The sequence below is a fragment of the Triticum aestivum genome, chromosome 3D (assembly GCF_018294505.1).
Source record: "Triticum aestivum cultivar Chinese Spring chromosome 3D, IWGSC CS RefSeq v2.1, whole genome shotgun sequence".
Lineage (NCBI taxonomy): Eukaryota > Viridiplantae > Streptophyta > Magnoliopsida > Poales > Poaceae > Triticum > Triticum aestivum.
Window position 1 is genome coordinate 534946802 of NC_057802.1, and position 72089 is coordinate 535018890.

The window sequence follows — 72089 nt, forward strand, 5'->3', positions numbered from 1 at the left end:
CTTTCCGCTCAATATTTGGGTAGAGGACCAGGGCCTCTATAAATAGGACTAGCCACCACAGTAGGAGGGGGGACAGACAGAGGACGGATCATTCATTCCACTGTCACACTCATTAGCTCGCGGAGCACAAGAACACCTCTCCTTTGGAGGTTGTTCTTCCCTTGTACTGTTCATCCCCAGCCCAAGAGGCAATCCACCACCACACACTGGAGTAGGGTATTACACCACATCAATGGCCCAAATAGTATAAATCTTGTGTCCCTTGTTCTTCGGGTTCGATGCGCTAAGCCTTGAGATCGCGGTGAGGGTATGAGCTATGGAAGAGAGAGAGAGATCTTTGTGCGCACCCCAGAGTTCGAACCTCAAGGGTTTTGCCGGAACCCAGAATCCCACAGAGATGCTGTGCAGAAGCCATGTATATATATATCAATTAGGCTTCAAGTATGTACTTGTTGGTGAAAGTGTTGTCCAATGGGAATTATATTTTGTATTACTCATGTAGCCTACAAATTCTGTCACACAACCTTCTAACTTTTTACTCCATTTCTAAATTTGTACTAGTCCTCTATACCGTATATTGCGCTACTCGTACTACCTCCCTCCTGGTTTATTGGTCCCCTTCGTAATTTAGTCAAATTTTGACCATAAATTTCACTAACTAAATGTTAATGCATGAAATTATATCGTTTTATTCGTATTTGAACATAGTTTCTAATGGAATAATTTTCGGTGACATGCATTGACATTTTGTTAGACAAACCTATGGTTAAAATGTGACACTAAATACGACTAGTAAGTAGTATAGTGCTAGTACAAGTATACGTCGGTCAAATTATTCATCATGTCCTCACATTGAATTTACATGACAACACGCTGTGTTGAGGTGACACAAGAGTCCCGGCGGCGTGTTCGGGTATTGTGGACTTTAGATTTGGGGTACCACTTATCTGTCGAAATCTTTCATCATTCACTTAAAACAATCAATTGATCGTACATTGAGTACCATATAACTGGAATTAACCGATGCAAGTCCAAGAAGGATTGGCTGGTGCTGCCGGCTGGCGTCAAGTTCGATCCCACGGATCAGGAGCTGATCGAGCACCTTGAGGCCAAAGTGAGTGCTAACAGCGTGAGATCTCACCCTCTCATCGATTTGTTCATACCAACCATCTACATCGAGCACGGCATATGCTACACCCATCCTGAGAAACTTCCAGGTAAGATACCGATCGGCCGTCTACTTGCACAAACATCTTCCTTTGTTTATAGCTCTATTTTTCTTTCTAGACACAGACCTAGTGAAGCAATTACAATTTGACAGTTAATAAAAGTGAAACAAGTCACTAGTAGAAAAAGGGGCTTTTGGCCCGGTTGGTAAGGCCCTTTAGTCCCGGTTTTTGAACTGGGACTAAAGGGTCGTTACTAATGCCTCTCCCCTTTAGTCCCGGTTCTTACACGAACCGGGACTAAAGGCCGCGGCCACATGGAGCTCCACCTTTAGTCCCGGTTGGTAACACCAACTGGGACTAAAGGAAATTTTATGAATTTTTCTTTGAATTTTTTTTTGATTTTCAAATTTCTGAATTTTTTTAACCTCTACTCTCTAATCATCACCCCTCGTCACTGCTCAATTTATCCTCTAATCTCTGATCACCCCTCATCATTCCAAATCATCTAACTTCCCGAACGGTCACCCATCGTCCCACTCCCCCAGCCTGAGCACGCTTAACTTCCGGGTTCCATTCTCCCTCATTTCCAAGTCTGCACTTGTTGTTTTCCTGACAATAGTAAGATGTCAATCCTATTAACCCTCAGGAATTTTGCTTGAGCATGAAGTGACACATTTCACTGTTTGAGTTTGAAACTATTGTTTTAAAAAACAATAATTATTTAGTAACACTAATATTTCTTGAATAATTAGTTTGACCATTGTTTGACCACAGTTTGACCAGATTTGACCAAAATTCAAAATAACTGAAATAATTATATAGTAACACTAATATTCTAGAATAATTTGTTTGACCATTGTTTGACCAGATTTGACCACATTTTTTCCAAGAAAAAAATTGAAACTATATATTTTTCTGTTACTAGTGGCGCACCTAGCAAATGGTGCGCCAATAGTAAGTTTGAAATTTTTTCGATTTTTTCCACTCTAGATCTTAAAAGCCCCGTAACTTTTTTTGTTAGGTTTTTGAGGATTTTGAAAATGTTTAACGGGGTTCCCCCGGTTAAATTCGGATGTAACTTTTCGAGTTGATGATTTTTCATATAAAAAACTTTTTCATTCAAGTTCGTATGCAAAAGTTATGCCCATTTTACAAATTCCAGAGAGATTTTGCAAATAAATTCGAAATTCATATTTGTAAATTTTCCCAACAACTAGACCACATATCACATAGGAAACTTATTTTATTTTAATTTTTTGACATTTCCATCATTTTCTTTTGTTTTTTCTAAAACTGAAAAGGCGGTCCACAGGGGGAGGGTAGAGTTTGAAAATGGGACCTTTAGTACCGGTCCGTGCCATGAACCAGTACTAATGCCTCAAAGCCCATTAGTACCGGTTGGTGGCACCAACCGGGACTAAAGGTCTAACCTTTAGTCCCGGTTGGTGCCACCAACCGGGACTAATGGGCATCGCACCCTTTAGTCCCGGTTCGTGGCACCAACCGGGACTAAAGGGCCCAGGTGAACCGGGACTAATGCCTTAGCCACACGAACCGGGACGAATGCTCACAATAGTCCCGGTTCGTGACTGAACCGGGACTAATATGAATACTGCCCTGTGACATAAGCCCTGTTTTCTACTAGTGAGTGACTGCAACATGCCAAAGATGTTATGAAAATGCCAACTACATACACTAAAACCTGTATTCGACAATACTGCAGGTACCACACTTAGTGTCCTAAGCAAGCATTTCTTCCAGCGCAACTCTAGGGCGTTCAAAAGGGGCACGCAGACGCGTCGCAAGATACAGTCGAAGTGCGACATGCACGTGATGTGGCACAAGACCGGCAATACCTTGCCGGTGATGGTCAACGGCCAGCAGACGGGCAGCAAAAAGGTTCTGGTGCTGCACACCAACAAGAACTTGATGATGCACCAGTACCACCTCGGGGACCTGGAGCAAGAGAAGAAGTAGGAGCTGGTCCTATGGAAGATTTTCTACCAGACGAACACTAGGGCCAGGAGTAAAAAGATTATAAGTTAGCTTGGTATTGGTACTTTTACTACCTTGTCGTCTGCAAGTTGGTATTGTTGTTAATGATCTTTCGGTATGAACTTGGCATTTGCTTCCAACCATCAGGTCAAGGGTCGACGTGGATATAAAGCTGAATCATTTGTTTCGAAACAAATTTTCACACACCTGATTTTTATTTGATGGGTAGCATAAGCACCTGCCGTTTGAATTCCCAGTTCTCCAAATGTTTCGAAACAAGTGCATCCACTTATTATCACAATGAAAAAATAATATACCTGCTGGATCCCAGTTATCAGTCTGTACTTGCAGAATTCTCTCGTTTATTGAGCAGGTATATTGTTTTTTCAGGTCGAGCAAGTTTCAACTAGGTTGTAGACTGCCTAGGCTTGGTTTTGTTTTTAACAGGCCCAGCCCATGACGATAATGGTGCACAAAGATCCAGCAGGTATCTACTGGCTTCTAGCCCGCCAGCGTTAGTTATATTTTGTCTTAGGACATCCACAGGCAGTTTTCGTACTGAATCAAACACACAGCCCAGTTCTATTTTCCTCTTGAAACGCCATGTCCTACTTCCATTTTCTAATCTCTACCTATAGTTTTACTAGTTCATATACACGTATCATTATATTGAAAATACATAAAGTTCCCATTTCATATTTACATCCTTATTTTTGTTGTTGTTTTCCCTCCAAGCGCTGATTTTTTACCACTGATTTTGCCTTAAACCAACTCAATTGTCCGACGTCTTATTTGCTTACAAAAAGAAAACGATTTTTTTGGCAAATCAATAAGTTCTTAAAAAATAAAGGTTTATCATTTCGGGATTACAACAGTTCGGACTCCACCGAAATATGCAAAATAAGGTTGAACTTTTTGACCGTGGTCCTGGGCAGAAAATGGGCTGTAATAAATTACTTAAGAATTAGCAAATGGGCGGCAAATTATTAAAAAAATAGCAAATGGGCTCTATGTTGTCTACCACAGATTTGGAGGCTGACTTGTGGCCCTACTAAGTTCATGCATACACAAGGTTTCTCAAAAAAAGAAACTTTGTCAACAATCGACTCTACCAGCGTCAGACCGTTAGATGTCAATCTCACAACAATCGTGCTTCCTCAGTCTCTGATCTTCCTACTCCAGCCGCCCAAACCAGCGCCGGCGGAACCACTTGCTCCCGCCTCCCGTGGTCGGCTGTGCTGCCAAGCAGGCCTCTAGGCCCCACCATACTCGCATCCCTGGCCTAGCTATCCCTCTACTCGCCAACACCTCATGTTATTTTCAGGCGATGGCAGCCGAACCAGTCAACCCTCGTACTCCCCAGCGCGTGGGCAACCACTGCCGTGTCTTCCCCGGCTTCGTGTCGTTCCCTTCCTAGTCCTCGCCGTCGTCTACCGCCCTGGTGCTCTCGGCGCGGCGTGGTCAATGTGGTCAACAAACGACATCCATCGGAAGTGGACTGTACGTGGAGAGGCTGACAGCTGGGTCCACGGCCGCACACAAGGAAATGCCTCCTTATTAGTGCAAAATAATGATTCCTCCACCTGACATCTAGGACCCACCAGAAGGGCCTCTGTATTTCATGAAAAAAATGTTGCCCCCGCCGACAGCTCGGACCCACCAGCCATATCTCCGCACGCAAGTAAGTGCCTCCTTATTATGCACAAAAAAATGAATACTCCCCCTACTAGCTGGGACCCACCATATGAGAGGCTGACTTGTGGGCCTACTAAGTAAACGCAGACGGAGGGCTTTGTCAACTTAGTCAATATGAACGATTCTAGCTCCAGTGACCGTACGATGTCCATCCAACGGCCGAAGTGCTTCTTCAACCTCTGGTCTTCTTGCTCCAGCCGGCCAAACCATCGCCGATCGTGCCGCCTGCTCCTGCCTCCCGTGACCGGCTGTGCAACCGCAGAGGCCTCACCACCCCCTCCTACTCCCACCGCTGGCCAGGCCATCCCTCTACTCACCCACACCCCCAGTTATTCTGTGGCGATGGCAGCCTCACACCAAAGCCAACCAGTGAACCCTCATACTCCTCTCTGTGTGGGAATCCACTGCCGCATCTTCCCTGGCTCTGCGTCGTCCCCTTCCTAGGCCTCGCCGTCGTCCACCGCCTTGGTGCTCTCGGCGCGGCATGGTCAGTGTGGTCAACAAACGACTTCCATCGGAAGACTACTGTACGTGGAGAGGCTGACAGCTGGGTCCACGCCCGCAGCAAGGAAGTGCCTCATTACGCACAAAATAATTATTCCTCCACCTGACAAGAGGGACCCACCGGATGGGCCGCCGTATTTTGTGAAAAGACGTTTCCCCCTGACTGCTGGGACCCACCAGCTACATCTTTGCATGCAAGGAAGTGCGTGACAGTCGGGACCCACCTGGTCGAAGCGTACGTAGCGTTGTCACTCTGGTCGTGAACGTGTACGTACATACTGGTTGATCGGTCTCTCTGCAGGCCGCAGCGATGAACCGTGGCCGAGTAAGGAAGGGCACGTGTCGTAGTAGAGGCGCGCACGTAGCATGTACACGTACGTACATCCATGGTGCAAGAAAGTAAATACGGCCATGTACGTACATACGGGCGGGTCTCAAACGCCTCCACGCGCATACGTACGGCCAGAGCTCATGTATATGGCTGGGTCGGAACGGAGAAACTGCGTCGTCGTGTTCATCAGGAGCCAACTGGCTTGGACGGAACAACCGATCGAAACGAGGCCCGGCGTACCGCAGAACGGAGGAAACGGCCTTGTGTTCAACCGGCCACGGTCGAAACGGGATCCTGTTCATCAGGAGGGGTCTGGCGTACCACAAAACAGAGGAGACGGACTTCTCTTGGACCTCCTACGGTCGAAACAGGGTCCTCGGGAGGGGTGTGGCGTACCACAAAACAGAGGAAACAGACTTGTGTTGGAGCGCTACGGTCGAAACCGGGGTCTTCTTCGTCGGGAGGGGTGTGGCGTACTGCAAAACGGGACTCCACGGGCTACTATTCATCTCCACCGTCGACCTCCTCTAGCCTCCACGGGCTACTGTTTATCCACCGTCGACCTCCTCCAGCCTCCACCTGCGACTGTTCATCCACGGGCTCCTGTTCATCGAGCCTCCACCGCTCCTCCACCGGATACTGTTCAACCAGCCTTCTCCACGGGGTCCACTTGAACCACCCCTCCATGGGCTAATGTTCATCCAGCCCTCCACCGACTACTGTTCAACCAGCCCTCCACTGGGTCCTGTTCATCCAACCCTCCATGGGGTCCTGTTCACCCACCCCCAACCGGCTCGATCGATCAGGGTCCTGTTCATCCAGTGGCAATGGCCTCTACTACCACGGGGTCCTGTTCATCCAACCCCCCCCCCCAACAACGCTCACAGTTCATCAAGGGAAGGAGGCAACAGGTTCAATCGGCTTCAGTCAGCAGAAGTAGCGAAGGAATCACTCGGGTTTAGTTAACAACAAGGGATCGATCGGGGTTTAGTAACGTAGCTAGTGCAATCGCTCGGGTTCAATTAGAGCCCAACGCCTCGCTCGGGTTTAGTTAGAGCGCAACACCTCGCACACACGCTCGTACGTGTACGAGAGAAATGCACAAATCTCTGTGCATAGCTTGGCCCCGACCACCCACCTTAACCGGGAACTCCCCGATATTTTCCTCGCCCTCGCTTCTACCACGATTTTTTCCGTGATGGACGGCCCAAAGAATGTCATGCAGCTGTGTCTCCGGCCCGCTCAGGACGAAAAGCCCATTTTCTGTCATGATTTTTTTTCATAGAAGTAGGAGCCCACCACATCTATGATGATATCGGGTTTTGTCACAATTATCGTCATAGAAGTGTCATAAGCATGACCGAATTTTTTTTCGTTCGGTCCAAATGTCACGGATGTGTCTTTTTTTTGTAGTGATGACCATGGTGTTGCCATGCGTTCTGGGCAGCCTAGGCATGTCTAGTGGGTTGGGCACTCCCCCAGTAGGTGTCAGGAAGAAGAAGGCAATAGAAGAATCTCACGAGGAGACTGAACTGAGCTCAAACATGAATTAGCACCCAAGTGTTTGATTAGTGGTGGGGAAAATGCACATGGCTAATGGGCCTGAGTTTTGACCGAGGATGATCATCTACTAAGGACACTTTGTTGGAAAATTTCCAGCTCAAATGGAGGAGCCTAGGTGTCACTTGCTTTGCAACGTACCACACTAGACAAAAATATGAATGTTGAAGCTAGACTCAAATGAATGAATGGATTGATCTGAAATTTGTAGGAGGATGATAATTTGGTAATATGAAGGCACTTTAAAAATTTCATACCATTTGCATAAATAAAAATGGCACTTCCTTCGCAGTGCTCTCCACTGAACAGAAAAGTGGGAAAAATGCTGAGGGAAATTAGCTAGAATAAATGAGCTAAAATTTGGTGAGGGAGGTTCTATGGACAGGGTCATGTCGTGGTAAATTTTCAGCAATTATAAATTAACATAAAATATAGTTGCTTCACAAACTGAAAATATCACCAGAAACAAAGATTGGATGGTGAGCTCACATGGATTGTTAGATGGGGCTCAAATTCTGTGGAGAGCTATGATTATGGAATATAGAAGATCTGGCAAAAATTCAGCTGATTAGCATATGCCTAGCTAGTACTCCTTCACAACAGTTCGAGTTGAACAAAAACTTTGGAAATTTGCCGAGGAAGATTTGCTAGGCAAATGGAGTTGAATATTCTCATGAGGCAATGATTTGGGTAGTAAAGAATGCCCAATTTTTTTGGGAATTTTGGGAATGACAGAAATATAGGCTGCTTCACAACCTAGGGCAAAAATTGACACATAGAAATGACACATAGGCAAAACTGATGAGGTGGCGCCTAGTCATAGCAATGCACCACAATTTACAAGGCTATGACCATCTATATTGGTCGTTATCAGCTAGAAATAAGGTAGCAGACCAGTGTTGTTTGCTTTAAGACCATTTCTTGTAAGGAAATTACGACCTTTCTGACCAAAATGGTCGTTATGGTTTAGGTTTGGAGCCCCCAGAACATCTTTTCACCAATTGGTCGCAAATGGCCATAAATTTATGGCCAATTCTTCGAGGGTCACTGACAGAAGGTCACAAGTTGACATATTTCTTGTAGTGAGGACCAGGAGAAAACATCTTTCATCACGCCCTTTGGAGCTTTCTGCTAGGTGTCTATGCCTTTTGGGCTCAAGAGTGCCCAGGCAACTTATCAGTGTTGTGTTCAGAATTGCCTTCATAACCAGATAGGACGCAATGTTCATGCTTATGTGGATGATATTGTTGTGAAGTCTAGAAAGAAGGAGACCTTACTAGATGATTTGAAGGAGATCTTTGATAACCTCCGGGTCTACAAGATGATGCTTAACCCGGCCAAATGTGTTTTTGGTGTGCCTGGGGGCAAGCTCTTGGGTTTTCTGGTCTCTGAGAGAGGTATTGAAGCTAACCTGGAGAAAATAAAGGCTATCACTTCATTAGCTAAGCCGGCGTGTGTTAATGATGTCCAGCGTTTGGCGGGTCGTATTGCGGCTTTAAGCCGGTTTATAAGCCACCTGGGAGAGAAGGCTATTCCTCTGTGCCAGATGATGACGAAAACATATCACTTTGTCTGGAGTGATGCTACTAATGAGGCATTCGAGGCACTTAAAAAAATTAGTTGAGCCAACAGTTCTTGCAGCTCTTGTTGGTGAGGTGCTTCGACGACTCAGATTTGGTGACTCAACAAGTCTCGGGAACTTGGGATTCTAAGGACCCGCTCATGGCGGCTTATCGCCGAGCGGTTGATAATATTGCTGGTCATTTCAAGGGTTATCAAGTGGAACATGTTGATCGTAGAAAGAATGAGGCGAGCGATGCTTTAAGCCGGCTGGGGTCTCAGCGTAAGCCGGTACCACCAAATGTTTTTTCTTGATATATTAAATAACCCTTCAGTTAAGCTACCAACAGAAGAGGAACTTGCAATCCCTGACCCGGAGGCACAGTTCGTAGTGGCTCTTCATGCCATTCCTGATTGCACAGTTCCTTATTTGGCTTATATGACCTGGGGAGAGTTACCTGAGGATGAAACTTTGGCCAGGAAAATAACCAAGCAGTCTAATTCGATGAGTATTGTCAATGGCGAGTTACACCGATGCAGTGTCACAGGTGTGTTCTAGCGCTGTGTTTCTCCTGAAGAGGGCCGTGAGATTCTAAGGGAGATTCATGAAGGAGATTGTGACCATCACCCCGGCTGTAAATCTCTTGTGGCTAAAGCTTTTCGTCATGGGTTTGATTGGTTGATGGCTCATGCTGTTGCAGAAGATCTGGTTAGCAAGTGTGACGGCTGCCAAAAATTTTCTAGACGAGCTCATGTGCCTGCTCAATAATTGAGGAAGATTCCAATTGATTGGCCGTTTGCAGTCTCGTGGCTGGATATGGTTGGACCTTTCAAGAGATCCAAGGACAAAAGACCCACCTCTTGGTGGCGGTTGACAAGTTTACCAAGTGGGTTGAGGCAGAGCCGGTCAGCAAGTGTGATGCGACAATGGCGTTTCAATTCATTAAGAAGGTAATCTGCCGTTTTACCTACCCTAACAGTATCATAACTGACAATGGCACTAATCTTTCTAAGGGTGCTATGAAAGAGTTATGTCAACGAGAGCATATTCATCTTGATGTCTCATCAGTGGCTCACCCCCAGTCCAATGTTCAAGTTGAAAGGGCCAATCAAGAAATCTTAAGAGGGATAAAACCCTGGCTTATGGTCCCTTTCCATAGAACATCGGGTCGTTGGGTTGAGGAATTACCCTTAGTACTTTGGAGTATTAATACCACCCCCAATAGATCCACATGCTACACGCCCTTCTTCATGGTCTACGGGGTAGAGGCGGTTCTTCCAATATCCGTCATGACTCGCCCCGGGTGGCGGCTTATGTTGAAGGTGTCGATGAAAAGGAACGTCAGGATGCTCTTGATATGTTGGATGAGGAGCGTGACCTTGCGGCGGCTCGTTCGACGATATACCAGCAAGATCTGCGTCGCTATCATAGCCGCTGGGTTAAAATCCGGACCTTTCAAGAAGGTGACTTGGTGCTCCGTCTCATCCAAGACCAAACATATATGCATAAGTTGTCACCACCTTGGGAAGGACCTTTTGTGGTCAGCAAGAACCTGAACAACGGGTCATATTACCTCATTGATATTCGAGACCACAAGGACTCACGCACATCAGAGGAGGATACCCGCCGGCCTTGGAACATTGCTCATCTGCGGCCTTATTACACCTGAGCCACCGGCTCTTGTGTTGTACATAGTTTCTTCAGTGTATATATTATGATCACTGTAATAAAGCCGGCATCGCTGATAATTCAGGGCCTCTGTCGTTTCCATTATAAAGTGTCTGCGCCTTTATTATTTGTTCATAAGGTTAATTGGGGGCGACCTGCCCAATGAGCAGAGCCTTGATTACCCTCTTGATCCGGCTTACATGCCGTCTCATTGGTCACTTGGGGGCTATCTGCTCAATGAGCAGAGCCCTGATTACCCTCTTGATCTGGCTTACATTCCGTTTCTTTGGTCACTTGGGGGCTACCTGCTCAATGAGGAGAGCCTTGATTACCCTCTTGATCCGGCTTACATGCCGTCTCATTGGTCATTTGGGGGCTACCTGCTCAATGAGCAGATCCTTGAATTCCCTCTTGATGGGCTTACATGCCAGTGTAAACACCAAATTTCGAGTTAACCGGCATGTATGTTATTGCTACTCCGCCCAGGTAATCCTGGAACGACCCGCCGTGTTCTTAACAGTCAATCTTTCAAATAAGACCCTAAACTCGTTAAAGTTAAACCGGCGGTTTTTCATGTGAGGGCCGGCTTACAGGTGTGCTGGAAAATAACTCGATGGCTGTGCGGCCCATGAAAGCACTTGAAGTTTTAGGCTTGGCGGCCTATGAAAGCCTTGTTTTTCTGGTTTGCTATTTTTCTGACAATTTTGGATTCATATCCTTCTTCCATATTAATATATGGTTTTCACAATTCAGCCCATCTAGCCTTGATTCTATGACTCATATGTGAGCATATTGGGTTAATAGCCCGCCCTGATAAGCAGTCTTTAAGTCGCCCGAATGATTTGTCTTGAATAAATTCAAGTCATGATAATTCATGTTTACAGGTTAATACCCATGCTGGATTAAAATCATTACAGTGTCGTCATGATATCAGTCTACAAGAAGTATGATGATGTTTGATATGATTCATATAACTGATAATATTATATGCACAAGTGGCGGGTGATAAAAACCAAGCATGGCGGTTTAAACATTCAAAGGATATCACATGCACGATGGCATGGTAGGTCATTGTTTCAACTAGCCTATTACAAGGCTTTCCAAAGCCCAAATGATTAAGAGTTTTCCAAAGACAAGTGCCACGCCGCGATCTGAGAGCCGCCCCTGGATCAGTTGTTTTGGTCTTGACGAGTTGAAGTTTTCGGATTATCCTGCACCGTTTCTTCTTCTTCCTCAATCGTTTGGAAGTCAGGTGATGACCAGTCGATGCCAGTTAAAGCTTTGAACACAGCTTCATCATCCATAAGGGTGGCTGGATCAACAATAGGAGCAAAAGTGTGCTTACGCGTTGGAGGGATGAGCTCCATCACTTCATAAGCCGGTGCATTCACTTTTGAGTTATCTATTGTATAAGTCGCCTGATATTTGGACAAATCAGTTTCTTCGGCAAATTTGCTCACCAAAGGTCGCATCTCCTTCACGCACCTGGTAAAATCTGCTTCTTCAAAAGGCGATCCATCCTCTTTAAAGCTTGGACATCCGGTGGCCAATCCCACATGGTCTAGTTCCGCTTGCCATGCTTTGGCCCATCTCAAAGAAGTGATGGCGCCAGCTCAGGCGGATGATCACATAATTTCTTCAATTCTCTTGGATATGACAAATAATTTGTCTAGTACCTCCTTGATGAGTGAAGGTGGTTATTTATTGTGCGATATGGCTGCTATGGTTCGCTGAGTGCCTGTATACAGCTGCTCCACCAAAGTGTAAACCGCCTTTAGCTTCACCAACATGTCTTGGCCAAGGTTGGCACTCTTGAGGCCTGTTGAATAAGTGCACAGATAAGTCGCCTGGCGGATTAAATTGGAAGTGCTCGAAATATCTTGAATTACTTACCAAGGATAGCAGCTGTCATCTGGGATATATGGCATTTTAAGCCGGTCAATTCTGCAGTAGTCTCTTTCAAAGAGGATTCGGTAGTCTCTGCTCTTTGTACCGAGATGGCCTTCTCCTTATCCCAGGCAGTTCTTTCTGTTGAGAATCCATCTTTGAGCTTCTCGCTTTCTTCCAGACTAAGTATAAGCTTAGAGTTAGCTTGGCGTGGTTCATCTTCTTGTTGTTCAAGCCTGGTCTTTAAATTGACCACCTGGGACTCAGCCTGAGTTAAGGCATCCTGCAAGTAAGATCTAAGACGATATAAATATATTTGTCAAGATACAATCTATGTACAAGTCTCAAGCATGTTGCAAGCAAAGCACTTGACACTTGGGGGCTAATGTGTGCGGAAGTTCTTTTTCACAATTATATTTTTTGATCCGACTCATCTTTATCAAGATAAGCCGGCCCATGAGGGTTATGGTCTGGAGTTTTTTCAGATACTGGAAATGACCCGGTTCATTTTTATCAAGATAAGCCGGCTCATGAGGGTTATGACTTTAGAGCTTGCAGAAACATATGGACAAGACTTAACCTTACTCAAATATATCTTTTCCTACAGATAAGACTTGGGGGCTAGATGACTATATATGCAGAGGAAACAGATGTAGAGCACCGATGCCAGCTGGTGACAAGGCCAGCTGCCAGATCATGCACCAGCTGATGCACGACGCGCGCGCCTCCCATGCTGTTGCGCCAGCTTCAAGACCGGGTTGTCCAAGAAGCTGCATCGCATGCACGCCAGGACCGCGCTGCTCCCGCGCGAGGCGCACTTATGAGCGCCACGGGCTATCGTGCCTTCACCCGCGAGCTACATCGGGTGGTGTGGCCGACCAAGTTTAAGCGGGAGCTGCCCCCGCGCTACGACGACGTCCCCGATCCTACGGAGTTCCTCCAGCTCTACGCGTTGAGCATCGAGGCTGTGAACGACGATGACAAGGTCATGGCAAACTGGTTCCCCATGGATCTCCAGGATGGCGCGCGTTCCTGGTTCATGAACCTGCCTGAGGGATCGATCTCCTCATGGGACGAGCTCCGCGAGCGATTCATCGCCAACTTCCAAGGCACCCACGACCATGCCCTCACCATCAATGACCTACGGCGCGTGAAGCAGTGCCCAAACAAGACCAGCCGCAAGTACATTCAATGTTTCACCCAGGTTCGCCTCAAGATCCCAAAGGCCTCGGATGAAGCCATCATCTCGGCGTTCACCGACGGCGTCACAGATGCCACGATGAGTGAGAAGCTCGCCATCAACGGTGACCTATGCACGGCGCTGGAGCTGTTTAACCTGGCCGACAAGTGCGAAGGCGGAAGAAGGCCACCTCGCTCTCCTCGGCAACCCCGATGTCGAGCCCGAAGACAAGAAGGCCAAGGTCAAGGAAGTCAAGCGCTAGGGCCCCACCGTGCTGGCGCTGGAGCTAGAGCTGAAGCACGGTTGTGACCACGATGAGCCCAGCAAGGACAGCCGCCTGTTTTGCGTCTACCACAACGTGCGCACCCACAACACCGATGATTGTTAGGAGCTCAGGGCGCTCCGTGATGAACGCTTGGGTCATCGCCCGGAATGCAACAACCATGGCTCCGGCCGTGTAGGAGGCCGCGGTGGGGGCCCATCACTAGTGGAAAAAATCCTAGCTATGGCATGCCAAAAACAGCCTTGCTCGCGTAGGAGCCCCACGCCACCAATATGGCGCTAGTGTTAAAAAATAGTGGTGGCGCTGGAGCCTACGTCAGCACTATTATGTGTACTAATGGCGTTGGATTTAACCACACGACGGCATTATCGACAATAGCTATGGGGTTTGATACAGTTCAACGACAGTAATAAGATAAATGAATCTCTGGCGTCGCGCAATGTCCTACGCGAGTACTAGGTTTTTGAAAGCTGTAAAAAATGTTGCCAGGGCAGCAGAAAATCGCTGCCACGGTAGCCTCATTTATGACGAATTTATATAAACATGTTTTTGTCCCACATTGATTTCGACAAGATATTTGCATTAATATATACACACACATCGTTTATTCACGTGCATACATATATTAACCACACACTGCTAGCTATATAGGTAACTAAACCATGCGTGCATATTACATCTTGTTCATTCAACCATCGTTACTACTAACACGGTACTCCTCCACTTGAGGGAAAATTTGAAGAATATAGGAACCCTTGCATGTCCATGGTGTAGGACAGAGATATCCACACCGATCTCCAATCTTGAACTCGCTGTCTCTCAGTACGTAGTTGGCTCCACTCATTAATTTCGAGCCGCGTGCATCTCGTCATGGTAGTCATCCATCACATGAGGCAGAACACATCTAGGGAGCTTCTGTTCTTGAAGTTGAAAGTAACATAGCAAGCAATATATATAGTAACACATACATACTATGAGTTGAAAGAAGAATGCGTATATGAAAGCGATCAAAATCATACCATGCATTTTCTAGAAATGTTGTTCTTGTTCAATGTGTGCACTAGTGACAGGCGCGGTATATATGGTGCATCATTTGGACCAACTCCGTCTTGGACAAAAGGTCTTGAATGGCAAGGCATACACTAATCAAAATGTAAAAAATAGAAATTACACTTTGAAGCACAAATTATTACCATATAATATTTGTAGTCACTTTGAAGCGTGAGGGAGAAGCCATTATTGTTGTCAAGGTGTGAGGATCATCGCACATTCCCCTAGTGTGGCAACAGTAGGGGCACTCTTCCATTTTGTGCTGCGTTCATATAATTGAAATCAGCATAAAAAATCGGCACGAGCATTGCTAAATAATGGACATATATATTGAGTGCCAGAAATTGGACGAAACGGAACTAAATCTTGGTTTCGCAAAAACATTGGCAACTCTGTAGACATTGCCTGCAAAAATGAAACATATCGCGAGACACTTGCCGAGAGCAACGTGTAATATCACACACACACACACACACACACACATATATATATATGTGTGTGTGTGTGTGTAAAACAAGTACACACCAAAAAATTCGATCATTTCACAATTATCACATATATATATATATAAATATACATTGAACACATTTGCACACATATAATAAATTTCATCAATTCATAGGTACACATAATGTGTGCATTTCATCTTAATAATATGAACACTAGAACAAATCTATATGAAAATAAATTGGTAGAGGGAGGTCTTAATTAATTATACCGTGCGGACCGAGAGGAGCGGCGGCGGAGGAGGTCGGACACGATGAGTTGTGCAGCGGAATGGTGAGGCGGGGGGGGTACAGGATGGCAGCGGCGGGATGACATTGGGGGGCAAGGCGGGTGGGGGTAGGGGGCGGGCGGCCGGTGGCACGATGGAGGGCAAGGCGGGGGCGGCAGGGCGGGGCGGGGGGAATGGAGGCCGGTGGCAAGGCGGGGGCGACGGCGGATGTCACAACCCTAGTCAGTGCTTGCATTTGAGTGATGCATCATGTTTAATTTTTCCTGAAACTTGAAATGGGGATGGCATAAACCCCTTGCACCACTTAACTCAACTAGGGTTTACTAAAATATTTTTCAATTAACCTGAAATGCCCTTCAAAAATGTTCATCATTTTTGTCTTGGTTTAAAACCTCTATAAAAAATGGTTCACATTTTTCTAGGACAATTTGGGTCACTGAATTAAATCATAAGTTATTTGCATTTGGGCATTTAAATGCTATAAATTACTTTAAGTGCCCAAATAATCTTGAATTTAAATGAGGGCTGTTGGAAATAATCCAAACAGAGCGCACAAATATTTTCACGATTTTTTAGAGTGCTCTGGCATTTTTAATAAACCAAAACATTTGCAGAATATAGAAAACAGAAACTAAAATAGAAATCAGAGAGAGAGAGTGACTTACCTGGCCAGCCCGTTACTGTAGCAGCCCAACCCACTGGAGATGCCAGTCATCCCCTACCTCGCGCCAGTAGGCAGGGGTGCGTGGCCTCCGAACCCCAGCACGCGCGCGGCCACCTCCTGCTTGTCGCCGCTGCTGCTGGAGGGCACCAAGAGCGCCACGACACCCGCTGCACCTTTCCCCTCTCTCTGGTTCCTCCCTCTCCCCCAGTGCTCGCCCCCGCAGCCACCCGAGCGAGCCCGCCGTCGCCGTTCGTCGTGGCCACCGACCTCCCCACGGCCAGCCATCCCGACCATGAGCTTCGCCTCGCTGCCTCGCACATCTACGCCGAACCACACGACCCCGCATGCCCTGAAGCCTCGTCATCGAGCTCTTCATCTCTACACGGCCGCCGGAGATCCCATCGCCGCCCCGTCGCCTCCAAGCCTTCCCGAGCTCTCCGACCCCCTCCTCCGACCCGCTGTGAGCTCCTGCGTCTAACCCCTAACCCCGCTTCCTTTTTCTCACTGTAGTCGTCGCCCCATTGCTGACCGTAGCATGCCGCCGCCTGAGCTCGCCGTCGATGCAGCTCCGAAGACCATTTGGTCACCCCGGTGACTCCAACGCGCTCGTGGCACCCCGCAGAGCATTCCTAGCGCAAGTAGCCTTCCGTTTGCACGCCGCAACAGCTATTCCGTGGTCGCCCGAACCCCGGCCGCTGTGGATGACCTCGCCGCCGTTGATGCCGGCCACCCCAGGCCCGGAAACCACCACCATCCGACGCGCCGTCGCGCCCGCTCTCTGTAGAGACAAAACGACACATCGAACGGTGCCCGTAGAGGAAACCCGAGGCACAAGAGTGTCGCTGACCTCGCCAGCGGCTAAACGCCGGCGAGTTTGACCTAGTTGACTAGGGGTTTGACTCCCCCCTGACCCACTGACATGTGGGCCAGGCCCGAATTAGTTTACGCTTAGGGTTAAATTAGTGCTATTTAACAAATTAGTTAGGGGAGAGGCTGACATGTGGGACCCACATGTCAGGTTTGACCTGGAAGGATCGGTTGACCGCTGACGTCACACTGACGCAAGCTGACATAGTAAATGTTTTCTGGGATTTTAAATAAATCAGAAATGATTTATTTATTTCAGAAAATACCCCAAACTTTGAAAAATCATAGAAAATCAACCATAACTCCAAATGAAATAAATTATATATGAAAAATGATCAGAAAAATCCAATATTTCCATCTGTATTAGTGTCATGCATGTTTAAACAACTTAACCTTGATGTTTAGATCCAAATATGATAATGCACTTTATAAGTTCATAGTTTGACTTTAAACACGAACCTTGGGTTCAAAATAGCTCAAACCCTTCTTGTTTTAGTTGCATTAGCTCAATCACTGCATATTGCCATGTCATTATCATGCATCATAATTGTTGCATTGCATTGATTGTGTTCTTTCTTGTTTGCCGGTATTTGTCCCCTCTCAGTAGACGTGGTTCCGACGATGAGTTCGATGACACCGATGAAGAGCTATACTATCTTCAGAAGTGCCAGGCAAGCAAAAACCCCTTGTTCATTCCGATACAATCCCACTCTCTCGCTTCTTCTCTCTTTTACTGCATTAGGACAATAATGGTTCAACTGTTACATGTTGCGGTAGTTGAACCCCTTTCCTCTGCATGACCTGTCATTGCCACAGTACATAGATGAAACCCACTAGCATGAGTAGGAGTTGTTTGAGCCCTGATGTTCCTACTCATTCATGTTTGTTTGTCATGCCTTCTACTGCTTAGAGTTGAGTTAGGTCTGATTCATCGGGGATGAATTGGAGGTGTGTGAACATGTCCTACTATTAAGAGCTAAGTGTGTGAACACGATTTGGTAAAGGTACCGATGAGAGGCCATGTAGGAGTACATGGTGGGTTGTTTCACTGGAACCGCCCTTAGGAACTGAGATCTGTATGTGTGATTTAAGATCAGCTACTACCACACATTGGGATCCTTAATTGACTCTCTCGACTTATTAACCGCCCCTGTCCTCTGTCCAGGAGTTGCAAGTAGTTTCTGGTGTTTGTAGTATGCTGGAGGCCGTGCACAGTGCTGACTCGAGGGGTGGGCTGTGATGCGGTAGGCACGTGGCATGGTGTACCGGGACGCTCGTATGGTGCCTCGGGAACCCTGCACACATCATTCCGGGCTGTAGTGGAAACCTCGGCCGGACTCCCTGTGGATGGAACTTGAATAGGCGATAAACCTGGACTAGGGACTTGTGTGGTTAGTCAGGTCGTGGCCGACACCCTCGCTAGGCTTCCGCTTGAAGGTTGTTGAGATACATGATGTGTACATGGCGGTAAGTGGCGAGAGCGTGTGTGAAGAAGTACACCCCTGCAGGGTTAACATCATCTATTCAAATAGTCGCGTCCGCAATAAAGGACTACTTGGTTGCCCATATAGTTCATAGACAAGTGAAAGTGGATACTTTAAAATGCGCAAGATAAACGTGAGTGCTATGGATGGTGTTCCCGTAGGGAGACGGGAGCGGATCCATAGTGGTGTATTAATTAGTGAATATGTGGACTCGTGTGCGCCACCCCAAAAAAGAGTTACATACAGACGTAGTTCAGGATAGCCACTGAGTCAAAGCTGGCTTGCTGCAGTTAAACTCCACCACCCCTTTGTTAATACTGATGCATATGTAGCTAGTATTGATGCAAGTCTTGCTGGGTACATTTGTACTCATGTTTGCTTAATTTATGTTTTTGCAGAGAGACTTCTGTCTCACTAGTAGTTCCATGTGGACTTCGACGTTTAGCTTGTTACCTCAGCTATGATCTTGAGCCCTCGGCAGGGTCTTGTAGATAGTCAGGCTTCTCAGCCTTTTTCATTTGTAGTTGTCTGTACTTAGACAAGTTAAGCTTCCGCATGTGCTTATTGCTTGTATGACTTGAATGCTGGGTCATCAGACCCATGTTTGTAATATCTAGCTCCTCTGAGCCTAATGAATAAATACTTTGAGTCGTAGAGTTTTATTGTGATGCCATGTTGTATTTGCACATATCGAGCATATTGTGTGTATGTTATTGAAATTCTTGGTATGTGTGGGATCCGACAACCTAGTTGTTTACTCTTGGTAGCCTCTCTTACCGGGAAATGTCTCCTAGTGCTTCCACTGAGCCATGGTCTTTAGGATATTAGTAACCTTTGCGATAGTCCTCGAGGTTTGTGGTATCTCATTCTTCCAAATACCATGATCTGCTTATGGCAGGAGTTCTTTTGAACCAAAAGATCACAACCAGAGTGCTCTTGATGAGTTCTCCATTCTACATTGTGAATCTGCCAGTTCTACCTTTCTGCATGGGTTAGCCGGAAGAAATGTTGAGTTTTGCTCGACATACTAATCTATGCATCCACAACTCAGAAAGTTATATGTTCCTTAGAGTTGTCCCTCTTCACCTGTATTCCGACCATCGTCTATCAATTTATAGTAAAGAGTATGTGTGCATTCGTTCATCGATGCCTATTATTCTAGTGGTCCATCAAGCCATTCTATTCCGGACTGACTAGGAGAAACAAACTCCAGTACCTCATCCATTCTTAGGATTGGGTCAAAGCAGTTGTATTCCGCAGATCAAAATGCCAATCCAGCTTTTGATTCTGCTCTACCCTGAAGTATTACTCACTTTATGTCAGGAATGTCATGATAGTTGCACCACCTTTTATGGATTCTTGATACAGTGATACTTCTCGCCATCATTATTCATTCCTCGAGCTCGTGTTGTCACAACCGGAATACCGACAAGTGAACTGTGATGTGTGAAATCAATACTCCTAGCAACCCCGTTGCTTGGTAGTTAAAGGACAATAATTTCATTCTTAGCGTGTTGGTTATTGAATTATCATTCTAAGATTGATCGTTCTACCTAGTCCTTTCACTTGGTGCACTCTTCGATCAATGAGTTAGGATTGTGTCAATCCCTCGCTCCTTTGATCACATCGTCTTGCCCTGAAAAGTAAGATTGTTCTCGAGCTTAGGAATATATCGATGGTCCACGATTTTCCGAATATCTTCTCGGAAGTATCACCAGGTTGACCCCTGACCGTTATGTTGAGCTCGTGATCAAGTTGGTTTATCCCTCTAAACCACCCTTTCTCCAAGATTCTGTGTTGGATACCCTAAACTAGTTGGTTGAGCTAAACAACAACTCAGAGAGTTGGAAGATGGAAGCTTGTCCGACTTAGTTCATCACTAAGGGATATCTTTTTGTGTGTGTGTTCAAGAAAGATGATATCCTCATTTATTGGTCCTTGTGATCAGTTGTTGGACCTATTGTCTTATCCAATCTTTGATTTGAGCATGGGCTATCGTCAAATCAAATCAGAACCAACGATGCTCGTAATGTTGTCTTGCTCGTGGTTGTTTCCTCAAGCATACACCATTATATCTTTTGGGTCTGACCAATGCTATCATCTTGTTCACATAGTTATGGAAGTCCATTTGTATGGAAACCTGGATGAATTGTTGTTGAGCCCATCGACAACATCATTATCCTATCCATGATTTTTTTGAACATTAAGCTAGTGTTGGAAACTTTTGAAGGCATTTCTTCATGATAGCTCATGAAGCATATGTTTGGATGAAAGAAGTAACTTCCTCTAATTCATGTGCATTTGATGCAAGTTGCCACCGTGAATTAGAGAAAGCTTTTTTTTTGCCTCCTCTGGAATCATCCCAAGTCAGTCATGCAAGTGCGAAGTATACTATGGTTTGAGAGATTAGCTACCTCCACTCTATATGTGTTCCTAGACACCAAGCCACTGATTGATTTGTTCAAGGAAGAGATGTCTATGCTTGGGATCTAATCCATGGACTTGCGTAAAGACTTCAAAATCCTTGATGATGGATCCTAACCAGAACTCGGTAGTTGTCGGAGTTCGGGTTCCGGCAAAACCCTAAAGGTTCGAACACTGGGGTGCGCACGAAGATCTCTCCCTTCCCTAGCTCACCCACTCACCACGATCCCAAGGCTCAGCACACCAAACTCAAAGAACAAGGGACACAGGGTTTATACTGGTTCGGGCCACCGATGTGGTGTAATACCCTACTCCAATGTGGTGTGGTGGATTGCCTCGTTGCCTAAGGATGAACAAGTACAAGGGAAGAACAGCCTCCTGCGGAGAGGTGTTCTTGGGCTCGATGAGCTTGTGTGGTTGAGGATGATCTGAATGATCCGTCCAAGATCAGTTCCCAGATCCATTCCATGATCAGTTGCCCCCTACTGTGGTGGCTAGTCCTATTTATAGAGGCCCTGGTCCTCTTCCCAAATGTAGGCGGGAAGGGATCCGACAATGGCCAAATTTGAAGAGGGGACAACCAGTACAAGTTATCCTGACTAAAGGTGGTCTTCGCCTGCCAAAGGCTCTGGTGGTGACGCTGTCCTGGGCTCCACGGTGACCTCCGTCCCGCCGTCCTGCTGGTCTTGGCCTTGTTGCACCGGTATGGAAACATTTGCCTGATGCCTCGGAACTCCTCGCATGCGCCTGCCTCTTTAGCACCAAAGAGGAAACAAGTACACTGCGCGCGCAGGCGCCCGCCTTGCCTTGGTCATCATGGCTTGCATCATAGGAACCTCACGAGGTGCCCCTTACCTTGATCTCTCCGCCCCTCGCGAGCCAGCCTTGTGAGGCCGCCCCTGAGGAGGTCTTGTGTCTTCCGCCTCGCGAGGCTTGGCCCCTCGCGAGGGTCTTGAGCGTTTGCTGATGAAGTTGGGCCGTACAGGGCCGCTGGTGGAGCTACGCTGTGGGCCCCAGGCAGGCAAGTCTGGGGACCCCCGTTCCCAGGACGCCGACAGTAGCTCCCAGTCCCAAGGTGCACTCGGACTTGGCTTCGAGGTGAAGCCAAGGGGCAAGTGCAGAGGGCCACGGGCCCCAACAGCCTGCAGCCTCAGTTGACGCGTGGCGATTGATGGGACGTGGGCGTCTTCGCTTCCCCATGCTGCCTTGGCAACTACCCAATTTGACGAGTCCCTGGTGCATGCAGAGAAAACCATCATTACCTGTGATCGTGGGGGTCGCCGGTTGGCCTTCTCCTGCTATAAATGAGGAAGGGGGCGGAGCCCCGGTCGCCCATCTCTTCCTGCTCCGCTCGCTTCTTCTTCCTTGCTTCATTTCTAGCAGCGACACCCATGGCGCCGATACGGAGATTCTTGGCCGCAAAGAAAGGAAAGGCCCCCCGCGACGAGCCGGGGCTGCTTCCGCCGAAGAACAGGCTGGCCTGCCGTCGCGATGTATTCGTGAGGTCGGAGGTGTCGAGGCCTTGGAATGAGCGGCCTCCCCTCGGGTATCCACTGCGTTTGTACGCCCAAGCCGAGGGCTCCGGAGGAAGTGGTGGCTCAGTCTCACTAGTAGTTCCACGTGGAATTCAACGTTTAGCTTGTTACCTCAGCTACTATCTTGTGCCCTCGACAGGGTCTTGTAGATAGTCAGGCTTCTCAGCCTTTTTCATTTGTAGTTGTCTGTACTCAGACAAGTTAAGTTTCCGCATGTGCTTATTGCTTGTATGACTTGAATGCTGGGTCATCAGACCCATGTTTGTAATATCTGGCTCCTCGGATCCTAATGAATAAATACTTTGAGTCGTAGAGTTTTGTTGTGATGCCATGTTGTATTTGCACATATCGAGCATATTGTGTGTATGTTATTGAAATTCTTGGTATGTGTGGGATCCGACAACCTAGTTGTTTATTCTTGGTAGCCTCTCTTACCGGGAAATGTCTCCTAGTGCTTCCACTGAGCCATGGTAGCTTGTACTGCTCAGGAACACTTAGGCTGGCCAGCATGTTGTTCCTTTAAGTCCTTGTAGCATGCTACGACTTGGGTTCATACGTTGTTGATCGACACGTTCATTACTGGGTCATGTATGCCTGTCCATGTAAGTTAGCACCACCTTGGGTTTACGACTAGTCATGTCGGCCCGGGTTCTCTGTCATATGGATGCTAGCGACACTATCATATACGTGAGCCAAAAGGCGCAAACGGTCCCGGGCCAGGTAAGGTGGCACCTATGGGAATACCGTGCGTGAGGCTGCAAAGTGATATCATGTGTGACATGCCAGATCGGTGCGACTTAGGATCGGGGTCCTGACAGCGGAGGGCAGGGCTGCGGCGCGAGATAGGGAGAGAAAGTGAAAACCAGGTCATTTTCACTCGCAAGGGGGTAACGAAGCTTACCTATTCATTGTTAGTGCTGGCTTAGGTGACGTTGCCAATGCCAGCACTAGGTTTTTAAAATAGGGTTGGCCACATATTCGTGCATGGCGTTTTGAGCGACGACATGCATAATATAGATATTTAAAGTGACACAAATTCTTCTCGTGGTTCAGAGTACATAAATATGGTACAGTTAGTTTAGGGTACACAAATTCTTTTCGTGGTTCAGAGTACACAAATGAATCATGAAGTATGACATCATTTGACAACCCTCTCAACGATGGTTTGGGTCTTCTTAATGTTGCTTGAATACTTCCGCCCGTTCTATGAGTCTTTCTCAGGAAGGGACGTCCTGTCGCAGGCAAGGTAGTTCTTCTCCTTCTAGTGGTGTAGTCATGCTCTTCATACATCTCATCTTCTATTGGGTCCACGCCAAATTGATCATGGTCATACTCATTGGCGACTCCGTCCATCCTGACGATGCTCCTTTTGCCTGTCCGTACGACAAGATGACTCGGCTTTGAAGGGTTAGTTAAATAGAAGCATTGTGCAACGTCCTTAGCGAATACCCCAGGCTCATATTTGGCAGTGATTCCTTTCACTCTTTTTGCACCAGCAGGTTGTGCTTCGGGCAAAGACATGGTAATGAAACCACGTTCTTCATGCTCGACGTTCTTCGCCCATCTGACCCTGAACAATGGCACCGTGTAATCTTCTCTGTACTCAAGTTCCCATATCTCTTCGATCTTGCCATACTATCTATTACTCTCATTCTTGGTCAACTGCAGCATCGTCACACCTGAGTTCTGGTAATAATAGTTTTTGTCCTTCGCCTCAGTACAGAATGTGTATCCATTTATATCATATGATTGGTGTGTGGCGACAGTGCAAGCGGGGCCTACATGCAATAAATTTTCAAGCGATACATCTTTCCTGTTGTATTTCTTAAGAAAGGATTTGGTCAAACATTTTGCTTAGTCAGACTTCAGACAAGTTTTATATGCAGAGTAAAAGGATAATCCCTCCGTACCAGTGCATTGCCTGATATATTAACTCAAGTACTAGGCATGAACAAACGGGGCTCAATTTTGTGCTCATCCTGGTGTAGTACTCCTATTAGTACTAGGCAAAGGAGTTGACAGGTGACCTTGGGTAGAGGCAACCGAGGGAAGTGAACCATGCTCAGCACGGTAGGTAACGTTTTCTAGTTACTAAAGCATCCCTCCATTGTTCACCGATAGTCATTATGGACCGGGGACATGAGGGGAATTTCCTAGTACTGGAATTCTGGCCGCCAGATAATTCAACTCGAAACGTGGAGGCTCGACTGGTTGGGGTTGGCTAATGTGCGTACCACACACGCCAACAGAAGGACACGTGCCCGGGTTTTTTTTAGGATCAACACGAGTCAGGGTCTGGCTGGTACACCGTTGGGTCCTACCATTCGAGAATACAAAAGGAATCTTTTACATTGCCGAACGAATCTATGTGTATTACAATGCCCGTATTTTCATTGTAAATAGTAATCTCAACATGGTAATTGATTTATGACGAGTTCTTGAATTATAGTGAGTTTGTGATATAGAGATCTCAACATGGATTTCACATTTCATGGTATCCCTAGTAAGTTTTTCATTGCAAATTCAAATTTAAAAGATGAACGGTATGGTGGTGAGAAAACTTTTTATGTATCAAGCATATGACCACACACACACACACAAACACACACACACACACGAATACAACAACAATCCAGTAAGTATAGTGCATCTATTTTTGCAAACCATGCATGTATGACACGAATTCAAAAATACTCCTATTGTTACTAAATATTTTTCTTTCAGAGATTTCAACAAGTGACTACATACGGAGCAAAATGAGTGAATCTACACTCTAAAATATGTCTATATACATCTGTATGTGGCAGTCCATTTGACATCTCTAAAAATACTAATATTTAGGAATGAAGGGAGTAAAATGTAAGACATGCATGGTGCTCAATTCAATATTTAAAATAGACAGGAAACTGAAACATGAATATTAAGTCTAGTACTACATACATGCAAATGTTGTGTTTAGGCGGAGCTATGTAGATTGTCGGGGGTTAACCCCTCGACCTGAGATAAAATTGGGAAGCTCTATTTAGGATTGTTTAGATTGTATTATTTGAACATTATATTTGTCCCCACCCTCCCAAACACCGATTGGTTGTGCACCCCCCTCCCCGGGAGAATATCGTGTGCCCCCACACCTTACACTACTGCATGATGCTACTAACGCGACACTACGATCAGAGACCCTTCGACATAACTATGTGCGATTCCATAATCGCAAACGGTGCTGTAAAAAACCATCAAAAAAGGTGCAAAACTTTTGCGATGGCGGAGCCATCAAACACGGTTCAGATTTTAGTTGCGTGTGCGATGCATGGCATAAGATTCAGTTCAATAACTGTTTTGCGACGAGGAGGAACAAAAGAAACGGGCAGCCAGATGGAGGTGTTTGCGATATATACATCATATGGTTCACTCAGATGAACTATTTGTGATTAGGCAACACAAAAGAAACGGTCAGCCAGATGAAGGTGTGTGCGACATACAGCATGCGGTTCACTCGGATGAACTGTTTGCGTTGAGACATGAGAACAGAAATGGTTCAACTTAACAAGATGTGTGTGATACGCGGCAAACAGGTCTATACTCAGAAATGTGTGTGAAGACCGATAATAACACACATGGTTGTTGCTAATAAGACGTGTGTGTTGTGCGATGGGATTCCATACAGAACAACAACATATATATACACACTTATAAGGACATGCTTGCATAACCAAATTAAACATCCACTTACATAGGTGGCTACTACAACCATGGCATTTGCACACACCAAAGTAAACTATTACATGCATAATTACATAGGTGGCTACTACACACATGACATTTCCACACACCAATAAAGTATACTATATATTACATGCATGATTAACTAGCATAAACGATCATCTGATCATCATCTACTTCTTGTGACACTTGCTCTTCTTGTGGCTCGATCCGGGCTCGTCGATTTGGGTAACGAGGCACTTCCTCATGTCAATGATCCACCTGTGCATCTCGTAGCATGTGTACACGCTCTTGGTCGCGAACCTAAGGTGAGGTTCATCCAGTTGCAGCATCCGGGCCCTGTGCCAAGATAGGGGACTTGTTCTCTGGGCATCCTGCTTCATCTTTTCGTAGTAGAGGTCGATGATGGCCGAGGAGAGTTCGACCAGCAAGTCCTTTTTCGTGCTGCCCTAGACCCTGTAGTTGTCACGGATTTTGACAAGGTTCTTGCAGTCCAAGCCCGTAACACTGAGCGCTTTTACATCGTCGGTGGTTTCCATCATGGCGAACTGTAGTCGGTGTTGTTGACAAACCTGATGAAACGGTCGCTAGGCTCTGTGGCCATGCAGTAGTGGTACATGAGGACATGATGGCGCACGCACAACTAGGCTACGGCAACCATATGATCTATGCCGGGACGACCAGCGGTGTACTGGAGGTCGATGCCGACCACCTTGTACTTGTCTCCAGCAAGCAACTGCTCAACGCAGTTGATGTAGTCGTCCACCATGGCCGGGTCGATGGTTTACACCACCGAGAGATCCGTCTTCCTTGCGTGGGTCTCCACTCTATGCTCGCCGAACTCCATTGGAGCGCCGCTGGACATCCCCTCTCTATGTGTCGTCGTGGGTGTGCTTGTTGTGTTGTGGGGCGCGATCGAACCCCCAAAATCCCAATGCTTATCGGCCTGCTATAAAAACCCTCTTGCCGGCGAGTCCTGCGTCGCATTTTCCCCTCCCTCCCTATAGCTTATCTCGTGTGCTTCTCCCACAATCACCAATGGCACCGGTCCGTCGCCGTCATTAGAGGACAGCTCCAGCTGGGAGGCTACACCGCGGGGATGGCGTAGGTCCCGGCATAGTGTAGTGCGCGTGGCGTCCCTGTTGGGTCTGCGCGGAACACCCACCACATGCCGGCCGCCGTTGCCACCACACAACCGTCAAAAGCCAGGGCCATCTCCCGCTCCGCTGCCGCGGCCCAAAGGCGGGAGGTGGCCGTCATGGCCGCCACCCCACTGCCGGCCACTGTAACATCCCAAATTTTCAATTTGGAATGTTATACATTAGATCATCATTGCACATCATATTTTATTGCATTTTGGATTGATCCTAGAAACTCTACACAACTCAAGGACCCACGAAGAGAGTTGGGGATTTCGTTATTTTCATATTTGAGTTTTCTCAAATTTTTAAAAGAGGATCGTTTGATTTTAATTATTTTCTCTTCAAATATTTCTTTTATAAAAATAAAAGAGAGGGGATAAAATGACTTTCCCAAAATAAAGAAATACTGGAGATTTAATATTAAAATAAAATAAGAATTTTATACGGAGTTTTATCGCTATTTTATTTGAATTAGGAAAAATATGTGTTTTTTAAAATTGCATTAGGGTCCTGAATAAATGTTCATGTTGTCCGTTAGATTTTTAGAGGACGGGGAAAATTTATTTCATGATTTTTGGAGTCCGTTTAGTATTTCTATTCTTCGTTTTTCTGCGCGGAATTAATTTAAATATAAAACGCCACCGACCTTACCGGTTCGTCTCTGCCTGGGACACTGACCCGACCAGGCCTTTAAAGCCTGAGGCGCCGAGCCGTGCCAGCCCAAGCCGCCGCCGCCGAACCCTGGCCCCGCCCCACCGCCAGTTCCGCGCCGCCGCCGATCCGCGCCGCCGCCGCCGCCGGACGCCACCGTCGGATCCGCGCCGCCGCCCGACGCCGCCACCTGCCGCCGCCGCCGGAGACCACCACCTCGCCCTCCGGACCACCGCCGGAGGTAGCCGCCGCCGCCTCGCGGTTCGTCGGTTTTCTCAAAAAACCGTTCTTTTTTTTGTAAACCCTAGATCTGTTTTTTTCCAGATCTGATTCGAATTTTTTTTCGTTTAGTTAACTAGCGAACGCCCGTTTGTTCGTTTGTTTTAACGAACGATTTTCACCATTTAGCCGCAGACAGCGAACGTTCGTTCGTTAGCCTGTTCGTCAGTTTTTCGTTTCCAGGGTTTTTCCGCGATTATTTTCGATCGCGATTTCTGCCCTGTTTTTCGTTTTAGTTTATCTTTTCGCTCATTTATCGGAATCAGGCGATTCAAGAGCCTAGAGTTTCGTCTCGAAGCCCTCTTTCTGTTTAACCAACTTAAACAAGTTTCTGCTACTGTACAATTTGACTTAAGTCCAGATTAATAAACGGAGCTTGTTTCTTTCGTAGTTTGAGTTTTGTTGCTTCAAATAGGTCCAAGGAAATGTTCATGTTTCTCTCTGAAAATATTGGCCAAAGGTAAAATTCAAATCAATATTTTTAGGAGCTCATAAATATTTATTTTGGACATTTAAGTTAATTCAATAATTATTTGCATTGGAGTTATATTTGTTATATATTAAATATAACTCCAATAACTCTGAAAGTTTGTAAGGTTTTGAACACTTTTTAAAAAGGCCACATAATAATTCCCAGAAGTTTATGAAATGATCTGGTATTTAAATAAAATCAAAACCCATTGCAGAAAATAGAAACCATAAATAAATAGAAAAACTAGAGAGAGAGAGAGAGAGAAGGACTTACCTGGAGCCCCACCGCAACGCAGCAGAGGCCCAGCCCACTGGCCTCTGCCAGTCACCATGAACCTCCCGCCAGGAGAACCAGGGCGTGTGCCCGCCGCGCCCTAGCACACACCGGCCACCTCCTGCTTGCTTGCCGCCTCCCGAACATCGCTATGGACGCCACACAACCCCTGGAACCCCCTTGTCCTTCCCCTGGCTCTCTCCCTCGCCCTCTCCCGCCATGGCCGAAGCCGACGTTCGCTCGCCGCCGTCGAACCGACGACCGTGCTCCCCTCGCCTCCCCGTGTTGCCACGATATCCGCCGTCGTCTGTCACTTCTCCTCGACCCAGCCTCGAGCGCTCGTTCGCCCTGCGTCGTTGCCCCGTCGACCTCTTCCCCGCTCGTCCACCAAGATCGCAGACGACCTCACGACTTCTCCAGCCCGTCCCCGAGCTCGCCGTTCGCTCCCATACACCCGCCGTGAGCTCCTGCACCTTTCCCCCTCTCTTGCACGCTCGTTTAAGCACCGTAGCCGTCGTAGCGACGATGACCGAATCACGCTGCCGCCTGAGCTCCTCGCCGCCGTGGCCACGTTCACCATAGCCTCCAACTGTCACATCCCTAGTTCTGGTATGACCTAGACTAGCTAGTCATGTGTGCATCATGTTTAAATTCCATTTAAATTTGAAGTGGGGATTTGGGAAACCCGCAGAATCATTTCTGGAAATGACCCAGATAAAAATTGCTCCAAAAGGGTCCAAGAAAATGTTCATGTTGCACTCTGAAAATATTGGACAGAGATAAAAATCAAACCAATATTTTTAGGAGCTCATAAATATTTATTTTGGGCATTTGGAATTAATGCTGTAATTATTTTCTTTGGATATATATTGTTATATATATATAATATTGTCCAAAAATTATGCCATTTGTTGAGGAGCTCTGGAATAATACCACTAGCCCCTACAAAAATTGGCATAAGAAAATAAAATGGTTTATTATTTTTATTAAACCAAACAAATGTCAGAAAAATAGAAAAGAAACAGAAATGGAAAAAAACCTACCTGTGCTTACCTACGGCCCAGCTGGACCAGCCCGCCAGCGCCGTCGTCCTCCTGGCGCCAGTCGGCCAAGCGTGTGGCCGGCGCGCGCGCACGGCCGTGCCGCCACGCCACCTGCCTGCCTGTCCTCCCCCTCGTCGCCTGGATGCCCTGCGCGACGCCACGCGCCGCCCCGCACCTCTCTTACTCTCTCCCGTGCCCATTTCCTCTTCCCTCGCTCTCTCTCGCGCACGGCCAAACGCCACCGTCGCCGCCACTCGCCGCTGCCGCAGCCACCGCCTCCCCCTCGACCTCTCTCCGCGCCCGAGAGCTCCGCCACGACGTCTTCTACGTCCTCGACGAGCCAGGCAACTGGGGACGCAACGTATCACCGCCTCCGCCGTCATCTTCAACTCCGGCCGCCGTGGATCTCCACCGCCCGTCCGTCGCCTGCAGAGCCTCCCCCGAGCCGCCGTTTCCTCTGCTGGACTCCTCGTGAGCTCCCACCTCGAATCGTCCTCTCCCCTTTGTCTTTTGCAAGCTGCAGCCACGATCCCGCCCGAGGCCGAACTCCGGCCGCCGCCGCGAGCTCCGCTCCGGCGAGCTCCGCCGCCCCCGCAGCCTCTCGCTGGCTCCCCTGGATGCGCGGGAGCACGTGCAACCTCCTGGTGCCCCCAGCCGCCGCTTCCGTGGCTTCCAGCGGGGACTCCGCCGTGGCCAGTGGTCGCCGGCGACGAGCCCCGTCGCCTGAGCCCTGCCACGTGGGTCCGGCCTGGCAGGTGATTAGCTTAGCGCTAATCACCGCCTGATTAATCCCCCTGACACTGACATGTGGGCCCAGTGCGCCCTAATCTTTTAATTAGATTAGTAAACCCCCTATTTAACACTGTGTCACTGACGTGTGGATCCCACACGTCAGGTTTGACCCAGTCAGCGCTGTTGACTTGCTGACGCAAGCATGACGCAATGCTGATGCAGTTATTTATTTTCTGGATTTAAATTAAATCAGGAAATTCCAGAAAATAGCCAAAACTTCTAAAATTCATAGAAATTCAACCGTAACTCAGATTGAAATAAGTTATATATGAAACATTATCAAAAAATTCAATATATCCATCTGTACCATTTTCATGCATGAAAAACCAACCTATACATGCTGTATATATGAAAACACACTTATGGCATTTAAAGGGACTTAACTTAGAATTGCATTTGAACCTTTGGTTCAAATGGACCTCTTCCAAGTTAAATGCTAGTTGCATTAACTCAAATAGCATCACATCTACATGCCATGATCATGCATCATATTGTTGCATATGCTTTTTTATTGATTGTCGACACCGTTCCTTCTCGATAGGTCCTGCTCCGAAGAGTGCTCGAGAGTACCTGTCTGAGGAGCAGTGGAACCCTATTGATCTACCAGGCAATCAAACCCCCCTTGTTCATTCTGATACAATCCTACTCTCGCTCCTGCTCTCTTTTATTGCATTAGGACAACAATGATTCAACTGCTACTTTATGCTGTGGTAGTTGAACCCATTCCTCTGCATGACCTGTCATTGCCACAGTAAATAGTTGAAACCCACTAGCATGTGTAGGAGTTGATTGAGCCATGTTGTGTTCCTACCATGCCATGCCTGCTATTGCTTAGAGTTGTGTCAGGTCTGATTCATTGGGAATGAATTGGAGTGTTACGATATGTTCTGGTGCTGAGAGTTAAGTGTATGAACACGATTTGGTAAAGGTAGCGGTGAGAGGCCATGTAGGAGTACATGGTGGGTTGTCTCACTGGAACCGTCCTTAAGCACTGAGTTCTGTGTATGTTGTCCAATGACTAGCTACTACCACACATTGGGTTCCGGTAACTCGACCCCTCTCGCCTTATTAACCAACTTGATCTCTGTCCAGGAGTTGCAATTAGTTTTTGGTGTTTGTAGGTAGTGTTAGTAGTCTACCAAGTGGCACCCGGCCAGGTGGGCTTGGGACAGACTAGGCACAAGTGGCACAGTGTACCAAGCGTAGATCCATCCGGCGAGGTGGGCTTGGGAACCCTGCACACATCGTTTGGGGCCGTGAGCGACACCCCGGCCGGATCTCCTTGCGGATGGAACCCGAATAGGCGATAAACCTGGACTAGAGTCTTGTGTGGTTAGTCAGGTCGTGGCCGACACCCTCGCCAGGCTTCCGCTTGAAGGTTGCCGAGATACATGACGTGTACATGGCGGTAAGTGGCAAGAGCGTGTGTGAGCAGTACACCCCTGCAGGGTTATCATGATCTATTCGAATAGCCGTGTACTCGGTTATGGACTTCTTGGATGCTTACGTGGTACATAGACAACTTGAAGTGGATACTCTAAAATGCTCAAGATAAGTGTGAGTGCTATGGATGGCTTCTCGTAGTGAGACGGGAATGAATCCATAGTGGTGTATTGAGGTGGTGATTAGTGGACTCGTGTGCCCTTTCTTACCTCAAAGAAGTTACTCGTAGTCGTAGAATAGGTTAGCCACTGAGTCAAAGCTGGCTTGCTGCAACTGAACCCCACATTGCCTCCTTGATACTAGTGCATGTATGATAGGATCTGATGTAAGTCTTGCTGAGTACCTTTGTACTCATGTTGCTTTATTTATGTTTTTGCAGTGGAGACTTCAGTCTTACTAGTAGTTCCGCTTGGACATCGACGAGTAGCTTGTACCTCAGCTACGATCTTGTACCCTTGGGAGGGGCTTGTAGATAGTCAGGCTTCTCAGCCTTTTCTTTTGTAGTTGTCTGTACTCAGACATGTAATGCTTCCGTTGCTTGTATGCTCTGAATGATGGGTCATGTGACCCCTGTTTGTACTTAATGCTATGTGGCTCTTCTGGGCCTTTTATCTATATGAGTTTGCGTTATGTTGTGATGCCATGTTGTACAGCACATACTTGCATGTTATGCGTACGTGTAACGTGTATTGCTATGTGTGGGATCCGACAACCTAGTTGTCTATCCTTGGTAGCCTCTCTTATGGGGAAATGTAGTCTAGTGCTTCCACCGAGCCATCGTAGTCCGCTACAGCCCGGTTTACCGGAGTCCTGCTAGCCCAGCACTACTGCTCCGGAACACTTAGACTGGCCGGTATGTGATTCACTTCGTTCCTGTCTGTCCCTTTGGGGAAATGTCACGCGGTGACATCTGGAGTCCTGCCTAGCCTGCTACAGCCCGGGTTCCCGGAGTCCTGTTAGCCCAGTTGCTACAGCCCGGATTCACACGCTGCTGACCGACATGCTCGATGTTGTTTCATGTATGCCTGTTCCCGTAAGTTAGTGCCACTTTGGGTTCACGACTAGTCATGTCAGCCCGGGTTCTTTGTCATATGGATGCTAGCGACACTATCATATACGTGAGCCAAAAGGCGCAAACGGTCCCGGGCCATGGTAAGGCGACACCCGTGGGAATACCGTGCGTGAGGCCGCAAAGTGATATGAGGTGTTACATGCTAGATCGGTGTGACTTAGAATCGGGGTCCCGACAACAACCGAGTTCACCCACGTGCTCGTCGTGCTGCGTAGGTGTCGTGGGAGCTAAGCACGCAATGCCACGGCCGCCGTCGTTTGGGTCCGCCCCGGCATGAGCTAAAGGCTCCACTGGATGCGCGCGATCCCCAGCTACACATAGGACCAAACCGCAGTCGATTTGGTCGACTGTGGGCAAGTCCCGAGCCCTTCCGCCGTCTCTGGCCTTGCCGGCACGAGCCGCGAGTCAACTCCGGCGAGTTTGACCTAGGTTGGCCCTGTTTGACTTCCCCATGGGTCAATGACATGCGGGCCCAGCCCGGCTAATTAACCTAGTTTAGTTTTGAACCTAATTAGTTTAATCTAGGATTAGTGCTAATTAAACCAGGATAGTTTCGTTGGTAACTAACACGCAGGACCCACTGGTCAGTTTGAGCTGGGCTGCTCCGTTGACTGCTGACGTTAGCGTGATGTCATGCTAACGCAATAAATCATTTACTGGATTTTGTTTAATTCTAAATAAGCAGAAAAATCTAGAAAATGATTTGAACTTAAAAAAATCATAGAAAATAATCTATAGCTCAGAATGAAATAAGTTATATATGAAAAATTATCAGAAAAATCCAAAGAATCTGGTTATGGCATTTGCAAGCATGTTTGAGCAACCTAAAGATACTGTATATGACAATTTGAATTAATGGCATTTGAAATGCCTTATGTGGAGTTTGAATTTGAATCTAGTGTTCAAACCAACTCCATTTAAGTCGTTGCTAGCCGCATTAGCTCAACTCACAGCATATTGCCATGTCATGATCATGCATCATATTGTTGCATTGCATTGATTGTGTTCTTTCTCTGTTTGCCGGTATTTGTCCCCTCTCAATAGATGTGTTCTATCCTTGGTAGCCTCTCTTATGGGGAAATGTAGTCTAGTGCTTCCACCGAGCCATGGTAGTCCGCTACAGCCCGGTTTACCGGAGTCCTGCTAGCCCAGCACTACTGCTCCGGAACACTTAGACTGGCCGGCATGTGATTCACTTCGTTCCTGTGTCTGTCCCTTCGGGGAAATGTCACGCGGTGACATTCGGAGTCCTGCCTAGCCTGCTACAGCCCGGGTTCCCGGAGTCCTGTTAGCCCAGTTGCTACAGCCCGGATTCACACGCTGCTGACCGACATGCTCGACGTTGTTTCATGTATGCCTGTTCCCGTAAGTTAGTGCCACTTTGGGTTCACGACTAGTCATGTTGGCCCGGGTTCTTTGTCATATGGATGCTAGCGACACTATCATATACGTGAGCCAAAAGGCGCAAACGGTCCCGGGCCATGGTAAGGCGACACCCATGGGAATACCGTGCGTGAGGCCGCAAAGTGATATGAGGTGTTACATGCTAAATCGGTGTGACTTAGAATCGGGGTCCCGACAGCTTTGGTATCAGAGCCTGACTGCCTGTAGGATTTCCAAGCCAAACTGGTCGAAGTTGAGTCTAGAAATTCTTTAGTTATGTAAGGGAATTGATTGTGGAAGGGAACGTAAGGCTCTTTTTACTCCTTTTACCTCATGCCTTCTGATCTGAGTCATCCTATCTTTCCTACGGGGTTAAGGAACTAGGCTTTCTCTTCCGTCTATCAGGATCACATGTTACTACTCCGTAGTCTCTTAGGATTGGTTGATCAGAGTCATATCCCAGTTCGAGTACCTCCGGTGTAGCCTGTTCAGTAATATCTCAGAACCTTGAGTGACGATGTTGAGTATGGTGCTACCCCGCCTTTTGCAGAATGTCTCATTTTGAGCATTTTACTACCGTTATGCTGCCGGATTTGTCCTAGGAGCTTGAGAGATACTAAATTTCCTTATGCTACATGTTGCATCCTATAGTTGTTGTTGACCTCGTCCTTGGTTCCGCTTCTCAGGATGTCATCAGTTAACCGAAGTTCTGTTGCTCGTTGCCTGAACCACGGAGGTGGTAGGGATGAGGAGGATCCACCCGACCAGCCTTCGTTGGCAGAGTTTATGTTAGAGATGGAGAGGAACAAGCATGAGTCTAACCGCTTGTTAGCACGTATCGAGGAGAACACCGCACCTCAGTGCAAAGAGTCAGCGACCATCTATGATTTCATTTGTTTGAAACCACCTACCTTCCATCATTCCATTGAACCACTCGATGCAGATGACTGGCTCCGTAGTATCACACACAAGCTGCGTTCTGCGAACATAGCTGAAGGTGACAAGGTCACTTATGTTGCATATCACCTGGAAGGTCCTGCTAGTCTTTGGTGGCAGAACTATGAGGCTATGCTTCCAGCTGGCCAGATACCGACCTAGAGGGATTTCGCTGAGGCTTTTCGCGAGCATCACATTCCTCAGGCTCTCATTGACCGCAAGAGAGAAGAGTTCTGTAGTTTTACCCAGGGTAAGATGGCTGTTGATGCTTACAGTAGAGAGTTTGAGAACCTCGCCCGCTATTCTACAGAAGAAGTGTCCACGGACGCTAAGAAGCAGGCTAGGTTCCGGAAGGGTCTCAACCCCAAGTTGCGTCGAGACCTCCACCTGCACCATTGCAATACATTCCAGGCTCTTGTGAACAAGGCCATTAATGCGGAGACAGCTCATCTCACCTACGAGGAGTCTCGTAAGCACACTCGTGAATTGGGTTCTTCCTCCGGTTCTAGTTCTCAGAAGCGCCGGATTTGGATTTCGAACTCTGCTCTTCCACCCGGTTATACACCGAGGCCATCTTATGTGGCGCCTCACCCAGTTCAGCCGTATGCTCCACCCAGGCCTATTGGTGGACCGCCTGCCAACACGGGTCCACATCCTACCTCCAAGATTTGTTACAAGTGCGGAGAGCCAGGACACACCGCCCGTATTTGCACTCAGGCCCGTGTTGCTCCACCCCAGCCCGAGAAGTCTGTTGGCCGTGGTAAGCCATCATGCAAGATGATCAGTACCAAGTCAGCTCCCACTGAATGTGGACGTGTGCATCACGTCTCAGCTAAAGACGCTCGGGATGATCCAGATGTCGTTCTTGGTACACTCCTTGTAAACTGTCATCCAGCTTCGGTTCTATTTGATACTGGCACTACAACAAGACCCCCACTATAGCAACGCCTTTTTCCGTATCTAAATGTCCATATATGCGTTGCTAGGTTCTTTACCAACGGTTTGGGATGCGTAGCCTTATCCAGTGTTGCTAGCGCATATGCAACGCTTATACTATCGTTGGTAAAGGGGTCCGTTGCAAGAGAACAACAGATAAAACGGACTTTACAACAATTTTATATGTTGGTGCTTGATGTACATGAATCAAAATCCCATTGCTTGGCAACGGAGAATTTCCAACGTTTCAAGTGTTGGTACATATATAGTGTCAATAATAATATTATATGTATATATAATTATATATTGCTAGCAATTAAATTAATGCTCCATGTAAAGGCGATAATTATGTATTTCAAGTGAACGAAAAACAACACGATATACTCACGAGAGGAAGAAATCATATATTAGATCAAAACTGTTGGATTACAATAGTGGATATTACAGGAGGAACATCATCCAAATGTGATGCATAATCTAACAATTTTCTTGACAGTGAAACTTAAACTGAAAATATCCATCTTAACTAAGGAACAACATCCGACAGGAACGTCATCCCTACAACATAACTAAAACTAAATGCATCCGTCATCATCATCATGAAACGGATCATCGACATCATCATTGCAGTATAATCCCCACGCTCCCATATACTCATCCATTTATCTTTTGAATCTACAAACAAGAAAACAAAACTGAACTGTTAACACACAATACCTTGACATGATGCAAGTAGTAATATAGGCAAATATTAGTCACGTACAAAGGTTGAAGGCCATGCAAGCTTTTATTTTTATGCATTACCGAGAGTATTGCAGTTTTGCGACTTCATACCAAATATTAAGTTTGCACTAGTGCCATATCGACATGCACTACCCAGAATTCATTTCTAATTTCAGGACCATCAAGTTTAAATTTAGGATCAGAACTTACCATTGTATCTAGAGCTACGCCCTTGTTATGATTTTTCGGGCTCTTCAAGAATACTTTAGTTCCTGCCTGTTAGAAAAAATAAAAGTTGCCATATGAGAAGACAGAAACAAAACAGGGGAACATATGAAATGAATTTGAGCACAACAGATAGTTCATTGGCATCCATCCAACTCTGGGAACCACTTCGAGCACTCTTACAGCATGCATTAGCACCTTATGTTGTTTTTGTAGTCTGGACAACAGACTGATAGCAAAGAAGTAATAAACAACTAAAGAAGCCACAAATAGTCTAAACAAAATTTGTATGTGATTATGAAAGGATACCGCTTGTTTGCAACAGAAGTTTTTTCTCCCTGACATGCACTAACATTCTTATTTTTAACAGCATTTAGCAAGACGACTAGTAGATACATAACCATTGGAGCAACATATTTTGAACATATTGTATATGGGAATGGATATATACCTTATCTGCAGCAGAATCTATTTCCCTTCGCCCGTGCACTGAAATTCTTGTCCATTACATATCTGCTGCAACATGACAATGACCAAAAGTTTAAATAAATTATGTAAAAGACAATATTCTGTGGTCCTACTCGACCTTATGACAGTCATCCCCACAGATGTGAAGATGATTAATTCAGATTTCAGCTCAAACAATCATATTTTGAAGTAATTTCTACCCCTACAATCAATAAAAATAAGTCTTACCACATTTGTTCCTTATCAAATCAAAATAGCAACTCATTTAGTACTGAGTAGGTACTGGGAATAAATCAAGCTATTCCTATTTCATAGTGAAAACGATGAACTAAGACATGAAACCGTTACTCTAAAATGTAAATTTGCAAGGGGTCCATTATTTTGTTCATCAGGTGTATAAGAAAAAGAGCAAGTAACAAAATGAAACTCCATATAGCAGCTCTTTCAATGACCCCATGCTTTTTAGTTTTTTTTCTATGCTGGGAACATTACTATGAATAAAATGCAGTTATCTTTCGATACTAGTAATTTAACTGTTGATCTATTTCAGTTGCTTAGGGAAGATGAACTTGTACTTGTGTGGTATGATGTTTAACTTGGTTTTTGCAGGGGGGAACACATGTTCAGGTTTAACACTATCCACGGATAGTAAGAGGATCATAAGCTCAAGGACACCCAAGTTCATTCTCTTTGGTGTTAAGGAGGTTTCCTTCATGCACAAGCATTATAGCTAGGCTGATGAGATTTTCAAGTTGGAACTGTGAGGAGATCCCATGGGCCAAGGCTGAGTGTGTTGCAGAGTATACATGTGTTTTCACTATCGTGCACATGGTTGTTCACTAACATTTATTTTGAGAACAAGTGTGTTGTTTTGTAGACTGGACTTGTAGTTGTGCTGCTGCAGATCATGTTCTGATATTCATAATAAAATTAACATTTTTCATTTTATTAGGGCCTCACTAGTCAACATGATACTTACTGCAATTTGTCCATAGGTACGACCAAGATAACACTTGTTCTAGTCACTCCATCGTCCATTTTCTACAAATGACACCCCAGCCAGAATACAATATGATAGCAATAAGAAAATAACAAGGTCACAAATGTCTGCACACACACGAAGAAAGAAAGAAAGAAACTATGCTAAGAACTAACCCAACTGTACTACCCAACTAGAATAGGATAGTCAGAATTGGAGGTCCATAAAGAAAGTCTATGAAGAGATTGAACTCACCAAGGTAGTAATGGTGCAGAACTACATTGAAATATTGCACGCGTCCACACCTGAAACCTTAATAGTTACTAGATTTAAGCCACCTCTTATGTTCAGTAAACCTAGGAACACCAAAACAAGGAGGCGTCAGGGCACTATAATGAATAAAACCTAAAAAGCTAATCTCAATCAAGTAGGGAACGTGTAAGCTTATAGAAGAAGAATCTGAAACAACCCCCTCTATCTCAAGGCCCCCAAAATTGTGAACCAATAACAGAGGACAGCTATCAAACACTTGGTGTGCACTAGCAAATTCACACAAGAGAAGAGTACTTAGAAAACATATAAGGGACAGATCTGAACCAAGGGGGGAGGAGGCAAAATCGTCAAGTCGTACTAGTATTTACCTTGTGTTTCTATGAATCGGGGGTGGGGACTGATCTGCTTTCCATCCCAGTTGCTGAACAAGACATGCCTCTTGTGCCCTCAACCTCAAATCCTCAATGAATCGGCGGCGGCGGGGTCAGCTACGAGGTTCAGGAGGGAGGGCAGGCCATGATCGATCTCCTCAAGATAGAGATCCTACGAGACGAGGAAGGGAACTGTGTTGATAAGATATGGGGGAGGGGGAGGGGGAGGTTTCCGATTTGACCTCCTCGCGATGCCAGATTTTGGTCTGCGTTCTTGATTCGTATGGCGGGTGGGGCCATGGTAATCAAGCGCGCGTGCTTATTCGCTATTGCGGGAGAGAATGGAGGGAAAGGAAAACTTTGGTGCGAAATCACAAAAGAATACCAGTAGTAAAAAATTATGCGAAATAATTTATAATTTTTGTTATTATCATATCTGGCCCTTGCTTGACACGCACATGTACATATATTTGTGCCAAACACAATGTGCTTCTTCTATGTTTGTAAAAATTCAGTGAAAGATGGGTGAAGTAATGTTGATTTTTGTTGCTCAAACCGGACCTGATTGGCCGTGAATTGTTTCTGCTCAACTTCATTCGTCGTCGCGCGCATGGTACCGTCAGCCGCGGACACCACCCCGCTCCACCGCCCTTCCCTTGCCCTTGTCGGCGACGAGGGCGGCGGAGCCCGGCGGCTAGGCCAAGCCGATCATGACCAGTTGGTCGTCGGGGCGGCACCGGCGCCGCGCGCAGACATCTTCACCGTGGTCTTTGACTGGTAGATGGTATAGGCCTTGGCCAGCGCGGCGTTTGCGAGGACCCAGTCTGGCGCAACATCGCGAACACGGCACGGTAATGCGCATTGCGCCATGTCATGAAACACGGACGTTCCTAGAGCACCGCGGCGACATTCTCCTGTCATAGTGTTTGAGCTATGGCACGAGGTGCCCGTGTGCATTCGTGAGCTCCAGGTATGGATCCAGCTTCACAGCGACCGGGCATCGATAGGGCGGCAATCAGTGATGAGGCGGGGAAGGCAGTGGCGAGGGTGGCGCCGAATTGCGGTCACAGAGGGAGCTCGAACTGTCACTAAAACTCCTCGTCCATTGCGGCAGCATCGGCCAGGAGGGGTGACTGTTGCTACTCTTGGTCATCCAAGGAGAGCACGACCTCCTTCTTTGATGGCGTAGAGGAGAATGATGGAACAAAAGACCACGCGCGGGCGGCGCCATGATCTTAAGGAACATCTTCCGCCGGCGCCGAGAGCAATCCGGAAGAGCCTGACTAGCCTATCTTGCCGGTCCAGGAGAGGATCGGATTGGATGCTATGGTTGTGCGGAGAGGAGCCAAGATGAGATAAAGATGGGGTTGGTCGACGCTGGAGCCGTACTTAATTAGCCCGGGCAGGCGGATTGATGCTGCTTCAATGGGCGCGGCGGTCGGAATATGCTTCTCGGTCGTCGCGCCCGCATTGAATCGGTGCCACACTCCCGTCCTGTCAGGTCGCTCCGACTGACATCAAGGCCATCGAGTCGCGTCCATTCTGGAGTGGCTGGCCGACATTGAAGGAAATATGCCCTAGATGCAATAATAAAGTATTATATATTTCCTTATATCATGATAAATGTTTATTATTCATGCTAGAATTGTATTAACCGGAAACATAATACATGTGTGAATACATAGACAAACAAAGTGTCACTAGTATGCCTCTACTTGACTAGCTCGTTAATCAAAGATGGTTATGTTTCCTAGCCATAGACATGAGTTGTTATTTGATTAACGGGATCACCTCATTAGGAGAATGACGTGATTGACATGACCCATTACGTTAGCTTAGCACCCGATCGTTTAGTATGTTGCTATTGCTTTCTTCATGACTTATACATGTTCCTATGACTATGAGATTATGCAACTCCCGTTTACCGGAGGAACACTTTGTGTGCTACCAAACGTCACAACGTAACTGGGTGATTATAAAGGTGCTCTACAGGTGTCTCCAAAGGTACTTGTTGGGTTGGCGTATTTCGAGATTAGGATTTGTCACTCCGATTGTCGGAGAGGTATCTCTGGGCCCACTCGGTAATGCACATCACTATAAGCCTTGCAAGCATTGTGACTAATGAGTTAGTTACGGGATGATGTATTACGGAACGAGTAAAGAGACTTGCCGGTAACGAGATTGAACTAGGTATCGAGATACCGACGATCGAATCTCGGGCAAGTAACATACCGATGACAAAGGGAACAACGTATGTTGTTATGCGGTCTGACCGATAAAGATCTTCGTAGAATATGTGGGAGCCAATATGGGCATCCAGGTCCCGCTATTGGTTATTGACCGGAGAGGTGTCTCGGTCATGTCTACATAGTTCTCGAACCCGAAGGGTCCGCACGCTTAAAGTTACGATGACAGTTTTATTATGAGTTTATGTATGTTGATGTACCGAAGGAGTTCGGAGTCCCGGATGAGATCGGGGACATGACGAGGAGTCTCGAAATGGTCGAGACGTAAAGATCGATATATTGGACGACTATATTCGGACTTCGGAAAGGTTCCGAGTGATTCGGGTATTTTTCGGAGTACCGGAGAGTTACGGGAATTCGTATTGGGCCTTAATGGGCCATACGGGAAAGGAGAGAAAGACCCCAAAGGGTGGCCGCACCCCTCCCCATGGGCTAGTCCGAATTGGACTAGGGAGGGGGGCGCCCCCTTCCTTCTTTCTCCTTCCCCCTTCCCTTCTCCTACTCCCACAAGGAAAGGAGGAGTCCTACTCCCGGTGGGAGTAGGACTCCCCCCTTTGGCGCGCCTCTCCCTTGGCCGGCTGCCTCCTCCTTGCTCCTTTATATACGGGGGCAGGGGGGCACCCCATAGACACAACAATTGATCCTTGAGATCTCTTAGCCGTGTGCGGTGCCCCCCTCCACCAAATTACACCTTGATAATACCGTTGCGGAGCTTAGGCGAAGCCCTGCGTCGGTGGAACATCATCATCGTCACCACGCCGTCGTGCTGACGAAACTCTCCCTCAACACTCGGCTGGATCGGAGTTCGAGGGACGTCATCGAGCTGAACGTGTGTAGAACTCGGAGGTGCCGTACGTTCGGTACTTGATCGGTCGGATCGTGAAGACGTACGACTACATCAACCGCGTTGTGATAACGCTTCCGCTGTCGGTCTACGAGGGTACGTGGACAACACTCTCCCCTCTCGTTGCTATGCATCACCATGATCTTGCGTGTGCGTAGGAATTTTTTTGAAATTACTACGTTCCCCAACAGTGGCATCCGAGCCTGGTTTTATGCGTTGATGCTATGCACGAGTAGAACACAAGTGAGTTGTGGGCGATATAAGTCATACTGCTTACCAGCATGTCATACTTTGGTTCAGCGGTATTGTGAGATGAAGCGGCCCGGACCGACATTACGCGTACGCTTACGCGAGACTGGTTTCACCGTTCGGAGCACTCGTTGCTTAAAGGTGACTGGCGGGTGTCTGTCTCTCTCACTTTAGTTGAACCGAGTGTGGCTACGCCCGGTCCTTGCGAAGGTTAAAACAGCACCAACTTGACAAACTATCGTTGTGGTTTTGATGCGTAGGTAAGAACGGTTCTTGCTAAGCCCGTAGCAGCCACGTAAAACTTGCAACAACAAAGTAGAGGACGTCTAACTTGTTTTTGCAGGGCATGTTGTGATGTGATATGGTCAAGACATGATGTGATATAATGTGTTGTATGAGATGATCATGTTTTGTAACCGAGTTATCGGCAACTGGCAGGAGCCATATGGTTGTCGCTTTATTGTATGAGATGCAATCGCCATGTAATAGTTTTACTTTATCACTAAGCGGTAGCGATAGTCGTAAAAGCAATAAGTTGGCGAGACGACAACGATACTACGATGGAGATCAAGGTGTCGAGCCGGTGACGATGGTGATCATGACGGTGCTTCGGAGATGGAGATCACAAGCACGGTGCTTCGGAGATGGAGATCACAAGCACAAGATGATGATGGCCATATCATATCACTTATATTGATTGCATGTGATGTTAATCCTTTATGCATCTTATCTTGCTTTGATTGACGGTAGCATTATAAGATGATCTCTCACTAAAATTTCAAGATAAAAGTGTTCTCCCTGAGTATGCACCGTTGCAAAAGTTCTTCGTGCTGAGACACCACGTGTTAATCGGGTGTGATAGGCTCTACGTTCAAATACAACGGGTGCAAAACAGTTGCACACGCGGAATACTCAGGTTAAACTTGACGAGCCTAGCATATACAGATATGGCCTCGGAACACAGAGACCGAAAGGTCGAGCGTGAATCATATAGTAGATATGATCAACATAGTGATGTTCACCATTGAAACTACTCCATCTCACGTGTTAATCGGACATGGTTTAGTTGCTTTGGATCACGTAATCACTTAGATGATTAGAGAGATGTCTATCTAAGTGGGAGTTCTTAAGTAATATGATTAATTGAACTTAAATTTATCATGAACTTAGTCCTGATAGTATTTTGCAAATTATGTTGTAGATCAATAGCTCGCGTTGTTGCTTCCCTGTTTATTTTGATATGTTCCTAGAGAAAAATTATGTTGAAAGATGTTAGTAGCAAAGATGCGGATTGGATCCGTGATCTGAGGATTATCCTCATTGCTGCACAGAAAAATTATGTCCTTGATGCACCGCTAGGTGACAGACCTATTGCAGGAGCAGATGCAGACGTTATGAACGTTTGGCTAGCTCAATATGATGACTACTTGATAGTTTAGTGCACCATGCTTAACGGCTTAGAATCGGGACTTCAAAGACGTTTTGAACGTCATGGACCATATGAGATGTTCCAGGAGTTGAAGTTAATATTTCAAGCAAATACCCGAGTTGAGAGATATGAAGTCTCCAACAAGTTCTATAGCTAAAAGATGGAGGAGAATCGCTCAACTAGTGAGCATGTGCTCAGATTGTCTGGGTACTACAATCGCTTGAATCAAGTGGGAGTTAATCTTCCAGATAAAATAGTGATTGACAGAATTCTCTAGTCACCATCACCAAGTTAGTAGAACTTCGTGATGAACTATAGTATGCAAGGGATGACGAAAGTAATTCCCAAGCTCTTCGTGATGCTGAAATCGACGAAGGTAGAAATCAAGAAAAACATCAAGTGTTGATGGTTAACAAGACCACTAGTTTCAAGAAAAGGGCAAAGGGATAGAAGGGGAACTTCAAGTAGAACGGCAAGCAAGTTGCTGCTCAAGTGAAGAAGCCTAAGTCTGGTCCTAAGCCTGAGACTAAGTGCTTCTACTGCAAAGGAACTGGTCACTGGAGGCGGAACTGCCCCAAGTATTTGGTGGATAAGAAGGATGGCAAAGTGAACAAAGGTATATTGGATATACATGTTATTGATGTGTACTTACTAGTGTTTATAGCAACCCCTCAGTATTTGATACTGGTTCAGTTGCTAAAGAGTAGTAACTCGAAAACGGAGTTGCAGAATAAACAGAGACTAGTAAAAGGCGAGGTGACGATGTGTGTTGGAAGTAGTTCCAAGATTGATATGATCATCATCGCACACTCCCTATACTTTCGGGATTAGTGTTGAAACTAAATAAGTGTTATTTGGTGTTTGCGTTGAGCATGAATATGATTTGATCATGTTTATTGCAATACGGTTATTCATTTAAGTTAGAGAACAATTGTTGTTCTGTTTACATGAATAAAAACCTTTTATGGTCATACACACCAACGAAAATGGTTTGTTGGATCTCAGTGATACACATATTCATAATATTGAAGCCAAAAGATGCAAAGTTAATAATGATAGTGCAACTTATTTGTGGCACTGCCGTTTAGGTCATATTGGTGTAAAGCGCATGAAGAAACTCCATACTGATGGGATTTTGGAATCACTTGATTATGAATCACTTGATGCTTGCGAACCGTGCCTCATGGGCAAGATGACTAAAACGCCGTTCTCCGGAACTATGGAGAGAGCAACAGATTTGTTGGAAATCATACATACAGATGTATGTGGTCCGATGAATATTGAGGCTCGCAGCAGGTATCATTATTTTCTGACCTTCACAGATGATTTGAGCAGATATGGGTATATCTACTTGATGAAACACAAGTCTGAAACATTTGAAAAGTTCAAAGAATTTCAGAGTGAAGTGGAGAATCATCGTAACAAGAAAATAAAAGTTTCTACGATATGATCGCAGAGGTAAAATATTTGAGTTACGAGTTTGGCCTTCAGTCAAAACAAAGTGAAATAGTTTCACTACTCACGCCACCTGGAACACCACAGCATAATGGTGTGTCCGAACGTCATAACCGTACTTTATTGGATATAGTGCAATCTATGATGTCTCTTACCAATTTACCACTATCGTTTTGGGGTTATGCATTAGAGACAGCTACATTCACGTTAAATAGGGCACCATCAAAATCCGTTGAGACGACGCCTTATGAACTGTGGTTTGGCAAGAAACCAAAGTTGTCGTTTCTTAAAGTTTGGGGTTGTGATGCTTATGTGAAAAAGTTTCATCCTGATAAGCTCAAACCCAAATCGGAGAAATGTATCTTCATAGGATACCCAAAGGAGACAGTTGGGTACACCTTCTATCACAGATCCGAAGGCAAGACATTCGTTGCTTAGTATGGATCCTTTCTAGAGAAGGAGTTTCTCTCGAAAGATGTGAGTGGGAGGAAAGTAGAACTTGATGAGGTAACTGTACCTGCTCCCTTATTGGAAAGTAGTTCATCACAGAAATCTGTTCCTGTGACTCCTACACCAATTAGTGAGGAAGTTAATGATGATGATCATGTAACTTCAGATCAAGTTACTACCAAACCTCGTAGGTAAAGCAGAGTAAGATCCGCACCAGAGTGGTACAGTAATCCTCTTCTGGAGGTCATGTTACTAGACCATGGCGAACCTACGAACTATGAAGAAGCGATGGTGAGCCCAGATTCCGCAAAATGGCTTGAGGCCATGAAATCTGAGATAAGATCCATATATGAGAACAAAGTATGGACTTTGATTGACTTGCCCAATGATCGGCGAGCCATTGAGATTAAATGGATCTTCAAGAGGAAGACGGACGCTGATAGTAGTGTAACTATCTACAAAGCTAGAATTGTCGCAAAAGGTTTTCGACAAGTTCAAGATGTTGACTACGATGAGAGTTTCTCACTCGTATCTATGCTTAAGTCTGTCCGAATCATGTTAGCAATTGCCGCATTTTATGAAATATGGCAAAGGGATAAACAAAACTGCATTCCTTAATGGATTTATTAAAGAAGAGTTGTATATGATGCAACCAGGAGGTTTTGTCAATCCTAAAGGTGCTAACAAAATATGCAAGCTCCACCGATCCATCTATGGACTGGTGCAAGCATCTCGGAGTTGGAATATATACTTTGATAAGTTTATCAAAGAATATAGTGTTATACAGACTTGCGGTGAAGCCTGTATTTACAAGAAAGTGAGTGGGAGCACTACAGCATTTCTGATAAGTATATGTGAAGGACATATTGTTGATCAGAAATAATGTAGAATTATTCTGCAAAGCATAAAGGAGTGTTTGAAAGAAGTTTTTCAAAGATAGACCTCGGTGAAGCTGCTTACATATTGAGCATCAAGATCTATAGAGATAGATCAAAACGCTTGATAAGTTTTTTCAATGAGTACATACCTTAACAAGATTTTGAAGTAGTTCAAAATAGAACAGTCAAAGAAAGAGTTCTTGCCTGTGTTACAAGGTGTGAAATTGAGTAAGACTCAAAGCCCGACCACGGCAGAAGATAGAAAGAGAATGAAAGTCATTCCCTATGCCTTGGCCATAGGTTCTATAAAGTATGCCATGCTGTGTACCAGATCTATTGTATACCCTACACTGATTTTGGCAAGGGAGTACAATAGTGATCTAGGAGTAGATCACTGGACAGCGGTCAAAATTATCCTTAGTGGAATAAGGATATGTTTCTCGATTATGGAAGTGACAAAAGGTTCATCGTAAAGGGTTACGTCGATGCAAGTTTTGACACTAAATCTAGATGACTCTGAGTCTCGGTCTAGATACATATTGAAAGTGGGAGCAATTAGCTAGAGTAGCTCCGTGCAGAGCATTGTAGACATAGAAATTTGCAAAATACTTACGGATCTGGATGTGACAGACCCGTTGACTAAAATTATCTCACAATCAAAACATGATCACACCTTAGTACTCTTTGGGTGTTAATCACATAGCGATGTGAACTAGATTATTGACTCTAGTAAACCCTTTGAGTGTTGGTCACATAGAGATGTGAACTATGGGTGTTAATCACATGGTGATGTGAATTATTGATGTTAAATCACATGGCGATGTGAACTAGATTATTGACTCTAGTGCAAGTGGGAGACTGAAGGAAATATGCCCTAGAGGCAATAATAAAGTATTATATATTTCCTTATATCATGATAAATGTTTATTATTCATGCTAGAATTGTATTAACCGGAAACATAATACATGTGTGAATACATAGACAAACAAGTGTCACTAGTATGCCTCTACTTGACTAGCTCGTTAATCAAAGATGGTTATGTTTCCTAGCCATAGACATGAGTTGTCATTTGATTAACGGGATCACCTCATTAGGAGAATGACGTGATTGACATGACCCATTACGTTAGCTTAGCACCCGATCGTTTAGTATGTTGCTATTGCTTTCTTCATGACTTATACATGTTCCTATGACTATGAGATTATGCAACTCCCGTTTACCGGAGGAACACTTTGTGTGCTACCAAACGTCACAACGTAACTGGGTGATTATAAAGGTGCTCTACAGGTGTCTCCAAAGGTACTTGTTGGGTTGGCGTATTTCGAGATTAGGATTTGTCACTCCGATTGTCGGAGAGGTATCTCTGGGCCCACTCGGTAATGCACATCACTATAAGCCTTGCAAGCATTGTGACTAATGAGTTAGTTGCGGGATGATGTATTACGGAACGAGTAAAGAGACTTGCCGGTAACGAGATTGAACTAGGTATCGAGATACCGACGATCGAATCTCGGGCAAGTAACATACCGATGACAAAGGGAACAACGTATGTTGTTATGCGGTCTGACCGATAAAGATCTTCGTAGAATATGTGGGAGCCAATATGGGCATCCAGGTCCCGCTATTGGTTATTGACCGGAGAGGTGTCTCGGTCATGTCTACATAGTTCTCGAACCCGAAGGGTCCGCACGCTTAAAGTTACGATGACAGTTTTATTATGAGTTTATGTATGTTGATGTACCGAAGGAGTTCGGAGTCCCGGATGAGATCGGGGACATGACGAGGAGTCTCGAAATGGTCGAGACGTAAAGATCGATATATTGGACGACTATATTCGGACTTCGGAAAGGTTCCGAGTGATTCGGGTATTTTTCGGAGTACCGGAGAGTTACGGGAATTCGTATTGGGCCTTAATGGGCCATACGGGAAAGGAGAGAAAGACCCCAAAGGGTGGCCGCACCCCTCCCCATGGGCTAGTCCGAATTGGACTAGGGAGGGGGGGCGCCCCCTTCCTTCTTTCTCCTTCCCCCTTCCCTTCTCCTACTCCCACAAGGAAAGGAGGAGTCCTACTCCCGGTGGGAGTAGGACTCCCCCCTTGGCGCGCCTCTCCCCTTGGCCGGCTCCTCCTCCCTTGCTCCTTTATATACGGGGGCAGGGGGCACCCCATAGACACACATTGATATACGATATTTTAGCCGTGTGCGGTGCCCCCCTCCACCAGATTACACCTCGATAATACCGTTGCGGAGCTTAGGCGAAGCCCTGCGTCGGTGGAACATCATCATCGTCACCACGCCGTCGTGCTGACGAAACTCTCCCTCAACACTCGGCTGGATCGGAGTTCGAGGGACGTCATCGAGCTGAACGTGTGTAGAACTCGGAGGTGCCGTACGTTCGGTACTTGATCGGTCGGATCGTGAAGACGTACGACTACATCAACCGCGTTGTGATAACGCTTCCGCTGTCGGTCTACGAGGGTACGTGGACAACACTCTCCCCTCTCGTTGCTATGCATCACCATGATCTTGCGTATGCGTAGGAAATTTTTGAAATTACTACGTTCCCCAACAGACATCGATACGCCGGCGCAGTTCCTACAGCGGTTCGCGTGGGAGAGTGTTTTGTTGGAACTGCGTACATTAGCACGAGTCCGGATGCCTTCAAACTTCCCCAGCTTTGGTTCCGTTTCGAGATTCTGGCTGGCGGACTTAACTGTATATGTGTGTGTTAATAACTTTAATATATTATAATAAAAGAGTATAAAATCATTCTTATTTTCGGTAATGCCTCATTATTTTGTGACCTCATAATATTTCCCTACCGCTCAAAAAAATGCCTACAATTCATAGTCCAACGCTGCTATTTTTGCTTTTTTATTTCAATTTACGCCTACGGCGAAAAAAATATCTATTTATGCCTGGGGTACGAAATTTTGTCGTAGAGCAGTTCACGCTGGAGAGTGTTCTTGTGGGACTGCGTACATTAGCACGAGTTCGGACGCCCGCAAACATCCCCCAGCTTTGGTTCCGAATTGAGGGGATTTTGGCTCGCGAACTTAATCGTATATGTGCGTTTTAATACCTTTAATATATTATAACAAAAAATCATTCTTATTTTCTATCGTGCCTCATTATTTTGTGACCACGTAATATTTCCCTGCCGCTCAAAAACAATCATGCCTACAATTCATAGTCCAATGCTGCTTAATTTTGATTTTTTATTTCAATTTACACCTACTACGGAAAAAACCTATTTATGCTTGCGGTATGAAATTTTGTCCTAGAGCGGTTCGTGCGGGAGAGTGTTCTGGTGGGACTGTGTACATTAGCACGAGTCCGGACGCCCGCAAACCTCCCCCAGCTTTGGTTCCGGTTCAAGGGAATTTTGCCTCGCGGACTTAATTGTATATGTGCATTTTAATATCTTTAATATATTATAATAAAATGGTATAAAATCATTCTTATTTTCTGTCATGCCTCACTATTTTGTGACCTCGTAATATTTCCCTACTGCTAAAAAAATGTGCCTACAATTCATAGTCCAACGCTGCTTAATTTTGCTTTTTATTTCAATTACGCCTGCTGCGGAAAAAAATTAATGCCTGTGATATAAAAAATTTGTCAGAAAACAGGATAGACTAGTGTTTACATATGCTTATGGCTACAACATTTATTTGTTTCTTGTGTTTTAAGGGGAACTTGTTGGATCGAAGGGAGAAAAGAACTCGGCCCTACAGCAACGAGTTCAACTTGCCTTTCTCTTCAAGCCCATCTCTTATCCCGGGACGATCTGCAGGGTAAGCTGTTACTGGGCTTATTTTCCCTCCAAGCCCATCTCTTATTTATTCTCGCTCAACTTGCTTTCTCGCCTCCTGTTTTTCTTCTCTCGGATGTGCTGTGCTTCTGATTGACGGAAAAAACCGGCCAACGGTTAACACAATTTTGAAAAGTTCATAGAATTCCGAAAAAGTTCACAATTTTCTAAACAAATCATGAAATTTAAAAGGTTCATCAATTTAAAAAAATGTTCATGAATTTAAAAAAAGTTCATCGATTTGGGAAAAGTTAGCAAAAACAAGAAAACATATATTTGAGAAACTTTTATGAATTGGACAAAAATTTCACGAATATGAAAAATTTCATCAATTTTGAAGAAAGCTCATCGATTTCAAAAAATGTACATTGAATTAAAAAAAGTCCATCGAATTTGGAAAAAGTTCATCAATTTTCAATAAAATTTCCCAAATTTCAAATGAGTTCATCAATTTTGAAAAAAAACATCAATTTAGAAGCAAATCTCAATTTTGAAAAAAGTTCATCGATACTGAAAAAAAATTCATGCATTTTGCAAAAATAAAAAAATAGAAATAGAAAAAAAGAAAGAATAAACGAACAAAAGCGGTCCAAAAAAACCCGTCTAGGGAATCTTCCCAAAACCGGGGGCTTCCCCGAACTGAAGAAAGAATAAAATGGGAAAATGAAGTTAGTAGGCACAAGAATTTAGATGTTCTAGTGTTTACTGGGTTTGTATTTGAAAGAAGATGTCTAGAGTCCAATCCCATCGCCACTCATCATTTTTTGTTCTTTAATAAACAGAAAAAAGGGTCAATGGGGTGCGCCCGTTTGTGCCGATGCCTTTAACCGAATAGGATTTAACCTGGTGTGGATCGGAGAATAAAATGAAGGGACTATGTGTGATTTGGTTTTCGCTTGAATGGTTAGCAGATATTTTTGCCACCACATTCATTATGTGTGTCGGCGTCTCTAATTTTTATTTTTAATTATGTAAATTTCCAGTCTTATAACATACATAATATAGAACACATACAAGGCAACATATAAGATCTGTTGCAATCTATGTATGACACTATGGTCATGAGATGTAAGTCTACAACGCATATGCCGCAACGCTTATATGCGTATCTCTTGTGAATTTTGCAACCTATGGTCAAAATGTTGTAGAATATGTGTTGCTTTATAGGGGTTATCCTTGTAGTGTGGGGCGTCTCATTCCTTCATTTCCGAAAGTTATGCCCGCTTGCACGACATGTCATTTAATGACATGCCCTTCCCACTACTCATTCAAACTCCTGGATCCAAATGGCAAACTTCTAGGATAAGTTATGGCAATGAAATACATGTTGATAGACTTGTATTCCTAGCTTCCTTGATATCTCTCAAGTCTTTAGATATTAACATCATCTTGGGTCTGGACTGGATGAAAGCTCATTATGCCAAGATTGATTGTTACACCCGGTCTGTTCAGCTCACACACCCATCTGGCAAGATAGTCACTGTCTCCACCAGAATTGCAAAGCATCAGCTTTATTCTCTTAATGCCAGCCCTCTTCCAGACCTTGAGGATATCCCGGTAGTCCGTGACTTTGCGGATGTCTTTCCAGAAGAACTGCCAGGTATTCCACCTGACAGGGATGTAGAGTTTGTCATAGATCTTATCCCAGGAACCGCCCCAATTTCTAGGAGACCTTACAAGATGGCACCCTTAGAGCTAGCCGAGCTTAAGAAACAACTCGATGAATCCTTGCAAAAGGGTTTCATCCGTCCTAGTTCTTCTCCTTGGGCTTGCCCCGTTCTCTTTGTCAAGAAGAAGGATGGTACGGACCAGATGGTTGTAGATTATCGTCCCGTTAATTTGGTCACGATAAAGAACAAGTATCCGCTCCCCAGGATCAACGACCTGTATGATCAACTCGCTGGATCCTCAGTCTTTTCCAAGATGGATTTGAGGTTAGGCTACCATCAAATCAAGATTAGAAACGGGGACATTCCTAAGACGGCTTTTGTCACTCGTTATGGCCAGTACGAGTACACCGTCATGTCCTTTGGTCTAACCAATGCTCCAGCTACCTTCTCCCGCTTGTTGAACTCGATCTTCATGGAGTACTTAGACAAGTTCGTCGTGGTTTACCTCGATGATATCCTTATCTACTCGAAGAACGAGGAAGAGCATGCCGAACATCTTAGACTTGTGTTAGAAAAACTCAGAGAGCACCGCCTTTATGCCAAGTTCTCCAAGTGCGAATTTTGGTTGCCAGAAGTGACCTACCTAGGCCACGTGATCTCTGGTAAGGGCATTGCTGTCAATCCTGAGAGAGTTCAGGCTGTTCTTGATTGGAATCCACCTGAAACAGTTAAACAAGTTAGGAGTTTCCTTGGTCTAGCCAGTTATTGTCGCCGCTTCGTTGAAAACTTCTCCAAAGTAGCCAAACCCCTCACGGAACTTCTCAAGAAGGATAAAAAGTTTGAGTGGTCCCCACAGTGTGAATACAGTTTTCAGGAACTGAAAAGACGCCTGACTTCTGCCCCCATACTTGTGCCACCGGATTTCACTAAAGACTTTGTTATCTACTGCGACGCCTCATGACAGGGACTAGGCTGCATTCTTATGCAGGATCGTCATGTGATTGCCTATGCATCTCGACAGTTGCATCCACATGAGGAGAATTATCCTACACATGATCTAGAGCTCGCAGCCGTAGTCTATGCTCTTAAGACATGGCGACATTACCTTCTTGGTAAACGTTGCGAGATTTACACCGATCACCAGAGTCTCAAGTATATTTTCACCCAACCAGATTTGAACCTTAGGCAAAGACGTTGGTTGGAGTTGATCTCAGATTACGACTTAGGGATTACCTACACCCCAGGCAAGGGCAATGTCATGGCTGATGCGCTAAGTCGTAAGTCCTATTGCAACAATCTTATGTTGCAGCAGGGCCAACCACTTCTCCATGAGGAATTCTGTAAGCTTAACCTTCACATTGCTCCTCAAGGATTCCTTTCTACCTTGGTGGCGAAGCCTACTCTTGTGGATCATATCATAGAAGCCCAGAAGCATGATACGGGGATTACCCGGATCAAGAGAAACATTGCCAAGGGTATTGCTGGTAGTTTCTCTATAGATGATCGAGGTGTTGTTCTCTTCGAGAACCGTCTGGTGGTTCCCAAGAAGCAACATCTTCGGCAATTGATCCTTAAGGAGGCGCATGAATCCCCTCTCACGATTCATCCCGGTAGTACTAAGATGTATCAGGACCTACGCCAGAGGTTCTGGTGGACTAGGATGAAGAGAGAAATTGCTGAGTTCATAGCTAACTGTGACGTTTGTCGTCGCGTTAAGGCAGAGCATCAAAGGCCTGCTGGCACCCTTCAGCCTTTAGCTATTCCTGAGTGGAAATGGGACAAAGTTGGTATGGACTTCATCACCGGCTTTCCCAGGACCAAGAAAGGGAATAATGCTATCTTCGTAGTCATTGATCGCCTGTCCAAAGTGGCTCACTTCCTACCTGTTCGAGAGAGTATCACTGCTAGTCAGCTCGCTGACTTATATATTTCTCGAATAGTGTCACTTCATGGTGTTCCACTAGAGATCAATTCAGACCGTGGTAGTCTCTTCACTTCTCATTTCTGGGAGAGTTTCCAAACTGCCATGGGCACCCATCTTTCCTTCAGTACCGCTTTCCACCCTCAATCAAGTGGTCAGGTGGAAAGGGTCAACCAAATTCTCGAAGACATGCTTAGAGCTTGCGTTATCTCATTCGGTATGGATTGGGAGAAATGCCTACCTTTCGCCGAGTTTGCTTATAACAATAGCTATCAATCCAGTCTTAAGAAAGCTCCTTTCGAGATTCTGTATGGACGAAGATGTCGAACACCTTTGAACTGGTCAGAAACCGGTGAAAGACAATTCTTTGGACCGGACATGATCCAGGAAGCAGAAGAGCAAGTTCGCATCATTCGTGAGAATTTGAAAACAGCCCAGTCTCGTCAAAAGAGCCAGTATGACCGTCGTCATAAGGAAGTGGCTTATGAAGTTGGCGACAAGGCTTACCTTCGGGTTACTCCTCTAAAGGGTACCCATCGATTCGGTATCAAGGGCAAGTTGGCTCCTCGTTATATTGGTCCGTTCCTCATTCTCGCTAAACGAGGAGAGGTTGCCTACCAGTTGGAACTACCCCCACATCTTTCTCGAGTCCATGATGTCTTCCACGTCTCTCAACTCAGGCGTTGCTTCTCGGATCCCATCCGCGGAGTGGACCACGAAACGCTTGATCTCCAAGATAACCTCACATATCGAGAGTACCCTATTCGCATTCCTGATCAAGCAGAGCGTGTGACCCGATGTCAGAACACCAAGTTTCTCAAGGTTCAGTGGTCTCATCATTCCGAGAGCGATGCTACTTGGGAGCGAGAAGATCGTCTTCGACTGGAGTACCCCACCTACTTTCCATCGACCCCTGAATCTCGGGATGAGATTCTTTCAAGTGGGGGCGAGTTGTCACATCCCTAGTTCTGGTATGACCTAGACTAGCTAGTCATGTGTGCATCATGTTTAAATTCCATTTAAATTTGAAGTGGGGATTTGGGAAACCCTCAGAATCATTTCTGGAAATGACCCAGATAAAAATTGCTCCAAAAGGGTCCAAGAAAATGTTCATGTTGCTCTGATAATATTGGACAGAGATAAAAATCAAACCAATATTTTTAGGAGCTCATAAATATTTATTTTGGGCATTTGGAATTAATGCTGTAATTATTTGCTTTGGATATATATTGTTATATATATATATAATATTGTCCAAAAATTATGCCATTTGTTGAGGAGCTCTGGAATAATACCACTAGCCCCTACAAAAATTGGCATAAGAAAATAAAATGGTTTATTATTTTTATTAAACCAAACAAATGTCAGAAAAATAGAAAAGAAACAGAAATGGAAAAAAACCTACCTGTGCTTACCTGCGGCCCAGCTGGACCAGCCCGCCAGCACCAGTCGGCCAGGCATGTGGCCAGCGCGCGCGCGGCCGTGCCGCCAAGCCACCTGCCTGCCTGTCCTCCCCCTCGTCGCCTGGATGCCCCGCGCGACGCCACGGGCCGCCCCGCACCTCTCTTGCTCTCTCCCGTGCCCATTTCCTCTTCCCTCGCTCTCTTTCGCGCACGGCCAAACGCCACCGTCGCCGCCGCTCGCCGCTGCCGCAGCCACCGCCTCCCCCTCGACCTCTCTCCGCGCCCGAGAGCTCCGCCACGACGTCTTCTACGTCCTCGACGAGCCAGGCAACTGGGGACGCACCGTATCGCCGCCTCCGCCGTCATCTTCAACTCCGTCCGCCGTGGATCTCCACCGCCCGTCCGTCGCCTGCAGAGCCTCCCCCGAGCCGCCGTTTCCTCTGCTGGACTCCCCGAGAGCTCCCACCTCGAATCCTCCTCTCCCCTTTGTCTTTTGCAAGCTGCAGCCACGATCCTGCCCGAGGCCGAACTCCGGCCACCGCCGCGAGCTCCGCTCCGGCGAGCTCCGCCGCCCCCGCAGCCTCTCGCTGGCTCCCCTGGATGCGCGGGAGCACGGGCAACCTCCTGGTGCCCCTAGCCGCCGCTTCCGTGGCTTCCAGCGGGGACTCCGCCATGGCCAGTGGTTGCCGGCGACGAGCCCCGTCGCCTGAGCCCTGCCACGTGGGTCCGGCCTGGCAGGTGATTAGCTTAGCGCTAATCACCGCCTGATTAATCCCCCTGACACTGACATGTGGGCCCAGTGCGCCCTAATCTTTTAATTAGATTAGTAAACCCCCTGTTTAACACTGTGTCACTGACGTGTGGATCCCACACGTCAGGTTTGACCCAGTCAGCGCTGTTGACTTGCTGACGCAAGCATGACGCAATGCTGATGCAGTTATTTATTTTCTGGATTTAAATTAAATCAGGAAATTCCAGAAAATAGCCAAAACTCTAAAATTCATAGAAATTCAACCGTAACTCAGATTGAAATAAGTTATATATGAAAAATTATCAAAAAATTCAATCTATCCATCTGTACCATTTTCATGCATGAAAAACCAACCTATACATGCTGTATATATGAAAACACACTTATGGCATTTAAAGGGACTTAACTTAGAATTGCATTTGAACCTTTGGTTCAAATGGACCTCTTCCAAGTTAAATGCTAGTTGCATTAACTCAAACAGCATCACATCTACATGCCATGATCATGCATCATATTGTTGCATATGCTTTTTTATTGATTGTCGACACCGTTCCTTCTCGATAGGTCCTGCTCCGAAGAGTGCTCGAGAGTACCTGTCTGAGGAGCAGTGGAACCCTATTGATCTACTAGGCAAGCAAACCCCCCTTGTTCATTCCGATACAATCCTACTCTCGCTCCTGCTCTCTTTTATTGCATTAGGACAACAATGATTCAACTGCTACTTTATGCTGCGGTAGTTGAACCCATTCCTCTGCATGACCTGTCATTGCCACAGTAAATAGTTGAAACCCACTAGCATGTGTAGGAGTTGATTGAGCCATGTTGTGTTCCTACCATGCCATGCCTGCTATTGCTTAGAGTTGTGTCAGGTCTGATTCATTGGGAATGAATTGGAGTGTTACGATATGTTCTGGTGCTGAGAGTTAAGTGTATGAACACGATTTGGTAAAGGTAGCGGTGAGAGGCCATGTAGGAGTACATGGTGGGTTGTCTCACTGGAACCGTCCTTAAGCACTGAGTTCTGTGTATGTTGTCCAATGACTAGCTACTACCACACATTGGGTTCCGGTAACTCGACCCCTCTCGACTTATTAACCAACTTGATCTCTGTCCAGGAGTTGCAATTAGTTTCTGGTGTTTGTAGGTAGTGTTAGTAGTCTACCAAGTGGCACCCGGCCAGGTGGGCTTGGGACAGACTAGGCACAAGTGGCACGGTGTACCAAGCGTAGATCCATCCGGCGAGGTGGGCTTGGGAACCCTGCACACATCGTTTGGGGCCGTGAGCGACACCCCGGCCGGATCTCCTTGCGGATGGAACCCGAATAGGCGATAAACCTGGACTAGAGTCTTGTGTGGTTAGTCAGGTCGTGGCCGACACCCTCGCCAGGCTTCCGCTTGAAGGTTGCCGAGATACATGACGTGTACATGGCGGTAAGTGGCGAGAGCGTGTGTGAGCAGTACACCCCTGCAGGGTTATCATGATCTATTCGAATAGCCGTGTCCTTGGTTATGGACTTCTTGGATGCTTACGTGGTACATAGACAACTTGAAGTGGATACTCTAAAATGCTCAAGATAAGTGTGAGTGCTATGGATGGCTTCTCGTAGTGAGACGGGAATGAATCCATAGTGGTGTATTGAGGTGGTGATTAGTGGACTCGTGTGCGCCTTCTTACCTCAAAGAAGTTACTCGTAGTCGTAGAATAGGTTAGCCACTGAGTCAAAGCTGGCTTGCTGCAACTGAACCCCACATTGCCTCCTTGATACTAGTGCATGTATGATAGGATCTGATGTAAGTCTTGCTGAGTACCTTTGTACTCATGTTGCTTTATTTATGTTTTTGCAGCGGAGACTTCAGTCTTACTAGTAGTTCTGCTTGGACTTCGACGAGTAGCTTGTACCTCAGCTACGATCTTGTACCCTTGGGAGGGGCTTGTAGATAGTCAGGCTTCTCAGCCTTTTCTTTTGTAGTTGTCTGTACTCAGACATGTAATGCTTCCGTTGCTTGTATGCTCTGAATGATGGGTCATGTGACCCCTGTTTGTACTTAATGCTATGTGGCTCTTCTGGGCCTTTATCTATATGAGTTTGCGTTATGTTGTGATGCCATGTTGTACATCACATACTTGCATGTTATGCGTACGTGTAACGTGTATTGCTATGTGTGGGATCCGACAACCTAGTTGTCTATCCTTGGTAGCCTCTCTTATGGGGAAATGTAGTCTAGTGCTTCCACCGAGCCATGGTAGTCCGCTACAGCCCGGTTTACCGGAGTCCTGCTAGCCCAGCACTACTGCTCCGGAACACTTAGACTGGCCGGCATGTGATTCACTTCGTTCCTGTGTCTGTCCCTTCGGGGCAATGTCACGCGGTGACATCCGGAGTCCTGCCTAGCCTGCTACAGCCCGGGTTCCCGGAGTCCTGTTAGCCCAGTTGCTACAGCCCGGATTCACACGCTGCTGACCGACATGCTCGATGTTGTTTCATGTATGCCTGTTCCCGTAAGTTAGTGCCACTTTGGGTTCACGACTAGTCATGTCGGCCCGGGTTCTTTGTCATATGGATGCTAGCGACACTATCATATACGTGAGCCAAAAGGCGCAAACGGTCCCGGGCCATGGTAAGGCGACACCCGTGGGAATACCGTGCGTGAGGCCGCAAAGTGATATGAGGTGTTACATGCTAGATCGGTGTGACTTAGAATCGGGGTCCCGACACCAACCGAGTTAACCCACGTGCTCGTCGTGCTGCGTAGGTGTCGTGGGAGCCAAGCACGCAATGCCACGACCACCGTAACCTCGTTCCCGAGTGCGCCCGAACTCCGGCCGCCACCTACGTCGTCGCCGCCGTCGTTTGGGTCCGCCCCGGCATGAGCTGAAGGCTCCACTGGATGCGTGCGATCCCCAGCTACACATAGGACCAAACCACAGTCGATTTGGTCGACTGTGGGCAAGTCCCGAGCCCTTCCGCCGTCTCTGGCCTTGCCGGCACGAGCCGCGAGTCAACTCCGGCGAGTTTGACCCAGGTTGGCCCTGTTTGACTTCCCCATGGGTCAATGACATGCGGGCCCAGCCTGGCTAATTAACCTAGTTTAGTTTTGAAACTAATTAGTTTAATCTAGGATTAGTGCTAATTAAACCAGGATAGTTTCGTTGGTAACTAACACGCAGGACCCACTGGTCAGTTTGAGCTGGGCCGCTCCGTTGACTGCTGACGTTAGCGTGATGTCATGCTGACGCAATAAATCATTTACTGGATTTTGTTTAATTCTAAATAAGCAGAAAAATCCAGAAAATGATTTGAACTTCAAAAAATCATAGAAAATAATCTATAGCTCAGAATGAAATAAGTTATACATGAAAAATTATCAAAAAAATCCAAAGAATCTGTTTATGGCATTTTCATGCATGTTTGAGCAACCTAAAGATACTGTATATGACAATTTGAATTAATGGCATTTGAAATGCCTTATGTGGAGTTTGAATTTGAATCTAGTGTTCAAACCAACTCCATTTAAATTGTTGCTAGCCTCATTAGCTCAACTCACAGCATATTGCCATGTCATGATCATGCATCATATTGTTGCATTGCATTGATTGTGTTCTTTCTCTGTTTGCCGGTATTTGTCCCCTCTCGATAGACGTGTTCCGACGATGAGTTCGATGACACCGATGAAGAGCTATACTATCTTCAGGAGTGCCCAGCAAGCAAAACCCCCTTGTTCATTTTGATACAATCCCACTCTCTCGCTCCTGCTCTCTTTTACTGCATTAGGAAAACAACGATTCAACTGTTACCTGCTGCAGTAGTTGAACCCCTTTCCTTTGCATGACCTGTCATTGCCACAGTAAATAGATGAAACCCGGTAGCATGAGTAGGAGTTGTTTCAGCCCTGATGTGCCTACTCATTCATGCTTGATGTCATGCCTGCTACTACTTAGAGTTGAGTCGGGTCTGATTCATCGGGGATGAATTGGAATGTGGTGAACATGTCTTACTGTTGAGAGCTAAGCGTGTGAACACGATTTGGTAAAGGTAGCGGTGAGAGGCCATGTAGGAGTACATGGTGGGTTGTCTCATTGAACTGTCCTCAAGAACTTAGTTCTGTGTTTGTGATCCATGAACAGCTACTACCACACATTGGGATCCTTAATTGACTCTCACGACTTATTAAACGCCCCTGTCCTTTGTCCAGGAGTTGCATGTAGTTTCTGGTGTTTGTAGCATGCTGGGGGCCGTGCGCAGCGCTGGCCCGAGGGGTGGGCTGTGATGCGGTAGGCACGTGGCATGGTGTACCGGGCGCCCGTTTGGTGTCTCGGGAACCCTGCACACATCGTTCGGGCCGTATGTGGAAACCTCGGCCGGACTCCCGGCGGATGGAACCAGAATAGGCGATAATCCTAGACTAGGGACTTGTGTGGTTAGTCAGGTCATGGCCGACACCCTTGCCAGGCTTCCGCTTGAAGGTTGCCGAGATACATGACGTGTACATGGCGATAAGTGGCGAGAGCGTGTGTGAAGAAGTACACCCCTGCAGGGTTATAAATGATCTATTCGAATAGCCGCGTCCACGGTAAAGGACTTCTGGGTTGCCTGTACAGTTCATACACAAGTGAAAGTGGATACTCTAAAATGCGCAAGATAAGCGTGAGTGCTATGGATGGCGTTCTCGTAGGGAGACGGGAGCGGATCCATAGTGGTGTATTGATATGGTGAATATGTGGACTCGTGTGCACCACATCAAAAGAGTTACTTGCATTCGTAGTTCAGAATAGCCACCGAGTCAAAGCTGGCTTGCTGTAGTTAAACTCCACCGCCCCTTTGTTGATATTGATGCATAAGTAGCTAGTTCTGATGTAAGTCTTGCTGGGTACATTTGTACTCACGTTTGCTTAATTTATGTTTTTGTAGAGAGACTTCAGTCTCGCTAGTAGTTCCGCGCGGACTTCGACGTTTAGCTTGTTACCTCAGCTACGATCTTGTGCCCTCGGCAGGGTCTTGTAGATAGTCAGGCTTCTCAGCCTTTTCATTTGTAGTTGTCTGTACTCAGATAAGTTAAGCTTCCGCTTGTGCTTGTTGCTTGTATGACTTGAATGCTGGGTCATCAGACCCGTGTTTGTAATATCTGGCTCTTCGGAGCCTAATGAATAAATACTTTGAGTTGTAGAGTTTTGTCGTGATGCCATGTTGTATTTGCACATATCGAGCATATTGTGTGTATGATTTGAAATGCTTGGTATGTGTGGGATCCGACAACCTAGTTATTTATCCTTGGTAGCTCTCTTACCGGGAAATGTCTCCTAGTGCTTCCACTGATCCATGGTAGCTTGCTACTACTCCGGAACACTTAGGCTGGCCGGCATGTGTCCTTCTTCGTTCCTATGTCTGTCCCTTCAGGGAAATGTCACGTGGTGCCTACCGGAGTCCTATTAGCCTGCTACAGCCCAGATTCTCCGGAGTCCTGTTAGCCCAGCTACTACATCCCGGATTCACTCGCTGATGACCGACATGTTCGTTGCTGGGTCATGTATGCCAATCCCTGTAAGTTAGTGCCACTTTGGGTTTACGACTAGTCATGTCGGCCCGGGTTCTCTGTCATATGGATGCTAGCAACACTATGATATACGTGAGCCAAAAGGCGCAAATGGTCCCGGGCCAGGTAAGGTGGCATCCATGGGAATACCATGCGTGAGGCCGCAAAGTGATATGATGTATTACATGCTAGATCGGTGTGACTTAGGATCGGGGTCCTGACAGCTATTGTCTCCTTTGTGTACCCAAATTATGCAATGACGTGGATGACCACTGTAACCAGGGAAATTCGAACCAAAATTTTAGACGTTCAAACTGAACACACACGGGTTAAGCTATCTGAATCGTTTGTGATGTTCACATATCGTACACAATTCTGAATAAGGGATCGTGTCTGATGACAATTTGCGTGCCAGTTTTTTCGCTGAAGCGATTCCAAATTTTCGGCTTCCGCGGAAATATCTACCTCCCCGCCCCCCCCCCCTTTCCAAAAGCCACATTTCCCCTATTTCCACCTTCCGTTTCAAGTTGAAACCTTCACTCCTTGTTTGCAGCGCCGCCTCCTTGCCGGCAACCCTCCTCCATGCTGCTCGCCCTCGCCTATACAGGCAGGTAATCCACACCCGACCCCCATCCTCCTTCTCCTTCCACACCCCACATGCCCCGACCGTTGGCACGACACCTTCCACCGAAATCACCGACCCCTCCTGCAAATAAGCACCGCCCTAAGCCATGGTGTGCACATTATAGCCAGGATCCCAAGGACCATTTAGCATAGGAGAAGCAAATCGCGGCCGCATGCGCGGATGAGGTCGTGATGGCTGCCATTTATGTCGACCCCCAGATCTTGGAGGAGCACCTCGCCGTCGAGGCCACCGTCGACGCCTCGCGAGCCGACGACGCGACGCGGTTGGCTATTTGGTTCAATTCTACAATGCGATGTTCAATTGTTGTGGGTGCATTCTTTTATTTATACCATGTGAGAAATAAATCTAATTTGGCTGTACTAAGTACATGAGAAACAAATACAATTGCTATATTTCCATGTTGTTAACCATGCTTGGCTTGGTTAACTATCCGGTCTTCTATTAGGAGTATGATATATTGTGCAATGTGGTGCTCAGTTAACGTTTGGTTCATTTGTTGTGGTGTTTAGTTAACTATTTTGTTTGGTTCAATTCTGCAATGCGATATTCAATAGTTGTGGGTGCATACTGTTATTGTATACCATGTGAGGAATAAATTAAATTTGGCTGTAGTAAATACATGACAAAAAATACAATTGCTATATCTCCAAGTGGTTAAGCATGATTGGTTTGGTTAACTGTCTGATCTTCTATTAGAAGTATGTTATATTGTGAAATGTGGTGCTCAGTTAATGTTTGATTCATTTGTTGTGGTGTTTAGCTAACTGCTTGGTTCAATTCTACACTGCGATGTCCAGTTGTCATGGGTATAATTTTGTATTGTTGTGCATGTGAGGAATAAATCAAATTTGGTTGCACTTAATACAGGAGAAACATATACAAGTGCTATATTTCCTAGTTCTTAATCATGCTTGGTTTGGATAAATGGGTTTTCCATGTGGCTTGAATTAATCTGATGAATCTGCAATGTGCTTATTTTTCATCAACATATTTTACAAATAGGATGCGAACTCTTACTTAACCTGATGACTAACTATCTTATATGTGTTGCAGGGAAACAATGGGACGCACTGAGGTTTACAATCGTGGTTAGCACGTGCATGGTCCATTGTCTAATAGCATATTATTGTGCAATTGCAGGAACCATTCTAATATTTAGGTTTTTAACAATTTGGTCTTGCACATGTAGGTCCTGCTGTCAGAGGTTTTGACTCACTGTTCGACCCTTTTTGCATATGGGGAAATGAGTTGTCCATGAATATCAGTTAAGTCAAGAAACTCAGAAAGATTGTTAGGATAAAGAAATTAGCGACAAAAAACAACAAGATCTTTGTCTGCACAATGAAGAAGACATCAGTTCACTACAGGATGGAACTAACTAATATACCATGCCTTTTTTATTCCTTTGCCTCATTTCCAATATAGAGAAGATATTTATGCACATCCTTGTTTTCATGCCTTTCCAAAGCAGTTCACTGATGATTACCTCTCAAACCACCTGTATGGTCAGGAGGCGAGGAAAGTTTTCATACAACAACCACGGTTCAATATTGAAGTGTTCCTGAAGAGGACGAAAGATGGACGGTCAATCATCCACAAGCACTGGCCTAAAGTTACAAAGACCTTCAACATCAATGAAGGCTCAATATTCGCCTTCTGCTTCAGTAGTTTTCCAGATGAGATACATCTGTCTATGTACCGTCTATGATGCTAATTTTGAAAGGTTATAGATGTTGCATGTGAAACTTGGTCCTGGTGTAGTTGTGCAATGGGGTAGCTGAGTGCTAAAGCTATATGATATTGTACTCTGATGTATTTCAATTATGAAAATGAAATATATTGTGTGCGTAATATGAAATGTCAATTAGATTAATAAATGGATTATGAATAATCGGATAATTAGCCTGATAATTGGGTTTTTTTTATTGCAAACGGTTATTGAGAAAACACCATGTGCGATGCATTCAATAATGCACATAGTATCTAGGAATAAACCGTGTTAGATTAATGAACAATCACACACGATATCCTCTTGAAAACTGCTTACGCTAGGCCACCTCGCGCAAACGTTTACCACATAAAAACTGTGTGTGATGGATAGCCCTTGACACACAGTTTGTTCTAGGCACCGTGTGTGATGAATTCAACAACGCAAACGATAAAATTGTTAATACCGTGTGCAATGGAAACGCTATCACAAATGATTTAACCGGAAAAATTGTGTGTGATGTGCTTGCGAACAGAAACGTTTTCCTTGGAGCGACTATGTCGGATGTATATACGAACGGAAACGTTTAGTGCTGGCTGATTGTGTGGGATGTACTTACGACCGGAAATGGTTTCGCCTGTATAATTGTATTTTTTTGAGCACTACTGACGTATTTCTGTATTTGAGTGCTCGCCGATCGCACACGACCTTATTTTGCTGAGCGTGTGTGCCAGGAGGGCATATCCCCGACGGTTTCTGGGTCGTGTTGGAAGGACCTCCCCTATCGCCCACACTCACTTGGCGACGGTTCCAAATGTCGTCGCGGAAAGGGGTTAAAAACCGTTTGTTTAGCACCTCGCTGTACTAGTGTTACACTACTGGAATCAGGATCTTTGTCGTCAGCTAGCTAATGGCAAAGACAGTCTTTGCCATAAGCTTACAGAAAACTGACGGCAAAGAAGGAGCAGACGGCAAAGATCGTGTTTGCCGTAAGCTAGCGGACGACATAAAAGCTTTGCCGTCAGCTAGCAGACGACAAAGAGAGTGGGTGGCCCACTAATGAGAAGAACTTAACGACCACTTTCTTTGCCGTCCGCTAGCAAACGACAAAGCTTTTTTGCCGTCCACTAGCGGACGACAAAGAAAGTGGCTCGCCTAACGATCGTCCCCCCCGGCCTCACTCCACTACCTAGGCTCTTTGCCGTCTGCTAGCAGACGACATAGAGATTTGACCTAACAAAAAAGGTCAGCGCCCGCGCCATCCTCTTTCTCTCCCCTCACCGCGCCATCCCCGTGCCCGATCCGCCCCCGCCACCGCCGACCCCCACCGCCCTTGCCGCCGCTCCCGACCCCCACCGCCCTCGCCGCCCCTGACCCCCCTGCCGCCCTGTCGCGCCGGTCCACCACCCCGCCCTCGCCGCCCCCGCCGGCCCGGCGCCCCGCCGACTCTACAACCAGGAGGCCCGCCGTCCCGACGCCCTAGCCGCCCCGACACCCTGCTGCCCCGGTGCCCCGCCGACCCACTCCGGTGAGCTCCCCCTATTTTTTTCTTTTAGTTTGTGATTGGGCTGCCTAGAATGTTTATGATGTTAGTTTAATCGTAGATTTTGGTTTGGTGGTCCCTTAATTGCTGTGTCCGATATAGATTGCATGGTTAGCCTCTCTGTTCTGGGATTGGATTTAGAATATGTAGCCTGTTTTTATTTGAACCCATCTGTTGTGCTAATTTTGTTTGCGAATCCGCGCGACATGTACTGTGTTACGGTTGTGGTAATCTGTCAAGTCAATTAATCCCAATCCATTTGGGTTGAATGGAACTAGTGCTATTACTAGCCATCCCACCTTCATTGTGACATAGCAGAGATATAGAAACATGTTTCCTGCGTGGTGATGTCCAAACTCCATCCTAAGTTAGGCCTCAATGTGTAATTCCGCATGGTAATACTGATGCATAAAACTTGATTTGGCATGGAATTGGCAACCTGTTTAAGTTGTTAGTTTACTTGTGGATTTTGACATAGTGATCCCTTGATAATCCCTTAAATCCTTGTAGAGCATTTTTGCTTGTTCTGAACCAGTCTGTTATGTCAGTTTTCATGTGACAACCTTCTGTGTTAGTTTTCTTGCAAAGCTTGTGGTTGTGATAACCTTAGTCCAACCCATTTAGGTTGTATATCAAGTTAATATTTCAACAGTAACAACAGATTATTTGGAGGAAATATAAACCTGCTTCTAGGTTAGTTAGTTTGATTTTTTAGGTTAGTTAGGTTAGTTATATTTAGATGAGGTTAGTTTCTAGGTTAGTTAGGTTAGTTTGTAGGTTTGTTAGGTTATTTCTTGACAGAAATTATTAGGAGAAGAAAAGAAGAAGAATAAGAAGAAGAATAAGAAGAAGAGGAGGGGAAGAGAAGAAGAAAACAAAGAGGCTATGAATGGCCATAAATTATTACACAATGCCACACCCGGACCCTGACACGACACCCCGAGACCGCCTCGACACCCCGACACGACACCCCGACCCCACCTCGACACCCCGACTTAGCTCCTAAATGATCTATATTTAACTTTGTTTCCTCCGAAATGACCTAAGTTAGCTCTGATATGCTAAGTTATCTCTAATATATTTAGTTACCTAGGTTTGCTCAATAATGACATACACTTAACTTACATATGTAAAAAAGGCATAATTAGCTTACTTTGGTTTTAAAAAATGTCATAATTAGCATATTTTCCTCGAAAATGACATAATAAGGTTAATTAGTTCCAAAATGATCAATTTTATCTAAGTTAGCTCCAAAATGATCTAAGTTGGCTCTATAATGCTAAATTAGCTCTAATATGCTTAGTTACCTGGGTTAGCTCAATAAAGACCTATAATTAGCTTACTTATGTCAAAAATGGCATAATCTATCTATACCTATACGGACTCCCCAGAAATTACCACATTAATTAGAAATTACCGGTCGTTCATCTAATGGGCCTGAATTAGAACGGTGTAGATCCACCCATATAAGCCTTGCAATCGAAGAAAAAACCAACATAACATTCGCTGTAAAAAAGCAATCTAGAGCACGGTTAAAAAAACAATCAAAAGAATATATCGTATTCCTATAAAACTCCAGCGTCGATCCTTCCCGAAACAACCCTCACGCAGTATTTTTCTCCCTATGCCTTCTCCTTCCAATGCCCTTCAATTCCATCCAAAGCCGAGCCAGAGCCTTTCCTCACCCCTCGCGATCCAATCTAATATATTCCCCTATTCCTTCTCCTCAACCTTTAAATCTCTAAAGCCTCTGTGATCTGGTTTCCTTTTTAGTCATATTGATGAATCAGACTGAAGCTTGGTGGTGCGGCGGAGGAAGTGTATAGATGACAGTTTCAAGCAGATTTGCCAGCCGCTGTTGTCGTTGAGGATACAGAGTTCTTGGGTGCAGCTGGCCCCTTGGAGCAGATTATGGAGAAGATGGAACGTGTACGTCGTAGGCTGCACTCTAATTGGTGGGTGTGTGGACTCTTTGGACTTTGTAGCACATGATCAAGTATGGAGGACGAGCAGGAGGCGGGAGATGATGTTTCTATAATTCTTGATTCCAGGAAAATTATGTCAATCTCATGACTGCTATAGTGTGGCTGCCTGGCTGGACTGCTAGAGTGAATTATTTTGTTAATTTCTATATGCTAATTTTCTCCTTCTTTTACTTACCGATTGACTATAGTTTTTCTTCTTCAAGTCCTATGAAAATTGTGGAGTCGCATGAGCCAATGGAACGAATTGGTTTATTTTGTCTCTCTTATTGATTTCTCATCTCCCGTTTTCATGATTTGGGGGTACATGTGCATGCTTGACTAAATGCCCTATCGTCTCTCTTCTCCCCGAAAACAAATCTATGTCTCTCTTAAGGAGGAAGCGAGATGGGGCATGGATCTGATGCACGTAATGGGCCTATCACATTATAATTATTTTCCTCATGTTGTTCAGGTTCGTCTCCAATCACTATTTGATTTTTTTCTGTTTGTACTTGAACCGGTTGTATCTTTTCTATTGTGTTCGAGCTCTATAGAAGGATGAAGGTGTGTTTTCCAAACCGCATAATTGGTAGAATCAACAATGGCGCTGACATGGAATCCAATTCCCCAATCGCTCCACTCCCTGGTGGCTGCAGCAATGGCGAACTATTGTGGACTGCTCCCGGCCTATGAGGTCGAAGAAGAGATCATGACACCCGTAGCTCGAGGAAGAAGGAGGGTCAGTGTGTCTCCTCCTAGACATCTCCTCTCACGTAAGCCTTTTTTCCTGGCTCAACCTGTCCAAGTCTCTGACGTATCCTTTTTTTCCGGGCTCAATCTCGCATGTCTCTCTCTTTTGCACGTACCTCTCTCTCTCTCTCTCTCTCTACTTAGTTAATCAGAAAATATCTGGCTTTCCCATGTAGGTCTCTACAAAAACACACTCATGCAAAGTCCATATCGTGTTCCTCTTCCAATCGCCTATTCTATTGTTTAGTCGATCCACAACTGATCAAGCCTCCGCCAGGACAGCCACGGGCGGCTTTACTTGAAGTCCTGCCACAGGCCATTGCGAAGAATTTTATGGGACTCTATGCTGACCTTCTTGAGCCTTTCTTGGTGTGGACGCCACCTGCCGCATGCCATTGCTAACATGTCTAATTTTGTAGGACAAAGAGACGAAGGCAAGCACGTAGGGTTGCTAGCACCGATGCCCACTTGCCGGAGAAACAGTAGGAACACAAGCATGTTATTTTTCTGATGATAAAATCTTCCAAGTCCGCTGATGTTGTTCGCATCTATATCAAGTAACTGCTCCTCCTCAGTTTAGATGTGCAAGGTTGTCTCCTGTTGTGTAAACTCTTGCCCTACCTATGTTGGCAGCAAGCTAGCAAATCATGTCCAGGCCGATCTTTTCCTCCTGGTCCTGGGATCATCAATGAAACTTAATCTTGGGATGATAAAATCCATGACTAGAACGCGTTGTGGTGATCCATTTTACTATCAGTCCAACATGACATGCTGCCTCCCAATATGATTCTTTTGGTAGCAGTGGCCGCCTTAATTTTTCCAGTATCCAGATCATTGATTATGTAATAAGCATAGCCTCTACATGATGCCACTGTGTTGTCTTAATTGGTTGTGTCATGGATACCTCTATTGCAGGATTGGTGATCCACGTTTGCAGATTTATAAGTTTCCTGTATAATATTTTCAGGCTATAAATTTTCTATTTGTTCACTAGATGCCTAATGAAATCCCTGTCGGAGCCAATAATTTATTTTACTACCAGATATATCTATCAAACTCTGAGGACAAGATAATCAGGTCTCAGAGTTAGCAATAGTATATGGTATGTACTGATCTACAAGCACCAATAAAATGCATTGACTCTTTATATTGAACATGAAAATAATTGAGGAAGGATTGTAATATGTACTTGCATTACAGGGGTTATTGTTGACATTAAGTAATTGTTGTTCATATATAGAGGTTAGTGTCGAACCACTAACTGCGAGCAAATGATTGGAGGTAATGCCATATCGTTATGTAAGCCTTTCTCTCCACAAGATGGCGATATATATGTCCTTACCTGTAAGTGTTCGAACTACTGATAGTTATATTTGATTAATTAGCACAACATAAAGTAAAAGGACTGCTACTACCATATATTTATATATTTTTCCTATGGGTTCCACCCATCTATTAGCCCGTTGTACTGCCAGGGAGTACTACTACCATACATTGAGTTGCCTCATGCTTTCCCTTGCAAGTGTAATTATACTATACGTATGAATTTAATGTGATTTTGCGAGCGTTCATATTCTAGCCGGTTCGTGGAAGAAACAGAGGATTCATAGTTCCCGATAACGAGTGTCTAAGGTAACATAGCTGCTGATGTTGCTGGATTAATGCATCTATTTTAGTCTCTTCGACAGCATGTGAATCATAACCACTTTTGTTAGGTCAATTGTTATCCAGCACTTGCAGTCTGTTGTCCTCCTTTTCCAGTCTCTTTGTGTTCTCAATAAGGAAATCTCATATGTACTCTTTTTTTATAAATTATTAAATCTGTTCATATTCTGTGCATCTTTCCAGTATATATGCATAGTTTGTCAAACAAAAAGTCAACCAATCATCTTATTTTCGTCAATCAACTCATGTAGTTGCGTAGCGTGTACACGTGCCCAGACTCAAGGCCCGTGTGTCCAACTGTAGGCAAGTAAAGATATGTAACTAGCAGTTTTACATAGACAATGGTACGCATATGGAGATGTGCTAGCCTTCATCAGCGCTATGCTGAGGTTTCTCAAGCCATCTATATGTTTTCTCTTATTGGTTGTGTTAATTAAAACTGCAACACTCAACTGAGATTGCACCCATATGTACTATAAATCCACATCTTCACAAATGTCTCAATTTCTCTCCTCCTCTTTCAGCTGATATGGGTGATGGCGTACACAAAGTAGTCTGAGTACACTATGTTCTGATGAAAGATGAATACACAACAGGGTGAGGATCGATGCTTGATGAGGTATGTGTTCGTATTTAATGCTAGATGGGAAAGTTATTTTTTATTTTTGTAATTCTGATTTTTCTCTGTATTAGATGAACAATAGAATGAATAATTTCTCTGATTTGGGGTGGCCTTTGAAAAATGCTTTCCTACGATTATGAGTAGTTGTACAAGGACATTGCTCATCCACTAATCATTATTCATTATAATTTGTATTGTAGACTGCCGCAAAAAATAGTGATGGGATTGACGGAATCCTGTTACTGTTCCCACTTTTATAACCAAGCGACCAAGGTTAATTAAACATTGAAGAAAGTTTTTATAACTGTACGCATGTAAATACATGTAATTAGCAGTTTCATGTTGGACAATGTAAGCATATGGAGATGCGTTAGCCTTCATCAGGGTTGTGCTGATGTTGCATATATGTACTGGCTATGCTCCGAATTTAAGTATGACACATATTCGAATATGTTGTTCAAGTGCATCTAATACAAAAGAGTTATATGTAAGGATCTCTGCTGTGATGTTCAACAAAATCTCTCTGGAAATTGTAGCATTCTTCAAGTTTAAAATGTGTTAAGGTTGTTTGTTTAATTCCAACTTATTTGTTATATTGTTCCTTAGTTTCTTACCTCACTTGAATAAGGTGTGTTCTTTCTCTAGATTTATTTTCCTTACCCAATTAGTTTCAAGGATATATGAAGTGTCAAGCATATGAACTATGTGTGAATGTTTCTCTTATAGTTTTTTTTTTCTAGATTGATCTTATTTAAGGGAAACAATCGTTTATCATTAAGAAAAACATAGCACTTTCTAAGCTCGGCATTGGAGTACGTCTAAGCAAGTAGGCAAT

At 45.6% G+C, this 72089-nt stretch overlaps 1 long non-coding RNA gene across 2 annotated transcripts; it reads right to left on the reverse strand.

The window, feature by feature from the left end:
* Nucleotides 1-37116: 37116 nt before the first annotated feature.
* LOC123075252 (uncharacterized) lies at nucleotides 37117-40050 on the reverse strand. Of its 2 annotated transcripts, none has more exons than XR_006436113.1 (5): nucleotides 39772-40050; nucleotides 39386-39486; nucleotides 38135-38196; nucleotides 37669-37734; nucleotides 37117-37410 (listed from the first exon to the last, which is right to left on the reverse strand). It is a non-coding gene; the product is annotated as an uncharacterized lncRNA (long non-coding RNA). The 2 variants fall into 2 exon arrangements; XR_006436112.1 differs by having other exon boundaries at nucleotides 38135-38199.
* Nucleotides 40051-72089: the final 32039 nt, after the last annotated feature.